The sequence below is a fragment of the Schistocerca cancellata genome, chromosome 5 (assembly GCF_023864275.1).
Source record: "Schistocerca cancellata isolate TAMUIC-IGC-003103 chromosome 5, iqSchCanc2.1, whole genome shotgun sequence".
NCBI lineage: Eukaryota > Metazoa > Arthropoda > Insecta > Orthoptera > Acrididae > Schistocerca > Schistocerca cancellata.
Window position 1 is genome coordinate 770943156 of NC_064630.1, and position 72089 is coordinate 771015244.

A 72089-nucleotide genomic window follows, 5' to 3' on the forward strand; every position below is an offset into this window, starting at 1 on the left:
TTTATACGGGTACCCATCCTTTTTCACGTGCTTCGTCTGGTTTGAATTGATTGCTTATTTTTCTTTGATCTGATAAGCGCAGTTTTCTTTGTTATAGGTGTTTACGTCACTCTACGCTGAAAATGCATTACTGTACTGGGTCATGCATTGTTTGTCGTGCTCTGATACTGCGTGTTTACGTCCTGTCGCCGATCGCGGCATGGCTTGCCTTTGTGCGCGCTACTGCCGCTTACAAATAAAAAAGAGAGAGAGAGAGAGGAATCGTCTCATTAGCGAAACAATGGCAAGAGACTGCTACTTGTTGTTATGTACACTGCTGCTTTCTTTGATAATGATTAACAAGAACCAAATAATAGACTGCATATGATAGAAGATGTTCTGAACGAGAGTTTAGCGAAAATTTTTCTCCGTTTGAAAATCTTTGCAGGCGCCTCTTTAGTACATTACATTCTGCACAGAAATTAGAGTCATCTTAGATTTAAAAATCTAGTCAATTGCCTCGCTTCATTTCTGACTTTATCACTGTTTAGCATAAAAATAATACGAATATAAACATGACATGATATGTATATTCTTCCGCGTTTGCTGTTGTCTCACTCTAATTTTGTGGTTTATTACGCAGACAGGATTTAAATGAGATAGCAGCAAACACGAAACAATACATGGCAAAATGCTTATATTCGTATTATTCTTATGGTGACGAGAATACTGCATGAGATTCACAATTTATAAAAGTTCCTATTAGCAACCATCTCTTCTCACAGATAGGAAAAAAATCAGAACGTAGAGTTGGCCATATTGACAAACATCCTAAACATTCTTGCCAGTCGGGTTTTCGTAGTACATTGAAATGCTGCTACATTCGAAGATGAACAATACGGAATTTGTATTTACTTCGTTGGATAATGTATGAAAATGCAGTGGTCGAAACTCGGCGCGGAGAAAAAAAGCTTGTCTTCCACCTTTTTTTAAAAAAAATTATTTACTGACGCAGAGGTTTTGTCGCCAGTATTTATCTTTGTGCCTACAAAGCATGCCTGTGTAGCGCTACATATATTCGACGGCAGAACTAAGCTGTGGCGGCACCCACTGACATTTTTAAGAACTTCCGCTTACTTTGCACTCGATTCTAAGCTGCAGGCGGTTTTTTGGATTACAAAAACTGGAAAAAAAGTGCGGCTTAGATTCGAGTAAATACAGTATACCTGCAGCTGTGTGGTAAGTAGATTTTCTTTATCCATGTTATGAATATGTTCACAGTTTACAATTACTTTTATAAACTCAAAATGGAAAATACACAAAAAATGAAGTTCAATAAGAACAATACAGAGTGCACTTCTGTTCTCAACTTCAAGAAAATACCTTGTAAAGACAGTGAAACAGGAAGATTTGTGAAGTATTAATGGCCACAGCTGTTCAAACATATTAGGATCAACTACACCCGGCAAAGCCACAAATTTCACTGATCATGTCTGCAACTGGTTCAGAACTGACACTGAAAGTCTTTACCTTTGCAGTACATTATGCCATCTCAGACGAACAAATATATCCTATTGGATCCAAAAAATGGACATCAATGGTTGTACCCTTAACTAAACACTAAGCATAAAATTTATTGGAGTAGCTGTATAAGATGCTACAATGGATCCAACACACACACAAAATTTTCATGAAGCTAAGTTCAGTGTGTTTTGCTTTTGGAGGTAATGGTCAGTGTGCTGACTTGATGACAAAGGTGCTGGCTTATTTAATCATTCTTCATTCCATATTGCCATCTGGAACAATCTGTGTAGTATCTATCTTGAGAGTTATTAAAAGCATAAGTACTTAATCAGCAAAATGAGAAAGCTGTAAGAATACCGCCTTAAGTAGATAAACCTGCAGCTTGAGGAGGTCTCTTCTATGAAGTAGAATGTCTTAAAGTAGAAAGTCTTACTCCCACTTAGTTCCCAGTGCATTTACTTCCAAAGTGTCTTTGCCAAGGCAGTCAGTGCTGATAGAAAAGTCTCCTAATGAATGTTTTGATATCAAGAGTTACAAAAGATGAGACCTTGACATTTGTGAAGGAAGAAAAATATCTTTTCGCAATTTTTACCTTTTCAGTAGATTTTTTTTCCCTTCTGTCTGTAGTTCAGGTTCATCTGCTTGTGGCATAACTTGCACCATATTTGCCTTCATTGTTGTTGGATCATCATCAAATAAGGAGACAACCACAGATTCAGGAACTACGTGTTAAAGACAACTGGAAAATCTTTTTGTAGTGGCCTTTCCGATTTCCAGATAAATATTCTGATAATTTGTCAGCTAATCATTACACGATGCTTTAATAGCTTTTGCTGAATAGCTTTTGCTGACAGGAGCCCAGATGGTACCTACATTTGAGAAAGAAAAATTCACATTATACTTATAGATTTCTTTTCTGCATGAGATAACCGAAACAGATTCTGTAAAAGGTACAATAATGAGCCGAAATATTACGATCGTTGTCCATCCCAAGTCTGAATGCCGCCTAGTGGTGTTGTGGGCACGTGATGTGGTAAGAAAGACTTATAAGGAGAGCAGAGATAAATAGGGAATCATTCTGGTGATGATACATGTTGAAAATGGTGGAAATTAACATAAGCAACTTTGAAAGTGGGCAGATTGTGGTGGCTCAACACCTGGGAATGAGCAGCTTACAAAAAGAGTGATACTGTTGTGAGCATCTATGGCAAGTGGTAAAAGAATGATGAAACCATGAATAGGTGATGAGGCTTTGGACATCCATGTCTCATCACAGAATATGGAGGTTGGAGGTTTGCCTGCTCTATAAAGTAGTACAGGCAGTGCTATGTGCCACATCCATTGCAGATTACAATGTTGGTGTGGGCACAGGTTTTACAGAAGACATCATTCAGCATACATTGTGGCACATGGGACTCGACAGCAGATGACCCAACGGCATGGTTAGTTACAATATCAGTGAAAATGGGATCATTAAGATTGTACTGTGGATCAGTGGAAATATGTTGCCTGGTCAGAAGAATCAAGTTTCTTTTCACATCACATCAATAGTCATTTCTGGAAATGCTGTCATTCAGGTGAACAACTACTCAAACATGCAGTGCACCACAAATGCAGTCAGGCCAGCTGGGGCAGTATTACTCTATGGTGGACATGTACCTGGGTTTTCATGGGATCTTTTGTTGTAATGAGAGGTACCATGACAACTGTGGACTACATGAACATTACTGTGAACCACCTGCATTCCTTCATGTTCGATGTTCTCCATGACAGTGTTCATATCTTCCAGCAGGATATCTGTCTGTGCCACAAGGTCAGAATTGTGCCAAAGTGGTTTACGTGCAGACAGTGAACTCACACTGTCTTGGCAGTCAAGTTTTCCTGATATGAATGTAATGGAATTCACCTGGCACACTATTGGGCACCTGCACCATGTCCACAAACTCCCACCCTGTAATTTACAGCAACTGTAAGACACATGATGGACATATGGTGCTACACCCGTCTGTAAACTTACCAAGCACTTGTCAAATCCATGACATGCAGAATCACTGGTGTTGTGGTTCAAAGGTGAACCAACACACTATTAAGCAGTGATCATAATGTTTTTATTTGTCAATGTATATGACAGAGATGAAATACCCTCAGACTTCATAAAGTAATAATTCTAAAGAAGGTACGTGCTAACAGGTGTAAATATTACCGAACCATAAGTTTAATAAGTTATGGTCGCTAAATAGAAGCAAGGAGTATTTACAGAAAAATAAAAAACTGGTACAAATTGAGCTTGAGAAGATCGGTTTGGATTCTGGAGATCTGAAGAACAACGTGAGACAATTCCGACTGTATGACTTATGTCGGAGGATAAGTTGAAAAAAGGCAAATGTATGAATTAGCTTACGTAGATTTAGAAAAAGCTTTCACAGATCTTGACTGGAATGCACTCTTTGAAATTCTGAAGGTATCAGTGATCAAATACAGGGAGTGAAAGGTTACCTACAACTTGTACAAAAACCAGACTGCAGTTATAATGGTCAAAGGACATGAAAAAGTAGCAGTAATTGAGAAGGGAGTGAGACAGGCTCATCCCCGATGTTATTCAATCTGCACACTGAGCAAGTAGTAGAGAACACAAATGAGTAATTTGGAAAGGGAAGAAATTTAAATTTTGAGGTTTCCTGATGACACTATAATTGTGTCAGAGACAGAAAAGGAATTGTCAGAGCACTTTAATGGACAGGATATTGTCTTGAACAGATGTTATAGAGAAAAAACAGCAAAAGTAAAACAAAGGTATTGAAATTTAGCCTAAGTCAGTCAGAGCTGAGGGAATTAGATTCAGAAATGAGACACCAAAGTAGTATGAGTTTTACTGCTTGGATAGCGAAATAAGTGATAGTGACAGAAGTACAAAAGATAACAACTGCAGACTGGCAGTAGCAAGAAAACCATTTATGGAAAAAAAAGAAGTTTTTTCTGAAAGTATTTGAAATGTAACCTTACAAGGGAGTGAAATGTGTGAGCACTAAACAGACAAGAAGAAGTACGGTGCTACATAAGAATAAATGATAGGCTACCCTAATGGAAATGAAATTCAAATAATTTGAAAGCCCACTAAAATGCCCCATTTGAGTCATGTGATGCCTGTGATGTCACTGGCTAGCTCACTGCTCCTATTGTCATAATGGAAATTCACAGTGATGTCTTGTTTGGTAATTTATGTTTCGGAAAATGGGTTACAAATGGTGAATAGTACCATACTGTACAAATACATCTATAAAACTCCTGAAAAGTGTTTTTGAATGTTCCAGAGAATGAGGTGATGTGTAAAACCTGGTTGCACTGTACCGGAATATTGCCAAAACATCGATGAACAAGTTCACTAACTTGAATAAAAATGTGTTGTAGTGTGAAGTTAACATTAACTTACCTCCAAGATATGCTCTCCCACTGTTACACCGAAGGCTAGCGGCATTCAATTAAATTACACACCTAATGGAAATTGTTGTTTTACTAAACTACACTCAATTATTTGGTAGCTAAGTTTTAAGTGCATTAGACTAATAATTTTATAAGATGATGTCCATAGATTGGTGGTTCAAATCTAACCTGAATGAACATTTTAAATTATTTGTTAAACGACTTGACAGTCCTCTCATGTGAAAACCAAATCACAATTACAAAACTTCACGACACCGATCAAAAACAATATTTTGTCTTCCTTGATGTTTACATGCTTACAGTTACTACTACTGTTCACACAGGTCATGTTCAAGGAGGTCTTTTCTAGTTAATGTGACCACACATTTTTACCTTATTAGAAACAATGTTTTTATCTTTGTACTGTCCAGTTTGGATGCTTATTGTTTAAACTTCTGCACTTTCATCATCGTACATAAAGATGAAGTAAGTCTGCTTCGGACACTAACATTAGTTTACACTCATAAACATCACAGCCCTTACGTTAGTGTCACATGCATGTTGTAAGTGCTTTATATCTCTCCGTATCACCTCATCATCCAACACTCCGTTGGACTGTCTGCGGATGGCGATATCTTCACTAGCAATGCTTTCCAAAAAAAGTGAATTGCTTGTTCACAAAGTAAATGCATTTATCCTCTGGTGTCTATTTCTCTGACTAAGACTAATGCGAAGCTACGTACAATACATCCAACAATTAAAGCAACTGCTAAAATCAGATCTTGCTAATGCTATTTTCGAATTTAGTGTAAAACTTTTAAAATTATATGTCCCTTCCAGGTTTCAAACATGTGGTCTCTCTATCTGTAGTTGGAAGTGCTATCCATTGTGCCACAAAATGCCTGTTTCGTGCACAAACTCTACTGAGTGTCTTCTACAGAGGAAATAAGCACTAAGTTTTGCCAAGAATAATTTTATTCTGCTTTGGGTCATAGCTCATACTGATAGTTGACAACATATGGACCCATTTGCAGAAGTTCTACACTTCCTTATTTTTGAGCAAGTTTAATGATGTTGCAGGGAGCAGGGAAAAGAATGTCCATCGTTATACATATCTCCACTCTAAATGGATGGAGCATAAACATGTCAACTTTTGCAAGACTTCCACTATCAGCATTGACAAAATTGCTTTCTATTGTTACTTAAAAGCTGCAATTGCATTTTCCATCATTAAATGGCTGACCTTCTTGCAGGAAAGTATGTAAAAACCTAGTAACTTCGGCTAATGCTCCTATAACACAAGTATAGCTTCATCGTACTCCTAGTCTGTGACATCACCAGAGCATCAGCCAATAACAGAGCATTTTCGATCACGTGACCAGATCTTAATAATTAATTAATTTTAAGCTTTAATTACATAAAATAAAACATACTTTGTCAGAATATTGACCGTAAATGCTATTTAAATGTCATAAACAATCACAACCACTTTTTACGATTGGAAAATAGCCTGTTGCTAATGTGCACTTTATTAAAGTCCACAATCGGTTTCAGGATTTAGTAAAGTACACAGTAGCAAATGAAGTGGCCTATCATTAACCCTTAACTACTACGGTCATTCACAGGAACACAATTACTATGGAGGGGTCTCACAGACCACATTTTTATATTTTATATATGAAACCAGAATTTTGCTGAACATATATAGTTTCTTGACTTCCTGTCGTTCATTACACTTCTTAGAGGTGATCTTTGTAGAAATTTTATTTTTTTTAAAACAATACAATATTTTAAACACTTCGACAATTAAAACAAAGCGAAATTTGGAGTATATTTTTATTTTATGAGTTACAAAAATAATAGAAAATAGTTAGCTCTCTAATGACACACAGATTTTCATCAGAGGGATTATATAAATAATTGGCAATATAACTAGGTGGAAAATTACAACTTCACTTATGATACATTGTGTGTGAAGTCAACTTTCAGTTTATGACTCATCTTTGCAATGTTCAGTAAATATTTCAGTCCGTAAGTCTATGAATGGAGAAACTTGGCCACATTTTACTTCTAAAATTACAAGTAAAAACTGAATATGAGTTCTCATGTGCCCTGAATCATACTTTAGTCAATATCCACCTGCAAACACTTCACGCAGATCTTCCTGGAACACTCCAAACAAATTGGAACACCACACTGTTGACATGGATATCTTGTTTTCCTCTTCAGACAAGGAGGGCAAAAGGAACACGTTTTTCAATTTTCGAATTCTTCTTTCGGTGTCTGAGGCTCATCTTGTAAGTGAAGTATTCTTCTGATGGTGTCACACAACTCTTGTGGCAAGCGTCCAATAGAAATTCTACACTTCATATGAGGTCCAACTAGGTCTCTTGCTAGAGTCTTCATGAAGCTCAATCTCGACATTACCTCTGCCTTTGGCTAAGCTTGATGTACCACATAACAATTTACACCACATGCAACATCCACTAATGTGAAGAAAATGGCCAAAGGGCATCGTCTTGCCCAGCAACTTGACGAATAAGCTGCACACCTTTGGTCAACACAGTCCACACCATCTTTTGTTGTGTTATAAAACAGGATGATCTTAGGTTTTCCTGATTCAGGATCATTGTTTACTGAATGGTGCATAGAAGAGATCAGTATTGCAGCTTTGTACTTCTTGGGCACGAAGGAAACCAGAGTAATGTCTTCTGTAAAACCGTAAACAGATGTCTTCACACCACGTTTCTTATTAGGTAAGAAGTTCTGTGGGATGTCCTTTTTGTTCTTTTTCAGCATACCAATGTATGTGAGACCTTTGTTTGAAAGTTCATTGACTAGTTCTACTGATGAGTACCAGTTGTCACCTGTAACATTTCTCCTTGTGTTTTCAATGGGTTTCCCACAGCCTGTGTGGGAACACTGTGGGCTTTCTCATGGCTGGGAAGGGTGTCACCATTGCTGCCTTTTCCAGAATAAATATATGCATTGTACAAGTAATTTGTACGAGCGTCAGTCAAACACTGAACTTTCAGGCCATACCTTGCCGGTTTCTTTGGAATGTCATGTACATTCTAAAGCCACATCTTCCACGAAAAGGAACAAGCATTTCATCGACAAACACTGTTGCACCTACAGAGTAACAAAGTTGACTGTTTCCGATGAAACACAAAAAGATTTGTGAAATTGCTGCTGATTTGTCTATTTTCTTTCTTTCCACCCAATCATTTGGATTGTCAAATCATAATGCAGACAAGAAAAAACAGTAATCTTTCTTTGCTAACAGTGCATCTGAAAACATCTCTGCCTGTTCATCAATTGCAAACAAGCTGTAAACAGACTTGTTCCCCGACTTGAAAATAGCTGAATACACTAATAGACCAATTAGAGCCTTCAATTCAATGACATAAACATCTTGTAGATAAGAAAAGCGATTGTTAGCATACTGTGCTCTAAGCTTAGATATATTCAGATTTGTCCATCGAATGATTTTGTCTAGAATGTCTGGTGTAAAGAACAGTTTCCATACCTCCAAAACAGCAGGGTTTTCTCCAAGACTTTCCGCCATCTGTCGCAGTCCAGGAAGCAGCAAGACAATGTTGTGTTGCCTTGTTCTTACGTTACTGGTGGCTGATTTTTTCTCCATCGAAAACATCTATTCTTACCGAAGAAGTACGCTCTATCGTCATCAGCTGTCACATCTTCATCACTTTCAGTTTCCTGCTCTGAATTAGTGTCGTGATCACTAAATACCTCAAAATCAGGGTCATTATTGCTGTCATCAAAGTCTTCATCCCAATGGGGAGATCTTGAACATCCACATCTGCCTCACATAACAAATGTTGTATAGAAGGCCCAGCTCTCCCTGACATGGAAAAACAGTAGCATGCAACAAAAATGCGGCACGCAAACACTATGGTATGTCTGTGAGACCTCTCAAGGCTAATAATTACGAAACAAAGAGCAGCAACAATGCTGGCACGTGTAGCTTGACAGCCAATAGGAAATTTGGCTTTGCAGGGGTGTGAGAAATATCTCGACACAAAAATTAGTAGCAGTCTGAGAGACGGTCTATAGTAGTTAAGGGTTAATTGAATATACAGTTGCAGGATAACAGCATTCTCAAACAGATAGAAACTAATGGCTACAGGAGAATGCTGAAGATTAGGTGGGTACATCAAATAACTAATGAGTGCTGAATGGAATAGGTGGATAAAGAAGTTATTGCACATCTTGACTGAAATAAGGGATTGGTTGATATGACACATCCAGACGGATCAAGGAATCACCATTTTGGTAATGGAGGAAAGTGTGAAGAGTAAAAGTTGTAAAGGTAGACCAAAAGTTGACTATAATAAGCAGTTTTAAGTGGCTGCAGGTTGCGATACTTATGAAGACACTTGCACAGGATAGACTAGCATGATGCATTAAACCCATTTCTGTACTGATGACCTCAACTATATATTTCCTTCACTCGTCTACACTGTGCTTACTGATGGTACTTTCACTTACCACTATAAATTTCTGTTCCTTATGTGAGCACTCTCAGCTGTCTGGTGTGAAATTTCAAAGCCATTGCTCTCATGGCTCTAAAAGAAAGCAAGTAGGTAAAGCCAAAACCAGGAAATGTTGATTCTGTGCATGGATCCATAGGAATTAGCCTCTGGGAAGTGGGTCGATGATTCATTGCAGAACATGGTCTCATCAGTTGAACTGCGAGGAAATTTCTGAACACCAACCTGCACTATCATCCACACAAAATGCAATTGTACAAACATTCACAACACAAGATTATATCGGCTGAATGCACAGTTGCCAAGAACTATTGAATGTCAGTCAATGAGATGAAAAGACTGTTCACAACTTATGGATGAGTGGCATGGCCTATTTTCAACCGAGAAGCTTCAAAATTTCCCTTAGTGGTGTGATCGTACCCCTACAGTCTTCTTTAAAAACTGTGTCTGAGAAAGTAGTGGTATGCACAGCATCACTATGCTTTCAGCAAGATATTACCACAAACCATACTGTCTACAAATGCAGTGGATTTGCTTCAATGGAAATTTACAGCTCGCCTCAAAACCAGGAATGTCTTTACAGTGAGTGATCCCTCCACAATACTTAATGGCTCCAGACACCTTCCTCTAGGACAAACGTATCTCTCCGACATCAAATACGGGACATCAATAAGAAAGAGGCCTGTATTAAGTTATCAATCATCATCTAATTGGGAACTAATTACGTGTGGTGTCCCATAAGGTTTCCATCTAAGGATCTTCAAATTTTGATGTGTGTATATTCATCAGTGACATTACCGGATGACAAGTTTGTTTCATTTGTAGATGATAACAAACACTGTAATACCTGTAAGTAGCAAATTAAGTACCTAAAATTTTAGAGAGATCAGTAAATGAAAGTTTCAGGCATTAATAACTTTCTCCTACCCCATTTTTTTGTCATTAAACTTTGAAACAACACAATGTGCAACTATAAACTTGTCAAAGATTTAATTCCACTAAATGTCTAAGATTTGATACCAACACATCCTTGGTTTTACAATTACATTCAGTTGTAAGCAACATACCTAAGAATTTCTGAAGCACCCAAACAAATCTTTATTTGGGGTGTGGATGTTGTCAGAGCTGATTTAAAAATAAAAATGCTAGCATACTTCACTAACTTTAATTCCATAATCCCATATTTTTTGAGGTGACTCACCAGGCCATGTGTAATAAAAATTATTTGTGGTGTGAAATCAAGAATATCCTGCAGAGGCCTATTCAAGGAACTGGGGATAGTAACTACTGCTTCCCAGTGTTTTTATTCCTTAATGAAATTTGGCGTAAATAATATATGTTTCTCAAACCAACAGTTGAGTTCATGAAGTCAATATAAGAAGTATGAGTAATCTTTTTAAAGATTTAAAGTCACTAACTTTGGTCAAGAAGGGCATCCATAACAGATGGACACACATTATCAATAAATTGCCAGATTAACAAAATTCAGCTTAAGAGGAGCCTACAGGATTTAATTGTGGGCAGCTATTTCTACTCAGTTAATGAATTACGTAGTGGATATTATTAATAATATCAAACAATGTGTTACAGCAACTTCATTGCAATAATGTGATTAATGCAAATAAATATAATAAAATGATTTTCCCTTTGATGAAGTGTTGCCTAAGTAGTGTAAGAATTATCATATGCACCTCAATGGCTGGTAGCTTCATACATTTTGTAATAAATTTGTTACTAGGCCTGTCTCTTAAATGAAACAATGTTCAGGATTTTTTTGATTTAATACACGTGCATAACAGCATTTCATTAAGGATCTGTGTACTGTATTTCTTACTATTTTTTTAAATAAAGTTGTATTGTGTATCCTTATTTAATGGCATATTATACGTCTTTGCCGATCTCCACACTTCAGATCTATGTAACTTAATTATGAAGTAGTAGAAAAATGTATAACAACTGCTGCTACTGTGTGTAAGCAAATATAGCCTGTGTACGCATGAATGATATGAAAGTACTAACACACCAAAAACGAAATGATACACGTACTTTATATTAATTGCAGCTTCTCGGTTTGTTATCCCTGGGGACCATTCAAGCTTCCTTTCACCCCCAGACACTGCACGCACGTCTTCCACATACAGTTTACATCACACTAACTGTAACAGGAACTATGATAGCGTTTTAACACTATTCTTCTATAAGTAAATCAGCCACGGTTATTTGGTCGCTTGAAAAGAGCAGTTGAATCTGGTAGCCAATGAATTTATCAGATAAATGTATTTTTTTCGACAGTTTAACGTACATTTAAACAAAAAGGACTCTGTACCGAGTAACGACTTCGCACGTGAATTCGAACCTTTGCCTGTCGACCTTCATACTTATCTACTATAGCACAAGGCCTCTTGCGTAGACAGTGAGTTGCAATAGGGAGTTTTTAGTAAACATACACTTCGTTCTTCGATAGAAAATATGGCTCGTCAAGGCGCAAGTTACATCGCTGCATTCGCTAAAATATGTGCAGAAGACAAAGGATTTATCAGAAATTTACGAAAGGTAACGTCAGGGCAATTAATTGCAGTAACGTATTAGTAATCCTCGGCTTGTAGGAAATTTGTGGGCAACTAATTGAATCCTGTCGTCGTAAACATGGTGCAACTGAATGTGTATCTTCTACAAGGTCATGTGACCAGTGCGGTATTGCTGACCTGCCCTTTGCCAAAAATTTCTGGTGGATTGGGAGATGGTAGTGCACAGTTTGCATTTTGCAGTTTCGCGTAAACAAGTGAGAGGAAAATCTTTTCGATACTGCACTTGCGCTCCGTACAAAGCCGAAGGTTGTTTTGGCAGTGATGTTCGAAGTCATTTTTAGCGATTCTTTGGTCAAGGCCGGTATTACACTATCAAATTTCTTTGTCAAAGATTTGATCAAAGATGTGATCCAATATTCCGTCCAATATCAAGACCACCTACGATGTATTGTAGGTGGTCTTGCCAATATATTTGACAAAGATCTTTGACGTAGCGCTAGAGGCGGAATTACACTGTCATTAAATTTTTCGTCAAAGTTCAAGATGGCTGACAACAACTTGTTACTAACTGCAGCAGTTCTACGTACTCCAATTGCATTGTGTGCACATGCGGAAAAGAAGTGGGGGAAAAAATGGAACCATACATACGAGGTTGACAGTCTTAAAAGTCCTGGGATTAAAACTTGACAATAAATTCAGTTGGAAGGAGCACACCACAGAACTGCAGAAAGGCCTTAACAAATCTGCATTTGCAATTCGAGTGTTAGCAGACATAGGAAACATAAAAATGAAAAAGCTTGCATACTTTCATTCCATAATGTCATATGGGATAATATTTTGGGGTAAATCTTGAAGTCAAACAAGTTTTCAAGGTCCAAAAGCGTGTAATACGTATTATTTGTGGAGTAAATTCACGGACCTCCTGCAGAAACCGCTTCAAAGAACTGGGTATACTAACTACTGCCTCTCAGTATATTTACTGCTTAATGAAATTTGTCGTAAATAATATATTGCTTTTTCCAAGAAACAACTCAGTTCATACATACAATACCAGGAACAAAAATGATCTGCACAAGGACTTAAAAGCGTCTGTGATCTATTATGTTACTCGTTTTTATTCTCTGTGGGTGTTTTTAGTATTTGGAAAAAGGGACCGATGACCATCGCAGTCTGGTCCCTTTAATCCCACAAACCAACCAACTTACTTTAGTTCAAAAAGGGGTCCACTACTCAGGAACACTCATCTTCAATAATTTGCCAGGAAACGTAAAAAATTTAGTTAGAAATAAAGATCAGTTTAAAAGGAGCCTGAAAGACTTACTACTGGCCAACTCCTTCTACTCCATTGGCGAAATTTTTAATAGAAACAAATTATGTATTGTATTTATTCATACTATTAGTATTGTTATTTCAGCTTAAAAAAATCGACATGTTCCACATCCACGAGGCTCTCCTCAGCACGGATCTATGGAACGAAAAACTAATCTAATCTGGGTGAAGCCGTGGGTTTCACGACGACACGTAAAAGCATTCAACAAAACTTGTTACGTGAGCTTACAGTGGAAGACGTCAAGTCGTACATCAATTACTTAAGAATGGATGAGCATACATTTCTGTATGTGCTCAATGAAGTGTATCCTCATATCACAAAGCACAATATTCACTTAAGAACTGCTACATCTTCAGAAGACAGGCTCACTATAACACTCCTATTCCTTGCTACAGGAGAGGGTTGTGTTAGGTTAGGTTAGATCAGGTTAGGTCTCCAATCTTCTTAATCTATTTTTGTATTCAGGGTGCCTCACGTTGTAAAGCGCCTCATCAGCTTCAGACATCTCTATTAATTTTGTAGTTGTCGGCACACACCAATTGTATTTACCGGCAATGGTTATAAAAACACTACAGACGACAGTACGCTGCAGCGATGCTAGCGCTCCATGTGGTAACATGTCACATTGCAGTGAACAGAAAACAAGCGGTTTCTTTGATCAAATATACAGCGAGGCCCTAGATTTGATCAAATATTGGACGACATTTGACAAAGTCCCTATTACACTAACAAATATCTTTGACAAAGATGTTGGACAAAGAAATTTGATAGTGTAATACCGGCCATAGGAAACAACATTTTTAATGACATGCGAAGAAAATGTAAATTCCTGCACTATCAGGCATTTCTAATTTAATTAACTCAAAACATTATCAGCAGACTGTCATTGCCATATAAAAGCAGTATTATCAAAGTCTGTATAACTTATACGGTCTCAACAACAAAATTTTAGTTATAAAAGTTTGATACAGGTCACGAAAGCTGAGAAGCGGCGGGAGAGCGATTTGCTGGTTTCATGCTCTCCATATCTGTATTTCAGTGACGCCTGTTGTTGAGGATGACTAGGTGGTCGGTCGGTACCGTTGGACCTTCCGAGGCCTTTTCGGGCGGCATGTTGAGTTTGAGTAATAATGGTTTGATAATAGTTGTAATAATAGCACTGACGAGTGATCGAATGTTTACATGAGTATTGTGTTACTCCATATTAACAAGTCTTGGGCATTCGTAAAAAATTAGCATTTATGTGGCATAATGTAGAGAAACTGCTGAAAACACAGATCGCACTAAACGGATCAAGAAATAATAAATGTCATTGTGATTACATACTAGGCAGCTCTCCATCTTTGTTATATTTTTTTGTAACTACCTAATCTCCCCCACCCAGCCATAAACACAGAAGCTCCCTGTGCATGCGTTCGTGTGTGTGTGTGTGTGTGTGTGTGTGTCATGACGAAACTGAACCGTAAGAAATAGTGAATGAATAGACTCCACAAAATGATCAGTTAGCTCATTGCACTATGATAACAAGAACATAAACACCTTTACAGACTGCAGTAATAGTGACTTCCTTGCACATTGTTAGTCCAATAACATTCTTTAGAAGTATGATGCTGCCTGTTCTAAATTTAATATCAGTAGATTTGTATTCTGCAAGCATAACAAATTCAGTATCTGGAATTCTTACTGATAAAAATAAAAGAAGGTGACAAACAACAATTTATTAGTGTTTTAGAAAGAGTAATTATGGAATATCAATTTAAGCAAATCCTTATACAAATAAAATGTCTTAATAAGATGTTGGTTTTCAATTACATATTTTTTCTTCTAAACACTATACCTACTACTTTCTCTGAGATAGTAGCTTAACTTCTTAGGTATTGGATTAGAACATGACAGCATGACTGAGAAGCTTAAGTATGAGGAAATGGTGGAGGGAGGGCAAGCTATCATTGGAGCACTAACGTCAGAATTTTGAGTTTTTCATCATTTACTTGTTCTGTAAATCCCATGAAAGAAAACCAGGGATGTGGAACAAGTCAATGTACATACAGTAACAACTAGACAGACAGAAGCCAGGTTGGGTAGTAGATCGAGAAATGCAAGATCGCCAAAGAACAGGAACACTTTTAGTGCCTGGATCCAGAACTTATGTAAGTGAACCAACTCAGTGCGTTTCAAAGGAATATAATCAGAGTGACCAGTTAAAAATACCACTAAGGCTCATGCACCTAAACATACAGTACCTTAGAAATAAGCTTAATATATTACAGGTTTTTGTAAGTGAGCAGTCATCTCATATAGTAGTGTTAACTGAGCATGGATTAAAATCTGATGAAATTATTTACTGTAAACTAGAGGGCTACTCCTTAGCAAATAGTTATTGTAGACAGCAACATAAGGGTGGTGGTGTGGCAGTTTACATTAGTGAGAATCTCGAGTACAAGAAAATAAACTATCTAGACCAGTACAACAAAGAAGGCCTGATTGAAGTGACACGCATTGAAGTCCACACCAAAGAGTGTAGAGAGGTTATGAGAAAACATAAAGTTACTGGGATTTACCATCCACCAAAGGCTGATGTAGTTAGCTTCATAGACATATTTAGTAGAGTAGTGGGACGTTGTGGTCCCAGTGACCTAAATATACTTGGTGATCTGAATATTGAGGCAAAATCTTCCAGTTTGTGTAATATGAGGTTAATAGATACTCTTAACTCATATAATCTCATAAATGTAGTAAATAGTGATACCAGGGTAACAAAGTCCATTGTTGTTGTTGTTGTAGTCTTCAGTCCTGAGACTGGTTTGATGCAGCTCTCCATGCTACTCTATCCTGTGCAAGCTTCTTCATCTCCCAGTACCTACTGCAACCTACATCCTTCTGAATCTGCTTAGTGTATTCATCTCTTGGTCTCCCCCTATGATTTTTACCCTCCACGCTGCCCTCCAATACTAAATTGGTGATCCCTTGATGTCTCAGAACATGTCCTACTAACTGATCACTTCTTCTAGTCAAGTTGTGCCACAAACTTCTCTTCTCCCCAATCCTATTCAATACCTCCTCGTTAGTTACGTGATCTACCCACCTTATCTTCAGCATTCTTCTGTAGCACCACATTTCGAAAGCTTCTATTCTCTTCTTGTCCAAACTAGTTATCGTCCATGTCTCACTTCCATACATGGCTACACTCCATACAAATACTTTTAGAAATGACTTCCTGACACTTAAATCTATACTCGATGTTAACAAATTTCTCTTCTTCAGAAACGCTTTCCTTGCCATTGCCAGTCTACATTTTATATCCTCTCTACTTCGACCATCATCAGTTATTTTGCTCCCCAAATAGCAAAACTCCTTTACTACTTTAAGTGTCTCATTTCCTAATCTAATTCCCTCAGCATCACCCGACTTAATTCGACTACTTTCCATTATCCTCGTTTTGCTTTTGTTGATGTTCATCTTATATCCTCCTTTCAAGACACTGTCCATTCCGTTCAACTGCACTTCTAGGTCCTTTGCTGTCTCTGACATAATTACAATGTCATCGGCAAACCTCAAGGTTTTTATTTCTTCTCCATGGATTTTAATACCTACTCCAAATTTTTCTTTTGTTTCCTTTACTGCTTGCTCGATATACAGATTGAATAACATCGGGGAGAGGCTACAACCCTGTCTTACTCCCTTCCCAACCACTGCTTCCCTTTCGTGTCCCTCGACTCTTATAACTGCCATCTGGTTTCTGTACAAATTGTAAATAGCCTTTCGCTCCCTGTATTTTACCCCTGCCACCTTTAGAATTTGAAAGAGAGTATTCCAGTCAACATTGTCAAAAGCTTTCTCTAAGTCTACAAATGCTAGAAATGTAGGTTTGCCTTTCCTTAATCTTTCTTCTAAGGTAAGTCGTAACGTCAGTATTGCCTCACGTGTTCCAGTATTTCTACGGAATCCAAACTGATCTTCCCCGAGGTCGGCTTCTACTAGTTTTTCCATTCGTCTGTATAGAATTCGTGTTAGTATTTTGCAGCTGTGACTTATTAAACTGATTGTTCAGTAATTTTCACATCTGTCAACACCTGCTTTCTTTGGGATTGGAATTATTATATTCTTCTTGAAGTCTGAGGGTATTTCGCCTGTTTCATACATCTTGCTCACCAGATGGTAGAGTTTTGTCAGGACTGGCTCTCCCAAGGCCGTCAGTAGTTCCAATGGAATGTTGTCTACTCCGGGGGCCTTGTTTCGACTCAGGTCTTTCAGTGCTCTGTCAAACTCTTCACGCAGTATCGTATCTCCCATTTCATCTTCATCTATATCCTCTTCCATTTCCATAATATTGTCCTCAAGTACATCGCCCTTGTATAGACCCTCTATATACTCCTTCCACCTTTCTACTTTCCCTTCTTTGCTTAGAACTGGGTTTCCATCTGAGCTCTTGATGTTCATACAATTGGTTCTCTTATCTCCAAAGGTCTCTTTAATTTTCCTGTAGGCAGTATCTATCTTACCCCTAGTGAAATAAGCCTCTACATCCTTACATTTGTCCTCTAGCCATCCCTGCTTAGCCATTTTGCACTTCCTGTCGATCTCATTTTTGAGACGTTTGTATTCCTTTTTGCCTGCTTCATTAACTGTAGTTTTATATTTTCTCCTTTCATCAATTAAATTCAATATTTCTTCTGTTACCCAAGGTTTTCTAAGAGTCCTGGTCTTTTTACCTACTTGATCCTTTGCTGCCTTCACTACTTCATCCCTCAAAGCTACCCATTCTTCTTCTACTGTAATTCTTTCCCCCATTCCTGTCAATTGTTCCCTTATGCTCTCCCTAAAACTCTGTACAACCTCGGGTTCTTTCAGTTTATCCAGGTCCCATCTCATTAAATTCCCACCTTTTTGCAGTTTCTTCAGTTTTAATCTACAGGTCATAACCAATAGATTGTGGTCAGAGTCCACATCTGCCCCTGGAAATGTCTTACAATTTAAAACCTGGTTCCTAAATCTCTGTCTTACCATTATATAATCTATCTGATACCTTTTAGTATCTCCAGGGTTCTTCCATGTATACAACCTTCTATCATGATTCTTAAACCAAGTGTTAGCTATAATTAAGTTGTGCTCTGTGCAAAATTCTACCAGGCAGCTTCCTCTTTCATTTCTTAGCCCCAATCCATATTCACCTACTACGTTTCCCTCTCTCCCTTTTCCTACACTCGAATTCCAGTCACCCATCACTATTAAATTTTCGTCTCCCTTCACTATCTGAATAATTTCTTTTATATCATCATACATTTCTTCAATTTCTTCGTCATCTGCAGAGCTAGTTGGCATATAAACTTGTACTACTGTAGTAGGCGTGGGCTTCGTGTCTATCTTGGTTATAATAATGCGTTCACTATGCTGTTTGTAGTAGCTTACCCGCTTTCCTAGTTTCCTATTCATTATTAAACCTACTCCTGCATTACCCCTATTTGACTTTGTGTTTATAACCCTGTAGTCACCTGACCAGAAGTCTTGTTCCTCCTGCCACCGAACTTCACTAATTCCCACTATATCTAACTTTAACCTATCCATTTCCCTTTTTAAATTTTCTAACCTACCAGCCCGATTAAGGGATCTGACATTCCACGCTCCGATCCGTAGGACGCCAGTTTTCTTTCTCCTGATAACGACATCCTCTTGAGTAGTCCCCGCCCGGAGATCCGAATGGGGGACTATTTTACCTCCGGAATATTTTACCCAAGAGGACGCCATCATCATTTAATCATACAGTAAAGCTGCATGCCCTCGGGAAAAATTACGGCCGTAGTTTCCCCTTGCTTTCAGCCGTTCGCAGTACCAGCACAGCAATGCCGTTTTGGTTATTGTTACATGGCCAGATCAGTCAATCGTCCAGACTGTTGCCCTTGCAACTACTGAAAAGGCTGCTGCCCCTCTTCAGGAACCACACGTTTGTCTGGCCTCTCAACAGATACCCCTCCGTTGTGGTTGTACCTACGGTACGGCTATCTGTATCGCTGAGGCACGCAAGCCTCCCCACCAACGGCAAGGTCCATGGTTCATGGTCCATATCTAGCAGAATTGATTACGTTATACTATGTAAACATATTAAAGACAGTGTTAGGTGCTGGAATATGGATTTTCACTACTCTGACCACAAATGCCAGCTTGTAGAGTATGTAAACACAAGCATCCCAAAAATGACAAAAGTTATTGAAAATAAAAGAATACTAAAAGAGGGTAACATCCTTGCCCTAAGAATTATTAGCTATAGAGGACTGGGATCTGGTTTACCAGACTGAAGGATCTGAAAACAAATGGGCCAAATTCTATGATACTATGCTAAGACACTTTGACAGATGCTGCCCTGTCAAGAAAATATGAAGAGTGTTCACCCATAACCAAAGTGCAAAAACCAACAGACTGATACTTCCAGCAAATATGGTAAAACTCAGGCAAAACATCCAGGACCTGGATGTGTTACACAAGTCAACAAACCTGCAGGTTTTTAAGGCCAAGTACAACGAAGCCAAGAAAATCTTTAAGAAAGAGCTTTCAAATCTAAGAAAACAGATATACAGCAGTGAAATAGCTCAATCAGACAATATAGCCAAGACCTCATGGAGAATTATAAATCAATTTCGCAAAGCCACACCAAAGCCAGAAACTGAAAATTTAATTATAAGACATGAAGGAAACACAATTAAAGATCCTAATAAAGTTTGCAATATTTTGAATAAATACTTTATATCTGCAGCTGTTAGTCCAATTAATAACACAGTTGTGAGTAGTGAGAGAAAGCTCTGCCCTTTTGAAGAGCCACCTTTTGAATTCAAACAAGTAAGTGAAAAAGAAATAGGCAGGATAGTAAATAACCTAAAGAATAAGTTCTCATCTGGATGGGATGGTTTGAGTAGTATCGTGATTAAAAAATGTAATAAGGAATTAATTAAAATAATCACCCACCTGGTAAACTGCAGTATCAGAGATCATAAATTTCCAAATGTATTGAAATGGAGCACAGTTAAACCAGTGCATAAAAAAGGATCCAAGGAAGAGGTTTCAAATTTCAGGCCCATATCAATAATACCTGTCTTCAGCAAAGTATTTGAAGTTGTGCTGCTGACACAACTTAGTGACTATTTCTTGAAAAATAAGTTCCTAACAGAGACACAACACGGATTCCGAAAAGATCATAGCACTATCACAGCAACTACAGAATTTCTTCACAAAACGTATGGTGCCCTTGATCAAGGAATGCAAACAGCTGGCATATTTCTAGACCTTACTAAAGCCTTTGACACGGTAAACCATGAGTTACTTTTAAGTAAACTTGAGTCATACAATGTAAATGCTGCATCCATGCAATTGCTGGCTACATATTTATTTAACCGTATGCAGTGTACAAAGCTGACTTACAAAATCAATAATCAGATCATTAATTTCCAGTCCAAATATGAGACAGTCACACAAGGTGTACCCCAGGGTTCAATTTTGGGCCCTTTCCTTTTCCTGGTGTACATAAATGATATAGAGCAACCTTTCAACTCCCAATTGGTAACCTATGCAGACGATACCTCACTGTTATTTTTTGGTAAACAAAATGATGAGTTAACATTGGTAGCAACTGAGGGACTACAGCAAATAACTACTTATTTCCAAGATCAAGGTTTGAAAGTTAATATCAGTAAATCTCAGTTATTGCCATTTAAACATACAAACTCACACCAAACCTCTATCAGTAACATAGGTGGAATTGAAGTAGTGGACACAGAAGGCTGCAGATTTCTAGGTATTCACCTAGATGAAAATCTAAGATGGGTAAACCATATCAAATTTTTATGCAATAAAATCAGCAGTTCATTACATCTAATCAGCCAGTTATCAAAAGTAGTTCCACATCAGACATTAAAAACAATTTATTATGGAACCATTTTTGCACAGATTAATTACGGGATAGAGATATGGGGTTGTGCTGCCAACATACATATGAACAGAATATTAACCCTACAGAAAAGAGCAATCAGAATTATCTATGGATTAGGGTATAGAGATTCATGCAGGGAAATCTTTGTTCATCATAAATACCTCACAGTCTACTCACTGTATCTTTACAAATTAATTATATTTTTTGTGACACATCAAAACAAAGAAACAAAGTGTTCTGATATGCATGCCTATAATACAAGAAATAAAGACTGCTACTACAGACAAAGAACAAAATTAAAAACAACAGACCATAGTCCATGCATTAGTGGTCAAATATGGTACAACAGATTACCGAGCTCTATAAGGTGCCACAAAGGGAACTTATTCAAAGTGAAACTGAAACATTTCTTGATTGACAAGTGTTTATACTCTTTAAGTGAATATTAATTTGTGTGTGTACATATATATATATATATATATATATATATATATATATATATATATATATATATATATATATATATATATATATATATATATATATTTAAAAAGAAAGATGATGAGACTTACCAAACAAAAGCGCTGGCAGGTCGATAGACACACAAACAAACACAAACATACACACAAAAATCTAGCTTTCGCAACCAACGGTTGCCTCGTCAGGAAAGAGGGAAGGAGAAGGAAAGACAAAAGGATATGGGTTTTAAGGGAGAGGGTAAGGAGTCATTCCAATCCCGGGAGCGGAAAGACTTACCTTAGGGGGAAAAAAGGACAGGTATACACTCGCACACACACACATATCCATCCGCATATACACAGACACAAGCAGACATTTCAGTCCACACATATGTATTTGTCATTCCAATCCCGGGAGCGGAAAGACTTACCTTACACACATACATATGTGTGGATGGATATGTGTGTGTGTGCTAGTGTATACCTGTCCTTTTTTCCCCCTAAGGTAAGTCTTTCCGCTCCCGGGATTGGAATGACTCCTTACCCTCTCCCTTAAAACCCATATCCTTTTGTCTTTCCTTCTCCTTCCCTCTTTCCTGATGAGGCAACCGTTGGTTGCGAAAGCTAGAATTTTGTATGTATGGTTGTGTTTGTTTGTGTGTCTATCGACCTGCCAGCGCTTTTGTTTGGTAAGTCACGTCATCTTTCTTTTTATAAGTCACATCAGCTTTGTTTTTAGGTATATTTTTCCTTCGTGGAATGTTTCCTTCTATCATAACTATATATATATATATATATATATATATAAACAAAGATGATGTGACTTACCAAATGAAAGTGCTGGCAGGCCGACAGACACACAAACGAACACAAACATACACACAATATTCAAGCTTTCGCAACAAACTGTTGCCTCATCAGGAAAGAGGGAAGGAGAGGGAAAGACGAAAGGATGTGGGTTTAAGGGAGAGGGTAAGGAGTCATTCCAGTCCCGGGAGCGGAAAGACTTGCCTTAGGGGGAAAAAAGGACGGGTATACACTTCGCGTCACATCATCTTTGTTTTTAGGTTTTTTTTTTTTTCCTTCGTGGAATGTTTCCTTCTATTATAACCATATATATATATATATATATATATATATATATATATATATATATATATATATATATATATTCTACTAAACTTGTAAAAAAATGCTATGACGTTTGCAAAAGACACCAGTTGGTGTCTCCATGCAAAAAAATACAATAAATACAAAAAAAAATACAAAATACAAAGGGAAGCATTGATTAGATACTCTGGACATTAATAATAGCATTTGTTAAACTGCTATAAACTGTACCAAACTCACTATCCAGTCCAGATAATGATCAATACAGGAGATTCCAAGATAATAGTTTAACATTCATAGAAATGCCAGTCATAGATAAATAGACCAAACTATTAAAATTTATAGTGTTAACAGTGATCAGCTCCCAAAGCATACTTAGCCAAATACCGAAGTATAAACTTCTTCAAAAAAGCAGTGGAATTCATATAACACTATGTGCAAAAGCTGGCTATAACCCAAACACAACACCAGTGAGAGTTGTGGGGCATATCTTGGTGAAAGGAAATAAATTCTCTTAAAATTGCTAGGAACAGATAGTTCATAAGCCCAGTCACGACCGAAATATATTAGCAAAAGTGGCAACAATTAGACCACACTTTTAGCATTGTTTCTGAGTTATATGCTTGTTATTAAATCAAATAATATGCACTTGCGTTTATTTTCAGTGATTAAGCCTCATGTTTATATCACCACAGATTATTATCTTATAATTCATTGCACTCTCTTTGTCGATGAACAATTTCTTTTCTTTCTGAAGTGTGTTTCAAAATTTCCTTCAGGAGAAACTATTAAGTTTATGTATGAGTCTTTGATTGCTGTTATCTCAAAATCCTTGTCATCACAAAATGAGTTGATTTTAGTTATCCTGTTTACTTCTACACTGTCCAATCACATTAACTGATCACCTATCAAAAGCCTGAATAACCACCTTTTGTAGTGTGGACCACTGTGAGATGTGCAGTAAAAGTATCACTGAGGTTCTGGTAGGTACCGACAGGGATATGCAGCCATGTCGGCTCCAGTGATATTGCCAACCGCTCCCTCCTATGGCCTGGACCCTTCCAGTGATTGTTGCAGGTTGTTTGCTTTCAGGCATTTCGTGCTGTACATGCCATCTGTCCAATGGTACATAAACCATGATTAATCTGAAAAGGCTGCCTGTCGCCACTCAATGGACATTCAGTTGCAGTATTGGCATCCAAATTCCAGCCTCCATCACCAATCAACAGCAGTCTCCATGGGTGCATGAACCCCTTCTGCAGAGATCCATATGCAACACCATCCCCTGATCTGTTATTGACAAGACACTGTTAGCAGTCTTGGTTAATCTGGGCAGTCAGTTATTCAACAGCTGCATGTTGGTTCGTCCGTACACATCTCTGCAACTGTCATTTGATTAACCACAACTACTTCAGTGCCAGTTGTGGATAGCACTATTTTGCCATGCACGGTATACTTTAACTGTTGTGTACAACTTAATACGGAACAGCAAGTAGAAGTGGGCTACGGAATGGTGAAGCAACTGTTGTCAGAGGAAAACTGGACAGGAGCAGAAATGATTAATGAACAAGTTAACAAAGTAAACAGAAGATTTACATGTATTTCTCTGAGTGAACAAAGACTCATAACAATTAATGCAGCTAGAATCATAGTACAGCTAATTCAATGTCAAGAAGGAAGAGGCTCTCTGAGTTACAGCATGAAAACCGATGTCAGAATCGCGACTAGGCCAGGCCTGTATGGCAACTTCTAGCGAAGTGGTTCCTAGTGCAAGTGGGGCCTTGAGGCTTGCGCTGGCCATTCTATATCATGGCGACAGGGAGTGCTCATGGTACTGAGCCATTGGAAGCGTGGCTCAGTGGATGTGCACTGTAGATGCCAGTGGCATGGTATCGATACATGATACTACATTAACCATGGCGACATGCAAACAGTTTACAAACTTAGTCATTTTGGAACTTCTTCCGTCCTTGGCCCAAAAGCCAATGACCATCTTTGGGATGTGAGACAAACTGCTTCGTTTCTGCTTTATGACAATGACTGCACTGTTTTCCACATCCTCTGACATGCTTTATATATCCTCCATTGATAGTGATGCTATCTACCATCTGTGAATGATTGTTGCTCTCTGACATTGAACATTAATATGTCTGAACTGTGTAGAACCCTATGAAACTCTCAACAAGTTCTGTTGTTTCAGTTTATCTAGGCCCCATCCTGAATTTCCCACTTTTCTCCAATTTCTTTAGTTTTATTCTGCTGTTTACAACCAGTAAATTATTGCCAAAGTCAACATCTACCTCCTGGAAATATTTTGCAATTAAAAATCTGTCTTACTGTCATGTAATCTAGTTGAAACCTTCTCATATCTCCAGGTCTCTTCCATGTATGCAAGCTCCTTTCATGATTCTTAAACCAATTCGCCCACTATTTTTCCTTCTCTTCCTTTTCATACTTTTGAATTCTAGTCCTCACCATAAGCAAATTTTCATCTCCCTTCACTATCGGAATAATTTCTTGTATTTTACTTCACAATCTTTCAATCTCTTCATCATGTAGCTAGTAGGCATATAAACATCTACATTGGTGGCTGTTGACATCATGTCTGTCTTGGCTACTATAATGCATTCTACATTCTATTCATAGCAGCTTACCCACTTTCCCATTTTGTTATCCACTATTAGACCTACTTCTCCATTACCCATTTTTGATGTATTTATAACCTTGTACTCACTTGAACAGCAGTCTTGTTCTTCCTACCACCATACTTCACTAATTTCCATTACAGGCCTACTAATGTCAACCTATACATTTCCTACATGATTAAGGGATCTAGCATTCCACATTCCAACACATAGAATGCTAGTTTTGTTTTTCCTGAAGACATCTTCCTGAGTAGTTCGTGCCTGGAACACTCAATAGGGGTTATTTTACCTCTAGAATATTTTACCCAAGAGTATACTATCATAACTAAGCCATACAGTAGAGCCATATGCTCTCAGGATAAATAACAGTCTACCAGTTTCTCCTTCCTTTCAGCTGACTGAAGCACCAACATAGCAAGTCCATATTGGCTAATTTTTCAAGACCAGATCTGTCAATCATCCAGATTGTTGCACCTGTAACTACTGAAAATGCTACTCATCCATTTTTGGAACCACATGTAGCTCTTGCCTCTTCACAGATACCCTTCATTGTAGTTTCATCTATAATGCAGCTGTCTGTCACTGAAGCATACAGGCGACTCCACCTCAACAAGGTCACAGGGATAAGAAGTTAAAGTAATTGTTCAGGAATTCTTTTACTCAACAATAGTACACTTCTATGATAAGGTTACAGAACCTTATAAAACATTATAACAAATGGTTGGACAATGAACAGATGGAGGATAAGGCTTTGGACTCATGTATGGTATTCTTATTCCTATCCAGCCACTCTGGTGCAGGTTTCTCATAGTTTCCCTAAATCACTTCAGGTGAATGTTGAGGAGGTTCCTTTGACAGGGCCATGACTTATTATTGACACTATTCTCAGCTGATTAAGCTTTTGCTGTCTCTTCTAAGACACTGATGTCTATGGGAATTAAGTTACAGTCTTCCTTCTTTCAGCTACAAATACAGTTTGAGGAAATAATGGCAGATCTATACTTGTACAGAATCTGAGAAAAAGACTGATTCCAAAAACAATCAGTTATCCCATGATTTCTAAGGACCTTGTCTTTTTTCCCAGTTGCTTCTCTCCTGCCTTCACTATTTCGTTTCTCAAAGGTACCCATTCATTCTCTGCTGATTTTCTTTGACCCATTTCAGTCAATAATTGCCTAATGCTCCACCTGAAACTCCCAACTTCTGGTTGTTTCAAGCTATCCAAGTCCTGTCTCCTTAATTTCCTAGCTTTCTGCATTTTTCAGGATTAATCTGCATGCCCCACATCATAAATTGTGATCAGAGTCCACATCTACTCCTGAAAAACTTTTAATTTTAAAATCTGCTTTTCAAGTCTCTGTCCTACCATCGTACAATCCCTCTGAAGCACTACTTGTCACTAGGTCTCTTCCTTGTGTACTAACTCTGTTCCTGATTTTCAACTGGTAGCAATCATTAAATTGTTCTTTGTACAAAATTCTATCAGTTCCCTTCCCCCTTCATTTCTTTTCCCAATCCATATTTGCATGCTGTTACTCCTTCTCTTCCTTTTCCTACTATTAAATTATAGTCCTCCATCTCAATTGAATTAATATCTCCCTTATCATATTGAATAATTTCATGTTTCAATTCATCATATGTAGGACTAATAGGCATACATGTGTGTTCTGTTGTGATGAATCATAGATTGTGTTTATTTTGGCTTGATAATCCATTTGCTATGCTGTTCACTGTAATTCTCCCACATTCCTTTTTTTCTTATTCATTATTACACCTACTCCTGCATTACCCTATTTCATTTTGTGTTGATAACCCTGTATTCAACTGATCAAAGCTCTTAGTCTTCTTACCACCACAATCTACTAATTCCCACTATATCCAAAATGTTACCATATTTAACCAAAATATTGGTGGATTAAAGAAAAAAGTAGATTCTCACAAAAGTAAAGTAAAAAATAATGTTATCATTTTTCACCAAAATATTCCAGGATTGAAGAATAAAGTAGATGAGCTCCTGGTTTGTTTAGATGACATTGAATCTGATAATTTCATAGATATACTATGCCTGTCTGAGCATCACATTGTGTCTGATATGGAAAAGGTTATAAACTAGCTGCACATATAAGTAGAGAGAATAAGGTGAGAGGAGGAGTTGGCATATATGTCAAAAGTAATCACTGTGTAAAAAGCTTAGATACAAAAAGTTTTGGTTAGAGCAACATATAGAAGCATGTGCCTGTCAACTTAAACTAAAGGAGGGCTCTTTTATAATTGTAACAGTATATAGGTCCCCTTCAGGAAACTTTCATTTATTCCTGGAAAATTTGGATGCCTTGTTGTGCTATCTGTCAGCTAGGGGAAAGCAAATTATTATTTGATTCACTGAAAGAGTGTAATAGGAAGAATGACCTGGAAGTCTTGCTCGGTTCTTTCAGTTTGACATCTGTCAATAATTTTTCTACTCGGGTAGGAAATGACAGCAGCACATTGATGGATAACACTTTTATAGACCAAGATTAGTTTAAAAACATAAATTCTTGTCCTGTTGAGAATTGCCTTTCTGATCATGGTGCTGAGCTAGATTAGATTAGATTAGATAAGTTTTTTAGCTGAAATAACAATACTAATACTATGAGTATATACAATACATCATTTGTTTCTATTAAAAAACGATTCATCAATTGAGTAGAAGGAGTTGGCCACTAGTAAGTCTTTCAGGTGCCTTTTAAACTGATCTTTATTTGTAACCAAATTTTGTATGTTTGCTGGCAAATGACTGAAGATGAGTGTTCCTGAGCAGTGGACCCCTTTTTGAACTAAATAAGTGCTTTTAAGCCCTTGTGCAGATCATTTTTGTTCCCGGTATTGTATGTATGAACTGAGTTGTTTGTTGGAAAAAGAGATATATTATTTAGGACAAATTTCATTAAGGAGTAAATATACTGAGAGGCAGTAGTTAGTATGCCCAGTTCTTTGAAGAGGTTTCTACTGGATGTCCGTTAGTTTACTCTGCAAATAATACATATTACACACTTTTTGACTCTGAAAACTTTTGTTTGACTTAAAGAGTTACCCCAAAATATTATACCATCTGACATTATGGAATGAAAGTAGGCAAAGTATGCAAGCTTTTTTATTTTTTTTGTTGCCTATGTCTGCTAACACTCAAATTGCAAATACAGATTTGTTAAGGTGTTTCTGCAGTTCTGTGGTGTGCTCCTCCCAACTGATTTTATTATCAAGTTGTAATCCCAGGAATTTAAGATTGTCAACCTGTTCTATCTGCTCCTCTGGGTGGAAACCTCTTACTGGTTCCGAATTGCATATGGTGAGTCTTTTCGGAGTTTAATGTCAGTGAGTTGGCTTTAAACCATTTATTAATATCCATAAAAATATTATTAGCAGATCTTTCTAGAACTACACTTGACATACTATTTATTGCTCAAATGGTTTAAATCATACCTAACTGGAAGAGTGCAGGAAGTTGAAATAAGTAGCTCACATAATATGCAAAAAGCTGTTGATTTCTCAAACTGGGGAACAATCAAGAATGGGGTGCCACAAGGTTTGGTCTTGGGTCCTCTGCTGTTCTTAATATATATGACTTGCCATTCTATACTGATGTAGATGCAAAGATGGTACTTTTTGCCGATGATACAATTGTAGCTGGCAGATTAAAACTGTGTGCCGGACTGAGACTCGAACTCATTTCATATCAGCGCACACTCCGCTGCAGAGTGAAAATCTCATTCTGGAAACATCCCCTAGGCTGTGGCTAAGCCATGTCTCCGTAATATCCTTTCTTTCAGGAGTGCTAGTTCTGCAAGGTTTGCAGGAGAGCTTCTGTAAAGTTTGGAAGGTAGGAGACGAGGTACTGGCAGAAGTAAAGCTGTGAGGATGGGGTGTGAGTCGTGCTTGGGTAGCTCAGTTGGTAGAGCACTTGCCCGCGAAAGGCAAAGGTCCCGAGTTTGAGTCTCGGTCTGGCACACAGTTTTAATCTGCCAGGAAGTTTCAGTACTTCAATAGTTGGGTTGTATTTTGCAACAATATCTACTGCAATGTAGCATGTTTAATACAACCAGTAACATGCTACAGACACTCCTGATTGTGTTGTTATCAAAACTACAAAACCATGATTGCACCATAAGTTTACATGTATTTGTCAGCTCTTCCATTTTGTAAAGTATTCGTATTATTATTAGTATCATTGTTACTATTATTTTCATTATTATTACAGCTACAATTTCTTTAGTCTTGAACTTCCTGATGCAGTTGATTTGTCTTTACCCACCATTAGTCACGCAGACTACAAGTGTAGCTCGCACAAGTACAAGTGACTGCCTTCCCATTCTAGATGGACACAGTAGCTTCCAGTAGGTGGGTTGGGAAAAAAAAACACCTAAGGCAAAAATTTAAAGTTCTCTTTTTAAATTGGACTACTCCTGTAGTCCTTGTGCCTAAACTTGTCCCATGGGATGGAGGGTTAAAGTTTATTAGTTCAGGAAATATGATTTTAAAGTGTCATAAATTCATTACTATGCAGTTGAGAATGAATGACATAGCCAGTTTTGAAGATCAATTATTCCTGATTCGGAGCTAGTAATTAGCTTATCTTGAAATTGTGTGATTCAAAAGTTATTAATTAATTAAGATCCAATTTCAAGATAAAGCCCATTTTTTGTACCATGTCACGTTTCTAAAAGTTGTTCTGATGATACTGTGGCTCAAATTTTTTGAATATATTGATGTTCTTGGATTTTGTATATTTTGGATTTTAAGAGAAATATTCTAAATTTAAACATTTGTTAAACAGATTATAAATGGCAGCTCTACCATGCCATCGAAAATATATTGCTTATGAAATCACAGTATCAAAAAGTAATTTCTTGTGATTTTGCAAAACACAAGGGTACAAATCATTTGACATGAAATAACTAGTCATAAAAATACAGTCTGGTTAACTCTATAATATTCACTCTTTAGAATTACTATTCAGAAAACCCTAAAGTAGTGAGTTACTGCCAGAAGGTGAGCTATGAAGACTTTTCAGTTCACAGTGATAATGGATGGAGAAACTTGACACAGTGGGGAATGAGGTGCAGTAAAAATATGTAAAAATGTTTCAACTATTTACAGCCATGTTTAGCAGAAAAAAATCCTACTAGTTGCTATCTAAATGATGTTTCTGCGTATATATTTTCTCTATTTCTCTGTGTATGAAATGCTCAATGTTAATTTTAGGTTAGAATTATATCTGCTGGAGAGGGGAAATGTCGAGGAGAACTTACCATTGCAGAGGAACATCAGAATCCACTAGGAACTATGCATGGTGGATTCATAGCAACATTGGTTGACCAGATTTCCATGTTTGCTCTTCAGACACATGAAAATAGACCTAAAGCTGTTTCTGTGAATATAAATGTGAGGTAAGTTTGAAATATTCACAGCAAAAATTAAAAGAGGAAACAAAAGACAGTGCATATGGTGGGATTAACTGAACAGTGCTAACACACATTCACATATTAAAATAAATTTGACAATGCACCCAAAGAAACAGAGAGAAAGAGAGAGGCAGAAGGCAGAGGATAGAAGAGGAAGGAAAGAACTATGGAAGAAATTAGAAAGTTTAAGGTGGAGACTCAAAAATTAAGACAGGGGTGATAAAAAGTTGGTAACAGCACAATAGAAGCTTCTGAAATGTGGTATTACAAAAGATTGGTAAAGAACACATGGGTAGATTGGATAACTAATGAAGAGATGCTAAATTAAATGGGAGAGAAATGAGCTTTAATACTCAGAAAAGAAGGGGGTAAAAATGAAAGAGGAAGACCAACACTTTGATAAAGTAAGCATGTTCAAATGGCTTCAGATTTCAATAGTTAATTAGAGACAGAAGACCTAAACAATATCAGGCAGGCCTGTAGTCGTAAGTTAGACTGCCAATTCTCATCTGTGAATTTGTTTGAGGGGTCAAAGAGTAATTCAAGTGCTGCAGCCAGTATTTAGATATAGCACATTTCACACAAACATACAGTGTCTGTGACGACTTAGTCAACCAAACTGTAACTTGTAAAAGATCCTTTTTTATGAGAATCACCAAATGTTTGAAACTGATAGTAAAGTTGTTTATTTGTAACTTTGAGATTAACATTTGTAATCAGTACCAAAAATGTACTCAATATTTGCTAAGACAAATCTGAATAGGAATACCGGTATATTCATCTTTCTGCATGTATATCCAATCAGAAATATAATGAACCTTCATTACAGGGTGTTGGAATTGTGTGAACAATATATTTCGTGTGTGACAGCGAAAAGTTGCACTGTGTAAAATAGACCTCTTTGGCATTGTCTAACACACTTTGTGTGCGTTAATTATTCTGTTGTGTTCGCTGTAAATTTTTTTGTTCTTGAATGTGCAAATATAGTTATTAGTAAAATGTCCTTTTTTTTCTCCATACTTATTCAGCTGCACAAATTCCAATAGGTTATGGGCTCAGGCTGCATTTGGAATAAGTATATCAAGAAAATAGTAGGGAGAAAGTATTGGAAAAGTTCCGATTTACGTGAAGTGCGAGTTATCCTTACAAGACGATCGCAATTTTTTTCCGCATTATTTTTCAGTGTTCTTTACGGCAATAAAAAGCAAGTTACCGTTAAGAATGAGTGCGGCACAAATTCCACAGATTGAAAGACTTATAGGTCATGAAAACTATGTAACCTGGAAGTTCGCAGTAGAAGCGTATTTACGTTTAGACGACCTATGGGATGTGGTAGATGGGACAATGAAATCCACAGATCAGAATTATTCAAATAAGGATAGGAAAGCAAAACCAAAATTGATATTACTGATTGATTCGGCGAATTACGTTCACGTTGAAAAAGCTGCTACAGCGAAAGAAGTCTGGGACAATTTACGAAGTGCATTCGAGGATGGTGGTCTTACGAGAAAAGTAGGATTGTTACGTGAGTCAATTACCACTCGTCTGGACAAATGTAAGAGTGTAGACGAATACGTTAACAAAATAATAACCATGTTGAACCGACTGAGAAACATCAGATTCGAGATCGCTGACGAATGGATAGGAACATTGCTGTTGGCAGGTCTGCCCGAAAGGTATGCACCTATGATTATGGGACTTGAAAGCTCGGGTATACCAATCACAGGCGACAGTGTTAAGGTGAAAATCCTGCAGGACGTAAAGAGTGCTCCAGGCTGTTGTACATTGGAGAAGGAAGGTGCGTCTGCTCTCTACTCAAAACACAAAAAGAATAAACCGGTGAGGTGCTATAAATGTCAGAAGATGGGACATATTGCGTCTCAGTGCAAAGAAAAAGTAAGCCCAAGATCAGGCACTCAGCAAAAGAGGTATGTTACTGATAGCCCAGAGAGAAGGACCAATAACAAAGGTAAGGCACTCTCATGTTTTTATTCTTTTGGTGGGATGAGTAATCGTGATATGGAATGGATTTTAGACTCAGGTGCATCTGTGGATATTGTTAAAGATAAATCACTTCTTTATGATATCAAAGATAAGACTCATGTGGGAATATCTACTGTTGATGGCAACAAGCTCCAGTGTCACCTGGCTGGGAAACTAGATCCACATGTAAGTGTAAAAGGTGAGTCAGATATGGTTACAGCACACAATGTTCATTATGTGAAAAATGTGGCAACTAACCTGCTGTCTGTAGGGGAAATTGTCAACAAAGGAAATACAGTCACTTTTGACATGCAGGGTGCAAGAGTAATCAGTGAAAGTGGTGAAGTTACAGCTACAGCAAGTAACGAAAGGGGTATTTTTAAGTTGGATACCATTGACAGTAAACATAAAAATGTTAGTGATTCAGCAGAAGGTTTTTTATCGCACCGGAGGGTTGGACATCTAAATAGAAAGAGTATGTCTATAACAAAGGATATGGTAAAGGGAATACAGAATTTTAGTGTGTCCAAGGATCCTTGTGAGACATGTATAAAGGGAAAACAAGCAAGGTTACCCTTCAAGAGTAGTAAGAGTAAATCCACAGAAGTCTTACAGTTAATCCACACAGATGTATGTGGCCCGATGGAGTGTGAATCCATAGGTGGGAGTAATTATTTTCTTACGTTTATTGAGGATTACTCACGATATACTCATGTTTATTTTCTTAGTTCTAAAGACCAAGTGAGAGATATCTTTGAGGAATATTGCAATATGGTTGAAAGGTGGATGGGAAAGAAGATCAAGATCATCAGGTCTGATAATGAGAGAGAACATATTAACCAGAAATTGAAGAAACTTCTGGCAGAAAAGGGAATCAGGCATCAAACTACCATAAGGTACAGCCCATCTCAAAATGGGGTTGCTGAGAGGGCTAATAGGACCATTGTTGAGAAAGCAAGGAGCATGATGACTGACGCTGAATTATCCAAAGATTTTTGGGCAGAGGCAGTGTCAACAGCTGTATATTTGAGCAATAGATCACCTACAAAAGCATTAAAGAATAGAACCCCTTATGAGATATGGATTGGAAAGAAGCCTGATCTAAGCAATATAAGGGTTTTTGGGTGTGATGCAATGGCACATATTCCAAAACAGCTAAGAGGAAAATGGGATCCAAAAGGTAAAAGGTATATTTTTGTAGGCTATTGTGAAAATTCAAAGGGCTACCGATTAATGGATCTATTGACTAAAAAGATTGTCACAAGTAGAGATGTAATACTCTTTGAAAATAGAAAGGACTCAAAAGAGAGCAAAACCACAAAGTCAACTGCACCTAGTTCAGAAGGTGAAACCTTGTGTGAGGAAATAGAAAGTGAAGAAGAGGAAGATGACAGCCAAGGACAAATGGATACAATTTATGATGACAATGAGTTAGAGGATGAAAAAAATGAAGAAAACAATGTAAGGAGTTCTTCTCGTGTACCAAAACCAAAGGAATATCCAGATTTTGAGATGTATACAGCACAGTCTTTTAATGATTAGCCAAGAACAGCAGAAGAAGCAATGAGTGGCCCAAACTCTCAAGAATGGAAAGAAGCGATGAAGAGAGAATTAAAATCTTTATATCAGAACGAAACCTTTGAATGGGTAGATATGCCAGGAGATAAGAAACCAATGCAGACAAGATGGGTATTCAATTTGAAGAACCCTGAAAGCTCATCACCAAAATACAAAGCAAGACTTGTGGTAAAAGGATATTCACAAAAACAAGGGGTAGATTATGAAGAAACTTTTTCACCTGTAGTCAAGTATGCATCATTGAGATATCTTTTAGCCTTGGCAGTAAAACGAAATTTAATAATTCATCATATGGATGTTAAAACGGCATATTTAAATGGGAAATTGGAGGAGGAGATATATGTCATTCCACCAAGGGAATCCATAAAAACCAGATCAGAAAGTAAAAAGATTTGGCGTTTGAGAAAAAGTATTTATGGACTTAAATAAAGTGGACGTTGCTGGAATCGATGTCTACATGAAACTCTAATAAATATGAATATGAAGCAATCCAAGGCAGATCCCAGCATTTACTATAAAGGGAGAAAAGAAGAAATAATAATAATGGCGATATGGGTGGACGATTTCTTCATCCTGACTGAAAGTGAAGGCCAAATGAGAATTTTCAAGAAACAGCTACAAACCAAGTTTAAGGTGGATGATTTGGGAGCAGTCAAATGTTATTTAGGTATGCAGATTACTAAGAATGAAAAAAGACAAGAATTGAGCATAAGTCAATCATCATACACGGAAAAAATATTAAAGAAATTTGGCATGAGTGATTGCAAACCCGTAAGTACTCCAATGGAAGTAGGAGTGAAGTTAAGTGTAAATGAGACTGATGTGGAATGTGACAAGAATGTTCCTTATTTAGAAGCAGTAGGGAGTCTGTTATATTTGTCTCAAACGTCACGACCCGACATTGCTTTTGCCACCAATGCAGTGGGCAGATATTGCAGAGACCCAAAGGAAAAGCACTGGAAAGCTGTAAAGAGAATATTCCAATACCTAAGAGGAACCTCAAACTATGAGTTAAAATACCATAGAGATGGTAACGCAAAACTAGAGGGATATAGCGATGCGGACTGGGGGAGTGAATAGGGAGACAGATACTCCACCACTGGCTGCTGTTTTAAATTAATGGGGGGCCTCACATTATGGTCCTGTCAAAAGCAAAAAACTGTTGCATTGAGCACTGTAGAGGCCGAGTATATGGCACTATCTTACACCACACAGGAAGCATTATGGCTACGAACATTAATAAGTGAAATAGAACCCAATTTAATTGAGGAACCTACAACCATCTTCTGTGACAATAAGGGAGCCATAAACCTAGCTAAAAATGATGTTACTAGTGCTAGGACAAAGCATATTGATGTATGGCACCATTTCGTTCGGGACCACATAGAGCGACAGAACATTGCCGTGGACTATCTGCACACAGAAGACATGTTAGCTGACCTTCTGACCAAACCATTGGAAAGGGAGAAGTTTGAAAAGATTGTGGGACTATTTGGTTTATCTTGTGGAAGCAACACACAAAATATAAGTTCAAGGAGGGGTGTTGAAATTGTGTGAACAATATATTTCGTGTGTGACGACGCAAAGTGCACTGTTTAAAATAGACCTCTTTGGCATTGTCTAACACTCCTTGTGTGCGTTAATTATTCTGTTGTGTTCGCTGTAAATTTTTTTGTTCTTGAATGTGCAAATATAGTTATTAGTAAAATGTCCTTTTTTTCTCCTTAATACTTATTCAGCTGCGCAAATTCCAATACAGGGAAAGGTGTGTGCCCTACTGAGCCTCAGCACCAGGTATCTGCCTTTCATTTGATGGTGCTCTGTTAATTGACAACATGAACTCAGTGTCCTGTGGGTTTTTTCAGATTGCTATCACCTCCACAGCCCTTTTCCAAATCAGCTAAAATTTCTTCTTTTAACAGTAAAGGAATAAAAGTACATAGAAGAATAATATATCAGATTTAATGCTGTGATAATAAGCTAAGGCCTGTTTCCAGGTTCAGAATTATCTTTTGGGAGAGGATTAATGATGAACTTCTGTTTTTTTGTTAAAGTAGTGAACTGGAAAGGGACTCCGTGCACAGACCAGTGCCTTTCTCTGGGCACAATTCTTGGTTGTCAGGACAGCCAGCAAGGAAACAGATGGATGCTTCATTGTCTTTGTATCAAGCATTTCTTGATGTGTAAATTTGAAGAGCCCTACTACAAAAAGTGATGACTCAAGTGTGCAATTGTTACTGCACCTATATTGGTTCTGTTACTAAAGTTTGTTTTGATGTACATGATATAGAGTAACTAGAATAATTTTGCTTAGAACAAGATACAAATATAAAAGTAAATTGTATGTGTGGTAGACTTCTGTCTGCATAGTATATATCCAGAACATTGTTTTATAAAGTGTATTTTATTTGTATTTCTTTACAGTGTTCTTAAAAATGTTGATTTTATTCCTGATGGACAGAGGTAGTTTGTTGAATAGTGAGCAGCCCAAATTTTACATCCCATTGTGACTGCTCTACAATCTGTGGGTTAAGAATAAAATAAGGAAAGGAATTATAAATGACAGTATGGTAGGTCCATATGTTAGCTCAGCACATCTTACAACTGCTGTCTACAGGGATGTTATTCAGAACATTTTCCCAGACATACTACAGGACAGGCCCCTACAAATAAGGGAAAACATATGATTTATGCATGATGGGGCTCAAGCACATTTCAGTCCTGTTCCTAATGCAGAGAAGTTTCATGAATATAGCATGTAAGCTTCTGGAACCATGTTTGTGAGTGTTTGGAAAGGTGCAACAGTCCATTATCCAACAACTGCACATGAATGTAAAAGTAAATGGAGGAAGCTTTGAACATTTGTTACAATTTTTTGACTCGAGACATTTATAAAACTTCTTTTATTAGTAACACAAAAATAAAAGACATTTTCTTATATTCATGTCGGGAATCCACTACGAGAGTTTGACAAATATTTCTGATACACCCATATAAAAGAGCAGTGCATTGGCAGAGCTGGCATTCGTACTCAGGTGATTTGTGTGAAAAGATTTCCGGTGTGATTATGGCTGCACAATGGGAATTAATAGACTTTGAAAGCAGAATGGTAGTTGAAGCTAGATGCATGGGACATTCCATTTCAGAAATCATTAGGGTAGTCAATATTCTGAGATATACAGTGTCAAGAGGGTACTGAAAATACTAGATTTCGGGCATTACCTCTAACCACAGACATCGCAGAGGCTGATGCCCTTCACTTAATGATTGAGAGCAGGGATGCTTGCATAGAGTGGTCTGAAATAACCCCAGAAATGAATTTTGGATGTACGACAAACTTATCCATTAGGACACTATGGCAAGATTTGAGATTAATGGGCTATGGCAGCAGGCAACATGTGGTGCCTTTGCTAGCAGCACGACATTGCCTGTGGCGCCTCTCCTGGGTTCATGACCACATCATTTGGGTACTATATGACTGGAAAACTGTGGCCTGTTCAGATGAGAACTGATTTCGGTTGGTAAGAGCCAATGGGAAGGTTCAAGTGTGGTGCAGACACCATGAAGCCCCGGACCCAAGTTGTGGACATCTTGTGATCTCAATGTGCAGGTTGGCGGTCCAACTGAAATGGTCCATCTGAACTGATGGTATTGCACTATCGTGTTTTGCACATTTATTGTTAACTGCAACAGGCAGAAGATGTGCTTTATTGATGCTGCACATTTTAGGGATTTTGACCAAGACAAACTCACGCTGCAGTAGTCTTCTTCAGCACACCAGTGTAGAATTGTGCACAGAAACAGCCAAGTAAAAAATTCACGCAGTATGCATTTTTATTTATATATAAAAGCCAAATTTGGAATTTTTCTCTGTGAGACGCATGTAGAATGTTTGTGTGCCAATTTGAAGTTCTAGATTCACATGTATTACTGTACATGTTGCTTCCGCATAACCTTTCATTGATGGTCTCAATACCCATTGTATCACAATATCTTGTGAAATACTGAACATTCGTGAGTGCTGCAATAAAGTTGCACTGTAATCATCAATTGTAGGCGTTAACTTATTTGTACTCTTCTAAAATTTTTGAGAACAGTAGACCTATCCTCATTTAAAACAATGGACCTCTAATTTCATTGTATAATTATGTGAGAAATAGGTTATATTTGAGAATGTTCTGACGCTTACAAAACATTTGTGGTTCACAGTTCTGCCAAAGAATACAATCCCCTTGTATTTCACTGTATATCAACACAAATAAATGTGCGTTATGGAAGCTGCCGATATGCTTTGCACAGTCTATGAGCAATTTGTAGTAAATCGGTGTCAGTGATTTACTTGATTTGATTTGATTTTGACAGGGAAGCTAAAACATCTTAGGTCTAACCCAGCACTGCCTGCACCGAAACCAAGTTTATTGTGCGGTATTGCTCCCTTTATATCTAGTAAAGCCAACCAATGCCCTTAAATAGTTTAAGGAGTCCATTTACCAGTTTTTTGTTAGACACAATATCTTTAGATCTGGTTGTCCCGAAGATTCTGTATCTTTTACTCTCCAATGCCATGCATTCAAAGATTAAAGTGATGCAGTTTCTTCACCCTCATCACAGATCCTACATTTAGGGTCTTTTTCTGTTACACCTATTGTGTGTAGGTGTTTTTTGAAATTGCCATGGCCAGTCATCAGTCCAGTCATGAGTTTGATTTCTTTCCTGTTCAATCCCATGACTACAGAGCTTCTTTTAAAAATGGTTTGGGCATCATTACCTTACCATTTTTTTCTTTATGGACCTTGGTCCAATATTCTACATGCTGTTTCCTAAGCCAGTTCCTTAGTTCTAGTTTGATAATAGCCTTGGTGATTGTTAGGACAGGTTCCAGTCCAATAAATGGAGTCATTGCTCCCATCCTGGCCAATCTGTTGGCTTGTTCATTGCCGCAGATTCCTGAGTGGCCAGAGACCCACAGTAGGTTTACCCTATTGCTTCCCCCTAGCTCCACCAGAGACCTGTGGCATTCTGCAACAATCTTAGATCTCGTTGGAGGTGCTGCCAGTGATTTCAGGGCTGCCTGGCTGTCTGAATATATGTAGATGCTACAGTCCTTGTAGCACGTACGCATATTCTCCTGCACACATTTCCTGATTGCAGTAATTTCAGCTTCGAATACCAAGGCCAGTTTCCGTAGAGAGATGATATCCGCCAGTCTTGGCTAAACCCCGTACACCCCTGCCCCAGTGCCTTGGTCTGATTTCAACCCATCAGTGAACCAAACAATGTCCCCCCTATGGTGTCGAACTGTTTTTTCCCACTGCTCCCTGCTTCCAATTATTATATTGTAAGGCTTGTTGAACCAGTTGGGAGTTTTTATGTAGTCAGCCGGCATTTCCCCAGCCACTCCTATATTTACCTCACTCACTATCTTAGTGTTTGATTCAGGATATCCCAATGAGATCCAGTTTTTACTAGTTTTAAGTCTGTATGCCCCAGCTGCTGCCAAAGGTGTAGTGGAGGCATGTCCAGCATGACTTCCATCTCAGCTGTTGGTGTGTTGCTAATTCTGCCTGTTATGGCTAAGCAGGCCAATCTCTGAGCAAGCTCCTTGGCTGTAACCTGCTGTTCTACCTTCTTGCACCACACTAAAGCCCTGCAGGAAATTCTAGGTCTAATCACCATGGTGTATATCCAGTGCATACCTCTGGGGTTTAGGCCCCAGTTTTTATCGCAAGCCCTTCTGGTACTCACTAGAGCACTTTTCACCTTGGAGCAGATGCTCTTAATGTGAGGGGTCCATGTTAGTTTCTCATCTAAGGTTACCCTAGATATTTCACTATCCCCTTCACAGGTAGAGTTTCATGGAAGAGCTTTAGATTCCAACTTGAGTGTTGGATATACCTCTTCATGAATGCCAACACAACAGTCTTCTTAGGGTTAACCCTTAGATCCCGTTTAGTGCTGCAGTCTTGCCCAATGCCCAATCCTCCTTGTGCCATATTTCTAACTGTGTCAGTAAATTTGCCAAGTATTACTATGAAAAGGTCATCTGAATATCCTTGGCAGAAGCATTGTCTGGAATTTTGTTCCTCAATGAATTCATTCACCACTAGATTCCACAATAAAAGGGACAGAACTCCTCCTTGTGGGCAACCTCTAGTGGTGTTAATTACCATCTTTTCATTCGTCATGTTAGCCTCTACCTTCCTTCCACTAAGCATGGCCCCGGTCCACCTACATATAGTGGTCCCCAGGTCATGCACCTCTGCTGCCCTTACCATGGAATCATAGGTCATGTTACTGAAGGCCCCCTTGATATCCAGGAAGATGCAGAGGCCTATTTCCTGGAAAAGTGCTTTCTCCACCCTCCTAATGAGTTGATAGAGAGCTCTCTCACATGATTTGCCTGGTTGATATGCATGTTGGTTTGAACGTAGAGGGGCTCTAATTAGTCTCGTCTCCCCAACATATACATTAACCAGTTTTTCCAATGTTATGAGAATGGAGGAGGACAGACTGATTGGTCTCATATCCTTGGCCTTGGTATGATCAATTGTCCCTGGCTTTGGAATGAAGACAACCTTCACTGTCCTCCAAGCATTGAGAATGATTCCTACTGTCAGGCTAACCCTGAATAACCTGCATAGGACTCTTATGAGATTCTCTCCTGCCTGTTGCAGGAGAGCTGGAAAGATTCCATCTGGGCCAGATGACTTGAACGGTTGGAATGTTCCCACTGTCCATTGGATTTTATTGAAGTCCACACACTCCTTGACCGATTTCCAGTCCTCTCTCTGACTGCCTGAGAACCATTGTCTCTCCAGGATCACATTCTGGTCTGTGTTGTCTGGCAGAGCGTACTGAGAAAAGTGAGTTTTGAGGAGCATGTGTTGTGTTCGTATATTCCCCAGCCTTCTTCCTCAGTGTACCTTCTGGATTGGTTGGTATTCCGGTGAGGATTCTGTGGAGTCTGGCTTGAGCAGCCGTACTCTCCACTTCTTCACAGAGTGTCTTCCAGGATGCCTCCATTGCTTGTCTAATTGCAAGGTTGTAGTTGACAAGGGCCTCACGATATTTTTCCTATTGTCCTTTATGTCTTGCAAGGTTAAACAGTCTTCGTATCTATTTTCTTTGCATTTCTAAATTATTATTCCACCAAGGCACACTTCTATTTGTGCACTTCTTGATGATTTGTACAGTTGTCCTGACATGAGGTCACTATTGCAGAGGTAACAGCCTCTGCTACTTCCTCAAACTCTACTGGATTCTTGATCGAGGTTTTAATTTCTGATAAGCCTTAGCAAGGTCCCTGCTATATGTTTCCCGTCTGTTCTCCTGGGATTCCTGTAAGTCATGGTCTGTCTGATTCCCATTTCAAGCTTGAATTTAACATACATGTGATCCAATGAGAATGGCTCTAACATCACATGCCATTGTTTGACATAGCTGCCCATCTTCATCATCATGGAACCAAAGGTTATGTCAATTACTTCTTCCCTTCTGCTATTCCTGAATGTAGGCTCATTGCCCCTATTCAGGACCTCCAAGTTCTTAGCTAAAATAAAGTCAAGAAGGTGCTCACCTCTACTGTTGGTGTCCTTGCTGCCACACTCCAGGTTGTGGGCATTGGCATCACATCCCACCAACAGTTGGTCGCGTTGCCGATGGCAAGCTTCTACCAGTCTCCAAAGGAGCTAGTTTACTCCTCTGCACCCCAGACAAGGCTTTCATATTGATCTGGTTCAACTTCTTGGTTACAGTACCCACTTCTGGCTCAGGTCTAGACCCTGATTCGGTAGTGGGAATGTCTTCCATCGGTCCTGTCCCCAATGTTTGTGTGTCTGAGGTCTCAGTTTGCCCCTCAGTTTGTTTTAATTTATTTTCTTTAGTTGTGTCCGTATTGGTCCCACGAGATTTGGGGGTCCACACAGTCCACACCATGAATACCCCAGATGGTGTAAGGCTAATTACTCAGGGATGTCGCCTGGTATCCCTGAAGTTCCGTTTGTGACACATCTTGCCATGTACCACACACCCCTCGGCATGGATTGCATCACACCTTGGGTTGGGTAAGGACTAGGAGTGGATAGGGAAGATGGGATGTTGTGGGACACTCTTAGTCTGATCCATCAGCTGAGGCCTTTCCGGCAGTAGGTCCTCTACCTTCGGCATAGCCCTCAGCTTCACACAGATATGCAAGCCTCTTCACCCGCAGGGACAAGTGGTGTTCCCCGGAGAGGTGTGGTTTACTTACTGTAGCAAATATTCTAACACACATACTGTGTTACATCTAATTTTCCCTTAAAGAGGAGTAGCTCTATATATTATCCACATTTATCACAAATTAACTCCATTTTCGAGTTTGCTAACAGCTGTCATTAATTTCAAAACATTTTAGGAAACTAGTAATTTTTACCATAAGCTTTTATGTCACCTCAGTAGGAATCTCATTTTGTGTATTTGTTTCAATTCTTATAGGGAATTAGCAAATTTTCATCTCAACAGATTGAAAGATAATCAGCAGCCTTAACAAATAGTCATTTGTTCACTGCCCAGTAATACAATGAACCATCCAAAATGCAACTCCACGGGGAATAGTGTTATCAGACATGGGATGAGTTGGTTGACATTTGTAAGTAGCTGCAAATCACCTTGACTGCTGTCAAACAGTCCGCAGCTCATGGTCTTGCGTTCTCGTTTCCTGTATACGGGGTCCCGGGTTCAATTCCCGGCGGGGTCAGTAATTTTCCCTGCCTCGAGATGACTGGGTGTTGTTGTGTTGTCTTCATCATCATCATTCATCCCTATTATGGTCAGAGGAAGTCAATGGCAAATCACCTCCGCTAGGACCTTGCCTAGTCGGCAGTGCAGGTCTCCCCCATTGTTCGCTATGCTCCTCGGAGTATGGGACCTCATCATCATCACTCTCAAACAACTAGCAGCTGCTGCAAATCAGAGTGTCAGAAGAGCTCCTAAGAGTCGTGTACCAGCGATACCTGTACCAAAGGTACTTCAAGCACTACCCTCTCCTGTGGATCCTGTCTCCCCTGCAGAGAGTACAGGATCTGTCATTACTCATCCATTTGACTGTGAGTGATATGTCAATGGTAGATCTAGGCATCCTGTACAGGGTAGATGGGGACCAGGGAGGACTCAAGGTGTTGTATCAATCCCCCTAACCAACAAGTTTGAACTGCTGTCTTTTAGTGAAACTGAAACTGAGACAGTGGGCTTCACTTCACCTGTGATGGGGAAACCTGCTTTATCCAGTGTCAAGAGGGGGGAAGTGCAAAAGGATAAGAGTCTATCAATCGTTGGCAGTTCAAATGTATGGCGAATGATGGTCCCCCTTACGGAAATGGCAGCAAGGGACAGGAAAGGGTACCAGGTGCACTCAGTGTGTATGCCTGGGGGCCTCGTTCTCAACATGTTGAAGATGCTATTTTGGCAGCCATGGAGGGAACAGGGTGCAACCAAATTTCAGATTGTGGTGGACATTGGAACAAATGATGTCTGTCGTAAGGGCTCCGAGTCATACTTGGTTCATTGCAGTGACTGGCAGAGAATGTTGAGAAGACCAGCCTTGTGCAAAGAGTTTTAATGAAGCTCACAATTTGCAGCATTCTCCGCAAGACTGATCATGGCTCTTTGGTTCTGAGTTGAGTTGAGTTGAGTTGAGTGGAAGGACTGAACCAGAGAGAGACCTCAAAGGTTCTGTGACAAGCTTGACTGCGACTTCATGGAGTTGCACCATAGGGTTGAGAACTGTTGGGTCCCCCCCACCAAGGAAACACAGAAGTATCAAAAGAAATGCCTTCCAGAGGTGACAGTATTAAAATCCTGATGGTTAACTGCCGAAGCATTTGCAGCAAAGTGCCAGAGTTTGAAGCACTCATGAAAGTAGCCCCCCCCCCCCCCCCCATGAACCATGGACCTTGCCGTTGGTGGGGAGGCTTGCGTGCCTCAGCGATACAGATAGCCGTACCGTAGGTACAACCACAACGAAGGGGTATCTGTTGAGAGGCCAGACAAATGTGTGGTTCCTGAAGAGGGGCAGCAGCCTTTTCAGTAGCTGCAAGGGCAACAGTCTGGATGATTGACTGATCTGGCCTTGTAACAATAACCAAAACGGCCTTGCTGTGCAGGTACTGCAAACGGCTGAAAGCAAGGGGAAACTACGGCCGTAATTTTTCCCGAGGGCATGCAGCTTTACTGTATGATTAAATGATGATTCCGGAGGTAAAATAGTCCCCCATTCGGATCTCTGGGCGGGGACTACTCAAGAGGATGTCGTTATCAGGAGAAAGAAAACTGGCGTTCTACGGATCGGAGCGTGGAATGTCAGATCCCTTAATCAGGCAGGTAGGTTAGAAAATTTAAAAAGGGAAATGGATAGGTTAAAGTTAGATATAGTGGGAATTAGTGAAGTTCGGTGGCAGGAGGAACAAGACTTCTGGTCAGGTGACTACAGGGTTATAAACACAAAGTCAAATAGGGGTAATGCAGGAGTAGGTTTAATAATTAATAAAAAAATAGGAGTGCGGGTAAGCTACTACAAACAGCATAGTGAACGCATTATTATGGCCAAGATAGGTACGAAGCACACACCTACTACAGTAGTACAAGTTTATATGCCAACTAGCTCTGCAGATGACGAAGAAATTGAAGAAATGTTTGATGAAATAATAGAAATTATTCAGTTAGTGAAGGGAGACGAAAATTTAATAGTCATGGGTGACTGGAATTCGAGTGTAGGAAAAGGGAGAGAAAGAAACGTAGTAGGTGAATATGGATTGGGGCTAAGAAATGAAAGAGGAAGCCACCTGGTAGAATTTTGCACAGAGCACAACTTAATCATAGCTAACACTTGCTTTAAGAATCATAATAGAAGGTTGTATACATGGAAGAACCCTGGATATACTAAAAGGTATTGGATAGATTACATAATGGTAAGACAGAGATTTAGGAACCAGGTTTTAAATTGTAAGACATTTCCAGGGGCAGATGTGGCCTCTGACCACAATCTGTTGGTTATGACCTGTAGATTAAAACTGAAGAAACTGCAAAAAGGTGGGAATTTAAGGAGATGGGACCTGGATAAACTGAAAGAACCAGAGGTTGTACAGAGTTTCAGGGAGAGCATAAGGGAACAATTGACAGGAATGGGGGAAAGAAATACAGTAGAAGAAGAATGGGTAGCTTTGAGGGATGAAGTAGTGAAGGGAGCAGAGGATCAAGTAGGTAAAAAGACAAGGGCTAGTAGAAATCCTTGGGTAACAGGAGAAATATTGAATTTAATTGATGAAAGGAGAAAATATAAAAATGCAGTAAATGAAGCAGGCAAAAAGGAATACAAATGTCTCAAAAATGAGATCGACAGGAAGTGCAAAATGGCTAAGCAGGGATGGCTAGAGGACAAATGTAAGGATTTAGAGGCTTATCTCACTAGGGGTAAGATAGATACTGCCTACAGGAAAATTAAAGAGACCTTTGGTGATAAGAGAACCACTTGTATGAACATCAAGAGCTCAGATGGAAACCCAGTTCTAAGCAAAGAAGGGAGAACAGAAAGGTGGAAAGAGTATATAGAGGGTCTATACAAGGGCGATGCACTTGAGGACAATATTATGGAAATGGAAGAGGATGTAGATGAAGATGAAATGCGAGATATGATACTGGGTGAAGAGTTTGACAGAGCACTGAAAGATCTGAGTCGAAACAAGGCCCCCGGAGTAGACAACATTCCATTGGAACTACTGACGGCCTTGGAAGAGCCGGTCCTGACAAAACTCTACCATCTGGTGAGCAAGATGTATGAAACAGGCAAAATACCCTCAGACTTCAAGAAGAATATAATAATTCCAATCCCAAAGAAAGCAGGTGTTGACAGATGTGAAAATTACCGAACAATCAGTTTAATAAGCTGCAGCTGCAAAATACTAACACGAATTCTTTACAGATGAATGGAAAAACTAGTAGAAGCCAACCTCGGGGAAGATCAGTTTGGATTCCGTAGACATACTGGAACACGTGAGGCAATACTGACCTTACGACTTATCTTAGAAGAAAGATTAAGGAAAGGCAAACCTACGTTTCTAGCATTTGCAGACTTAGAGAAAGCTTTTGACAATGTTGACTGGAATACTCTCTTTCAAATTCTAAAGGTGGCAGGGGTAAAATACAGGGAGTGAAAGGCTATTTACAATTTGTACACAAACCAGATGGCAGTTATAAGAGTAGAGGGACATGAAAGGGAAGCGGTGGTTGGGAAGGGAGTAAGACAGGATTGTAGCCTCTCCCCGATGTTATTCAATCTGTATATTGAACAAGCAGTAAAGGAAGCAAAAGAAAAATTCAGAGTAGGTATTAAAATCCATGGAGAAGAAATAAAAACTTTGAGGTTTGCCGATGACATTGTAATTCTGTCAGAGACAGCAAAGGACTTGGAAGAGCAGTTGAACGGAATGGATGGTGTCTTGAAGGGAGGATATAAGATGAACATCAACAAAAGCAAAACGAGGATAATGGAATGTAGTCGAATTAAGTCGGGTGATGTTGAGGGTATTAGATTAGGAAATGAGACACTTAAAGTAGTAAAGGAGTTTTGCTATTTTGGGAGCAAAATAACTGATGATGGTCGAAGTAGAGAGGATATAAAATGTAGACTGGCAATGGCAAGGAAAGTGTTTCTGAAGAAGAGGAATTTGTTAACATCGATTATAGATTTAAGTGTCAGGAAGTCATTTCTGAAAGTATTTGTATGGAGTGTAGCCATGTATGGAAGTGAAACATGGACGATAAATAGTTTGGACAAGAAGAGAATAGAAGCTTTTGAAATGTGGTGCTACAGAAGAATGCTGAAGATTGGATGGGTAGATCACATAACTAATGAGGAAGTATTGAATAGGATTGGGGAGAAGAGAAGTTTGTGGCACAACTTGACCAGAAGAAGGGATCAGTTGGTAGGACATGTTCTGAGGCATCAAGGGATCACCAATTTAGTATTGGAGGGCAGCGTGGAGGGTAAAAATTGTAGGGGGAGACCAAGAGATGAATACACTAAGCAGATTCAGAAGGATGTAGGTTGCAGTAGGTACTGGGAGATGAAGAAGCTTGCACAGGATAGAGTAGCATGGAGAGCTGCATCAAACCAGTCTCAGGACTGAAGACCACAACAACAACAACAACAATGAAAAGTAGTGAAGCTCACATAATACTAGGTACAGAAAGCTGATTGAAACCTGAAATTGATAGCAGTGAGACTTTTGGGGAAATTTTGCATGTATATTGAAAAGATAGGCAAATGGGAAATGGAGGTGGTGTATTTGTTGCACTAGACAAGGAACTCAAATCCACCGAGATAGGAATTGAAGCTGCATGTGAGATTATTTGGCAAGGACTCAGTATCAAGGGTGGGCATAAAATGATAATAGCATCTTTCTATTGCCTGCCAAACTCATCTCCTGATATAACTGAAAACTTAGAGCAAGCCTCAGTTCACTTGTATGTAAGTTCCTCAATCATACTGTAATTGTCAGTGAAGACTTAAATCATCCAACAATTAATTGGCAAAATTTGCAGTTTTGTTAGTTGTGGGCATGATAAGACATGCTGTGAAGTAGTACTAAATACCTTCTCTGAAAACTATCTACAATAGATAGTTAGGAACCAAACTTATGACAGAAATAGATTGAATCTAATGGCAACAAACAGACCTGACATCTCTAAGGATGTGCACATCAAAACTGGTATCAGTGACCATGAAATGGTTGTGGCAACAAGATTACCATGTAAAAAGGACAGCTAAACCAAACACAAAAATATACATGTTCAGTAAACTAGATATAAAATCAGTGGTGTCATATCTCAATAAGGAACTTGAAACTTTTATGACAGGGCAGGAGCATGTAGAGGAACTTTGGCTCAAGTTTGAAAGAATAGTTGACCACGCACTGGATAGAGATGTACTCAGTAGAACAGTTCATAATGGGAGGGACCCTCCATAGTATACAGTCACTGTAAAGAAACTTCTAAAGAAACAGAGATTACTGCATAACAGGTGTAAAAGAAAACATAGGGGTGTAGATAAAGAGATGCTGAATGAAACACATTTGGACGTCAAGAGAGCAACGCATGATGCCTTCAATGATTACCATAGCAGAATATTGTCAAATAACATTTCACAAAATCCCGAAGAAATTCTGGTCGTATGTAAAGGCTGTTAGTGGCACCAGAGTTAGTATCCCATCCCTGGTGAATTAGACAGGAACTGAATTTGAGGGTAGCGAAGCAAAAGCAGAAATGCTTAACTCCATTTTCAAATATTCCTTTACAAAGGAAGATCCTTGAGAATTGCCACAATTTAATTCTCATAGCACTTGAAATATGAATGAAATAAGTATTAGTGTCAATGACATTGAGAAAGAGCTGAAATCATCAAAATTGAACAAAGCTCCAGGGCCTGATGGCGTCCATGTCAGATTCTATACTGAATTTGTGGCTCAGCTAGCCTCTCTTCTAACTATAATCTATTGTAGATCCCTCAAACAAAAAACTGTGCCCAGTTCTTGGAAAAAAGCACAGGTTGCACCTGTCTACAAGAAGGGTAGTAGAAGTGGTCCACAAAACTGCTGTCCAATGTCCTTGACATCCATTTTTGTAGAATCTTAGAACATATTCTGATCGCAAACATAATGAGGTATCTTGAACAGAATGACCTCCTCAATGCCAACCAGCATTGATTCCAAAAACATTGATCATGTGAAACCCTACTTGTACTTTTCTCACATGACATACTGAAAGCTTTGGAGCAAGGCAATCAGGGAGATATAGTATTCCTTGATTTCCAAGAAGCACTTGACTCAGTACCACACCTACACTTGTTGTCAAAAATATGATCATATGGGTGTCAAGTGAAATTTGTGACTGGACTGAGGACGTTTTGGTAGGAGGATGCAGCATGTTATCTTCAATGGAGATTCATCATAAGATGCAGAAGTAACTTCAGGTGTGCCTCAGGGAAGTGTGTTGCATTCTTTGCTGTTCGTGTTGTACAGGCAAAATTAATAGCAAACACAGACTTTTTTCAGGTGATGCAGTTATCTATAACAAAGTACTACCTGAAAGAAGATGCATAAATATTCAGTCAGATCTTGAGAAGATTTCAAAGTGGGGCAAAAATTGGAAACTTGCTTTAAATTTTCATAAATGTGAAATTGTGCATTCACAAAATGAAAAAAATGTATCATATGACTATAATATCAATGACTCACTATTGTAATCGGCCAACTCATACAAATACCTGGGTGGAACACTCAGTGAGATATGAAGTGGAATTATCACATAGGCTCAGTCGTGGGTAAAGCAGCTGGCAGACTTTGGTTACTGCTAGAATACTGGAGAAGTGCAATAAGTCTACAAATGAGACTGTTTACAAATCATTCATGCAAACAGTTCTAGAATATTGCTCAAGTGCATTGGACTCATAGCAAATAGGACTAAGAGGGGATATTGAATGTATGCAGAGAATGGCAACACAAATGGTCACAGGTTTGTTGGACACATGGGAGAGTGTCACAGAGATATTGGAGGACCTGAACTGGAAGACTCTTGAAGATAGACATGAACTATTCCGAGAAGGTCTGTTAACAGAGTTTCAAGAATAAGCTTTAAATGATGACTCTAGGAATGTACTACAATCCCCTGCATATCACTCACAGAGAGATCATGAGGATAGGATTATAATAATTACAGCACACACAGACGCATTCAAACAATCCTTCATCAGTGCTCCATATGTGAATGGGATGGGAAGAAACCCTAATAATGGGTACAATGGGATGTAACTTCTGCCATGTACCTCATGGTGGTTTGCAGAGTATACATGTAGATGTAGCTGAAGCAGTTCAGATTTCTTCAGTTAAGTCTGTGAATTTCTTTGATTGACACGTGGTACCTGCCAGTACACTTGGACATAGTTGTGACATTGTACAGTGTGAACAAAGCTGATGTCACATAAGCTGAATGGTCTTTGGTGACAGTAATATTGCAAAGAATACTAGGTTTGGTACTTGTGTGCTAACTTTTTGAAAACTGAAATACTCACTAAGAATGGTCCAAATGAATCCAAACTCAGAGAATGTGTATTTTCTTAAGTAACTGAGAATTTCAATGACTATAAAGAGCTGTCTGTCAGACAAAGTGAAAACATGTAAGGAAGTTCCAGATTTACTTGTTGACATCCGAGAGCACAATATCAGCAGATGAGTCAGTTTCCAATAATGCAGAATGACCTGTCTCTGGGGAGTGATTTTTGTCTGGGCCAGGTTGGTGATGTGCATACTATTCTGTTGACTTCCATAGTCAAAATACTACTAACAATTCAGACAAAGTAGAGTATGTGACTGCCATTACAAATATTCTGAATGACAAAACGTTACTTGGATCACTCTCATCTCTGCCTGTTCTGCAGCATATTATTCCACGCTTGATCCACTTGAAGAAAAATCATCCTGAAAATTATGTTTTGTCACAAAGTAAACCAGCAATAGCATTCATGTGTTCCATGTAGCCTGAAGTATTTATAGCTTCTGTGCAATGGAAACCATTGTAATGGCAGGAATATCATGAGTCCAGCCTGTTGCAGTTGGCTTTGAACCCTGAATGCAAGCTAGTCTTCATCCATTCCTGAGCTATAGTGTTGAGTGAGCACTGTCGATAAAGGCGTGTGGTCTATTTCTCAGTGCAAATGAGGCAGTCACCCCACACCTTGGTCTCATTGTGTTCTCCAGTACACATTCTTTGCTATGTATTAGGCTATCCACTGGTTCCTTCATTTCATCTTTGCCTGTATTCCTGGTCATGCTGCCATGTTTGAACTCTTTCACACGCTGCTTATAAAACTCCTGAATACTGATGAGTCAAACTGGCACATTCTATCAGATTGACACTTTATGTCACACCTCCTCATGTGCCAAACTTGGCATCACACAGACTGTGATGGGACATGAGACAATGTCTTACGGGTGTTACAAATATCTGTCTCTCTGAAATCACTTACAGATAGCATACTGTTCCATGAAACATTCAACAACAGATTTGTATGAGTAATTTTGTATATGAAGTTGTGTAATATTTTCACTAATGTGGCTGTGATGATGCTGCATGATCACGTCTTCATTTGGAATAGTGTATGCATGCTTGTTTTAAGCTGTTCTTGGATGAATGCTGATTGTATTTTCAACAATGTGTATGAAATATATCTTTATTCATTTCTTCTGTCTTCCATCACTCTTTCATTTCTCTCTTACATGTACTATGATGAAAATTGTAATTTGCGTACTTTTTTTTTTTTTTTTTTTTTTGGTAAATTTGCCAATGTAAACTGCCTGAAGAAATTTGATAAACTTATTGATTATACATGTGGTGAAATTGTTCTAGGATATTAAATGTTACTGAACTAAAGAACAACACTTTCAATATTTTCATATTTTCAGTTACTTCAAGCCAGCAACAACAGGTGACGAAGTCATAATAGATGCAAGAACAATTCGTGCAGGAAAGAAAATGGCATTCTTAGAGGTTGATCTTATAAAGAAAAAAACAGGAGAATTACTTGTAAGAGGTTCACATGCAGTATTTATTGTTTCACAGAAAACCATTTCATAGATTTTTTTCAGTATTTCATATTGCATTAAAATACTGAAATTATTTTTGATGTTCCTAGATGTATGATGTAAATTCTGACAGAATTGTGTAAGATAGCTGTACTTTTTAGTTTTATTTTAGTGTGCACCACAGAGCATCACAGACAGAGATCTACTGCTGTGTTATATTTATGAATGTTGAAGTATACTGTATTGTTGTTACACTTTTCTGTGCCATTGTATGTATGTTTTAAAAAGTATGATGGAGAAAAATATTGTTTGCTATATTAGTTGGTTCTAAACAGTATACCTTGGTTGGTTAGTAAAGAAATACTGTATCATAAAATGTATTTGTTATTAACATATATCTATATCCTTTCTTTCAGGAGTGCTAGTTCTGCAAGGTTCGCAGGAGAGCTTCTGTAAAGTTTGGAAGGTAGGAGACGAGGTACTGGCAGAAGTAAAGCTGTGAGTACCGGGCGTGAGTCGTGCTTCGGTAGCTCAGTTGGTAGAGCACTTGCCCGCGAAAGGCAAAGGTCCCGAGTTCGAGTCTCGGTCGGGCACACAGTTTTAATCTGCCAGGAAGTTTCATATCAGCGCACACTCCGCTGCAGAGTGGAAATCTCATTCTGGAAACATTCCCCAGGCTGTGGCTAAGCCATGTCTCCGCAATATCCTTTCTTTCAGGAGTGCTAGTTCTGCAAGGTTCGCAGGAGAGCTTCTGTAAAGTTTGGAAGGTAGGAGACGAGGTACTGGCAGAAGTAAAGCTGTGAGTACCGGGCGTGAGTCGTGCTTCGGTAGCTCAGTTGGTAGAGCACTTGCCCGCGAAAGGCAAAGGTCCCGAGTTCGAGTCTCGGTCGGGCACACAGTTTTAATCTGCCAGGAAGTTTCATATCAGCGCACACTCCGCTGCAGAGTGGAAATCTCATTCTGGAAACATTCCCCAGGCTGTGGCTAAGCCATGTCTCCGCAATATCCTTTCTTTCAGGAGTGCTAGTTCTGCAAGGTTCGCAGGAGAGCTTCTGTAAAGTTTGGAAGGTAGGAGACGAGGTACTGGCAGAAGTAAAGCTGTGAGTACCGGGCGTGAGTCGTGCTTCGGTAGCTCAGTTGGTAGAGCACTTGCCCGCGAAAGGCAAAGGTCCCGAGTTCGAGTCTCGGTCGGGCACACAGTTTTAATCTGCCAGGAAGTTTTATATCTATATACATCACTATCCCTCCCCCCTCCCCGCCTCCTCCAGATTTCTGCTACCATCCCACATGATAGTTGCATTCTGGTTCAAGCTGCCAAAATTGGCAGTCAGATGTGTGTGTGTGTGTGTGTGTGTGTGTGTGTGTGTGTGTGTGTGTGTGTGTGTGTGTGAGACAGAGAGAGAGAGAGAGAGAGAGAGAGAGAGAGAGAGAGAGAGAGAGAGAGGGGGGGGGGATGCCTACTTGTGTGTATGAATGGTGTGTGTTTCTCTTTTGCTGATAAATGCTGTGGCCAAAAGCTTTGTGTAAGTGTCTTTTAATTGTGCCTGCCTGCAATTTAATGTGCCATCTTTATGATAAGTAGCAATCTATCTTTTCCTGTAAAACAAAACAAAAAGAATTATCTCACAGCCAGGGGAGAGGTGATATATTACAATTAGAGACCTTAGATCCTTCACCAGACATCAGTGGACATTACTCAGGGTTTTATCCTATCAAGTATCAGCACCCTGAACAGACCGCGAGATCCTTGCCAGCTTCCCTCCCTTCAAACTGCAACAATTTTGTAGCAGCAGAAAATTTGTGGTGAAGTGTTTTGAAGCAGATGGCACAGTCAAAAAGAAATCTTTTTTAAATATATTTTTTACTAGTTCCATAATAATTTTCCTCTCAAACTAAAACATATTAAATCAAAAGATTCTAAAATGATGTCATGTGCAACAACTGGCATAAAGAATTCTTGCAAACAAAATATTCAGCAGAGTGTGCACTGATATGAAACTTCCTGGTGGGTTAAAACTGGGTGCTGGACCAAGACTTGAACTCGGGAGTGTTGCCTTTCATGGGAAAGTGCTCTACCAACTGAGCTACCCAGGTGCGACTCATGACCGATCCTCACAGCTTCATTGAGGCACTGACAGAAGTAAAGCTGTTAGCGTTGGTTGTGAGTCATGCTTGGGTGGCTCTACTGCCAGAGCACTTGCCCACAAAAGGCAAAAGTCCCGAGTTCAAGTCTCAGTATGGCACACAAATTTGATCCACCAGGAAGTTTCTGTAAAGATCAATTTATAAAAGATTAATATATTTTCAGGGAAGGATCCAAATTCTCTCTGATGCTTAGCATGACTTAAGGAAGAATAAATCCATAAAGAGTGCTTTATATGAGCACATATTCTCCATCTTAGGTGCCTAGGTGTAAAACCCAAAAACTGGTTGGGGTCTTCCTTCATTTGCCAAAAGCATTTTAATTCAAAAACTACATAATTCTGTTAATTGCAGTCCTGTGGTATCAGAGGCATTCCTTTGGGCTGGTTCAGCTCATATCTTACAAACAGGAAGCAGAAAGTAGCAATAAAAATGATTATTGGAACTTTCTACTCTGATTTTGAAGATATCACATGATATGTGCCCTGTAGTCCTGTTCCTTCTGTGAAATAAACAACTTATTGTTGAGCATCAGTGCCACTACCAGTACACTCTTCGCACATGATACCAGTGTCCTCCTTAGTAAGTGAAATGATCATGAATTTCTAGCCCATCTTGTGCCTCCTTTTCTATTTGGATATAATTTATTTGTGCTGCTGTTAGTGTTTTGGATACATGTGCAATTGGTTGTTGTGTAGTACCACCAGGGGACTTCAGTGACAGAACAGTATCCATCCTGAATTATAAAGAATCCATTGGCCAGACTAAAGGTTTTTTACTGTAAATGTGGCCAGGCAGATTCAAGAATGCTGTATGACAAATGGAGGACTGCTGTAACTTGATTTATTTTTTCTTTTTAATCTGATTGACAGGGTATGGTATCTGTGCAGCATTTGGTGTAAATTTGCCATAGTGGTTTATCTTGCTTGAAAATGAAAGCAGCTCCTTAAAATATTTGGGTGCATGGATATCATTAATCACTTTAATGTGGGTCTAATACCATCATTTCTTAGTACATGGACAAGGTACTGAATCCTCAGTTAGAAAAAACTTCTCTTACTTAATTTACATTTGAATCCATTAACTCTAAGGTTGTTGATCAACTGCACCTCATTAGACCCAGCAAATATCTAGATAGTTCATAGCTTTAGGTACCGCTGTTTAACCTGCTCTAAGCATTTTTGAAATATTGGAAGAGCACTTGCAACAACACTATTGTGTTGATATTGTTAGAAAGGTGTACTGACTGCCATGAAATGCTTTGACTGTGTGTGTGTGTGTAAGGCCAACTGCAGTAATCATCAGCAGCTGATGATATATTTGAATAGAACTAACCCTCTAACACCTGAGCCAGTTGCTCATTTGATGTGGAATCAGATAATCTTCTATGTTACAGTGAGATGTTTCAGATGGTATCAAATCAGCACAATGACAGATGGAGCCATTATGTTTTTTTTAATTACAACTATAGTCATTACCCATTGTCTAGATTCAATGGTTGTCACAAAACCTGATGCCCCTAAATGATCAAGTTCCTTTTCATGTGTATCATCATCATCATCAACAACAACAACAACAACAACAACAACATAATCATCATGAACAGTTTCCAGCCCCAGTCTGGGTCTGTTTGGAACTTAAGCCTCACTATCTGGTGCTGTTTTCCACCATATTTCTCTGTCTTTAATGTCATCCAAATTTAGGAAATGCTCAAAGTGCTCCATCCACACTATCTTCAGTGTTTCTTTGTTATTAATCTCATTCCAATTTCTATCTGTCATTTTTGCATCCTCTCTCAAACCTCTCCTCTTACCTTTGACCATTCCACACAGTTCTTTCTTTGTTTTTCTGCTGTCTTCCTCCATCATGTTTGTCCATTATTCCACTCACTTTCTTCTCTCCTCAGCTACTGTCTTATTTGCTTCTTTCTTCTTTTCCTTGTACTCCTCTCTTGAAAATTCGGTCCTTTCTCAGAACCACAACCTGAAGGCCTTGTTCTTTCTTCCCACTACCTCCTTGACTCGTTCATTCCACCATCATGTTTCCATCATGATGTCTCCTTCCACCATTTTCTTCCACTTGTTCTTCCACATACAACTATTGCAGCTTCTACCATAGTACTTTTAAATTGTCTTCATTCCTCTTCTTCCACTTTTAGTTCATCTTTTGGTAATCGTTCCCTTATAATCTCCTGGTATTCTTTCACTTTTTGTACTTAAGTTTCCATACTCTAATTCTCCTTTCCTGGTTCTCTATCTTCTTCCATTCATTCATGATTCTCATGCTTATCACCAACTGTGTCATTATATGAAAGACATGGGTCATGTTGAGGGGTGGCATTAGCTTTAATTAAACATGTGTTTCAGTGTTTTATTCACAACAGACATTAGATTCATATAAATCAGTGTATTCCTTACATAAAGTGTGCAAATTACAGAACAGAATGCTATTAGATATGATGTTTACTGAATCTTGTCTTTGTAAACTGAAGTTGACCAAAAATGTTAGCTATGGCTAGTAAAGACAAAAAAGCATTGTTAGTCTGCACACATGTTTATAGATAGCATTGACAGTTACTTGACCTTTTAAAGTAATGGATTGGTAACTGTATGTTATCAAACCATGTCTACTCAGCTCCAAAGGTGGTAAGCTGATGTGTCATTCTGTTTCACCTTTTATTAGGGACGAGGAAGTTCCTATTGATTTGGAAACCTATGTTCACCTTTCTGATGGCATCTTAGATCATTAGTTTGATTGGAGTTTTGGATATGAAAGTGTTTCGTAAAGGTTGTGCGATAATGGCTGTAATGAAAAGAATCATATTTTGAAATTTGCCTTTTTATTGTTAATCAGAAAATTGCTCTCCCACAGTGAAAAATGTTAATCTTTATGCAGAAGCCACTGTCCAGGCCCAAATTTAATACATGTAACCATGGATGACCATATAGGCACATCTGTACTTTATGGCAGCTAAAAAAGGAGAGAGACATTACATGAATTCACAGTGCGCTGCCAAGAAAAATTAGATCAGTGCTGAAAATAGTTGAAATTGGGCAACAATAAGAACTGAGTCTGTATCTCCCTACTTTTGGCCTACTGATTATTTTCTGTGACTGTTACTAGATGCAGTTAATTCATGTATCTGTTTATGGAGGAGTGGACACTATAGTGTCCCATAGTTTTTTTATTTTCTTGTAGAAACATTACTCAAATGCTGGCTGTACAAACTTCACTGCTCACCAGTTATTCTGTATAGCTATATGTTTCTCAGTCAATTAGTTCATGACACCACAATGCTGCCACTGAGTTAAGAAGTTCTCTCAATTATAAGTTTACCACTAGTACATTGTAAAAAGTAGAAATAGCCCATGAGCAACTACTCTATTAAATCTTGAAGATAACTGTGTTTTTTAAAGGGAAATATTCAAACACAATATAAATAATAAATAATCTAGAAGCATAGACAGTAAAGATCTTTGACAATAGTTTACAAAATTCCTTATTGGCCCTGGCAGTAGGTTAAACATTCACAATAAATATATTCTTTACAGAATTGTTTCAAGACTTTTTGTACAGTACTACAAAAGTAATTTTGCTCTGTGAGATACTTTGAGCTTTACACAGTAGATGGTGACAGTTTGCTCAACCAATATTTATGTTCATTAGAGTTCATGCAGCTTCATTTTCTTCCAGCATATGCTCTATAGAATGATTTGCCTTTCAGATTAGGAGTGGGGTAGGTATAGCTCAGCATTCTCCCATGGTCTCGAAGAAAACCCACTTAAATTCTGAGTGAGATGTTTTTCATTCCCACATCGCTGGTTATGTTCCATAGGATGATACAGTAGAACACAAGATGGATTGGCAAGCCAGTCAAATATTCAGTTTTGAAGATGCAGTCCACACACAGTAGGACAAGGGTGAGAGGAGTGTCCAAAACTAGGTGGACTCGAGAAGATGAACGTCAAAGGTTTCAAAAATAGATCGTACGACAGGTATGAGTAAAGAAAACACATTTCTCTTTGTGGAATTAGCACAAAATTCTAATTGAGAACCTGCTTTGGGCAGAGTTATTGAGAGGAACGAAGTGTCTGAGAAGAATTAATAGAACACAAGCCAGCACAATTGTGTCCTTGCGATATTCAATCATATTTGTTAAAGTTCTTCAGTTCAAGTTCATAATTTAATCACTAGAATTCTTACAGCCAGAAGCTGAGTCCAGTATCTTGCAGTCATTGTGTGCACAATGTTTTGAAATCATATCGTTATTAAGTTCATGTGCCCACAAGTTCATAACATTGTAAATTCCTCTGCGGTGCACATGCTCCACTATTCGGACTGTGTTCGAGATGCAGTATCCCCTGTGAAATGATAAAAATGTTCATTTGTCTCCTTCAGAAGGCTGATGAGATGAGGAAACAATGGAGACAAAGTGTGGAAGCAATGTGAAGTCTGTACGGCTCACACGAGATGTCACAACATGGCCACTGTCCCCACATGACGGCGACAGAGTGACATGTCCACCAGGTACTTTAGGTAACACTTACTCAGGCACTCACATCATGTTTACATGTTCCAGAGCCCTCTTGTGGCATCAACAGAATTTGCTGAGGATGGAGCTCTGAGACCTGTGGTGTCACATATCTGGTGGTTCATTTCATGTACAACTCTCAGTCAACAGTATGCTCACAGAACTTGGTTCCCAATTAGTATTGTCTATTTGCACTTAAATGTAAGAATTTCACATGTTCAGTGTGGGATATATCCACATTTTGTTCATTCAGTATAGACTGTTTCTTCATGCATCAATATTGTTATCTGTATAATGGTTTACTGGCAATGTCATTTACTTTTCATAACTCACTCTACATAAGAGCCTCTGAAGTGTTCACTGTTGATAACAGTTCCAGCACGCTAGTTTTCTCACAAACATACACAATCTGCATAGCATTTTGTTCATTATTCACTAAAATATTGCCTTATTAAAAAAATCAAAAAGGATACTAATCAAATATCTCAAGGATGGCCTTTGCAATAGCTTATAGTCTATCAAGTCAAGAAATTAAGTGATATTATACTAACAGACAACTAAATGTTTTCCCTACCTCTGTCCAACATATCTACACTTGAGACTATGTGACGTAATGCTAGTAACTATTTGACACCTGAATTAAATAGGCACAGAATTCCCTTCCTCAATCCAGTCATGCTACGGAGTCTGCAAGAGTCACAACATTTTTCACAGATCTACAGGTGCAACTACAAAGAGGAAATAAGATTATTCAATTGCCACATCAAGACAGGGTGGGTAATACTTAGATACATGATTTCAACAGTAATCTGGCTTAGATGTTGTAGACTGAGATGCATGAGTGCAACAATTAATCAGCCATCCAGAAAAACTCAAAAATGAAATGAATAATCTGTAGTGTAACTTATCAATAATCATATCTTAAGGAATAGACACTAAACTGTAATGTGTTTAAGGTGCAACTTATGCCCAACTGAAATATTATAGAAGGGTATAAAGATTCACAAACTTAAAATCAAAGTAGGCAACTCTATATGTAAACAAAAGGAAATGGTGGGAACAACCATCCTCCAACATGCATACAATGTGCACACACACACACACACACACACCAATCCTAATGTGCACACCTTGTTATTTTGCATAAATGAGATATTGCAGCACATCTCAATGCCTATTTTTTCAAGCATGAAATATCTGCACATCTTGTAAGGATACAGGCCTTTAATTTGAAAATTTCTCAAAATAGCATTTTACTGATCTTAGTAACAGCCTACTGCCTGGTCCAGGGCATGCCATAGGAAACATAACAACAAGTTTTCTGAGGATAGACATCTGGCTAATATTCATATCTATGTCTCAATCCAGCAATTCTTGTTGGAAACTGCTTCTTTTTTCAGTAGTTGAGTCATCAGTAGAGATTCACATTGTCTAGGAATGCCTGCAATTCCTTCTCATATAATCTACATAGTTCTTCACAGCTTCTCTGAGTTTTACTAAGGTTAGTCTCTGTCTGTGGTTATCCTGTGTCCTAAGTATTCTACTTCTGGTACAGCAAAATGACATTTTGATGGGGATAGGAACAGATTTGCACAGCAGAGTCTCTCAAATATGGTTCTTAGTCTTTTAGTATTTTTTGCATTTTTTGGCCGAAGATGATAAGATCATCAAGCTAAACGACCACTTAGTGGGTGTTAATCCTCTGAAGACAGTATCTATCAGTCATTGGAATGCTGCTGGTGCATTCCAAAGACCAAAAGGAAGAGGGTTGTATTTGCATGCAGCTGAAGGCAAAATATTGATGTTTTAGCCCTGCTGTCTGGATCTGCAATCAGCTGATTGTACCCAGTGGTTACATCACAAACAGAGAGAATTTTGCATAGACCAAAATAATCAAGGAATGTACAAGATTTGGCAATGGATGAGTGTATGGTGATGTTACAGTATTCTGCTTCCTGTGATCAACTCAAAACCTGTACTTCCATTCTCCTGTAAGTGATGTTCCCCTACTACAGGAACCCTGCTTCCAGCTGTTCTTTCATCATCTCTTTGACTAAGGCTTGTTGAATATACAGAATTCTGTTCAGTCAGTGAGCAATGGGTACTGCTGCTCCTGTATGTGTCCATTGTTGAACTAGGGGTTGCTGGTAGGTTAACCTGTTCTCAAAAACATCAGAGTAGCTAAGTAGGCCTGCTGAAATTAGTTTCTGGTCCTCCAGTGTTAAATGAGCCCTTTTTCAACTGGTTTGGTGCTTTTTCAGCTATCTAACTCCTTGGTAGGTACTTCTAATAACATATTGTCAGTCTAGGTTTGACACTGTTGCAACAACAGCTCCTCGAGGTAGTTCTGATTCTGCAATATTCTTTATTAGCAATCTTACTGGAATGCGCAATTTCCCACTTGGTTCTTCTTTGACTAAGGTACAGAGATGTTATGTTGTGTGATGTGATTACACAAAATGTGTCAGATGCATGTATTCCTGCTGTTATCCTAAAATTTCCAGGTCCAGATCTGAGAAGAGTTTTGCCAATTGTAGAGTCTCAAAGTACTGTTAACACAACTGCATTTGATTTTGAGGCTCTGTCTATTTCACTTGTTCAGAATGCGCAAGGCATGCAGTCTTCAGCTCAGCTTGCTGTTAAAGTGAATAAAAATAGGGCTCAGATTAACAGTAAAAGTAAAGGCAAAACCCGTTTCAGTCATGTTGTACGTAAAGTGTACTGCAGAATAAGGTGAAGAAGTTGTATTTTCAAAGTTTTTCAAATCGTGACAGACATGCATGCTTATCCTTGTAATGACTGCACAATGTTTCGAGTGTGGTAAACAAGGTCGTATCCAGACTGTTTGTTTATAAAGCAGTCAGGTTGGGTACTGACCTTGCACATGGCTAAGGTGTAGCTTTCAGAAAGTGAGTGTCGTATCAGCACAATCACTGCATCTGGCACAACGAAGGCTCACCTTTCGACTGTGTGGAAACCTTCTGCTGTTTTTCACAGAGAAGAATAAACTTCTTGTCAAATTAAGAGTGACTCAAAAGAGAATTAAATTTTAGTTAAACACAGATGTGTCTGTTTCCCTAACCAATCAAGAAACCTATGGAATGATGGACAGCCTACAGCTACAGGTGCCTACTTCTCTTTATGATTTATTTTGTGTACTGTGTTCTAGTAACAGTGCAAATATTTTTGGTTTAGACTCGTTTGGTTTGCTCAACCTGTGCATACAAGACAATGCCTTACAAATCAGTGCTGGAATGCACCATATTAATGTTTCTGATGTGCAATAAGTAGAGTAAACTTTTGAAGCAGGATTTTGAAGCAGGATTAAACATTTTTAAGGACACATTATTGTTAAAGACAACACACAACCACGATTTAACCGTGCTCCCATGCTATGCCTGAGCAAGTTGCTCAGGAACTGCAACAATCAAAAGACAATGATGTGATACATCCCACATCTGCAAATCAGTGGGAATCCCCCTTAGTCATTCTGAAAAAGCTATCAGGAGATTTATGCCTGCATGTTGATTTCAAAGCCACAGTAAACCCATAAACTGTCATGGATTCATTTCCTCTCTCACAACTGAAGGCAAACTGTTGTGGATTCATTTCCTCTCCCACAACTGGAGGAATTGATGGACAGATTGGCGGCAGGGTAGATTCTTTTGTCAGGCGTACTTACAGTTACTGCTGGATGAACACCTCAAGCAATATTTTGTGATCAACATTCACCTGAAGCTGTTCCAGTTTCATAGACTAACATTTGGAAGTGCTTCCGCTCCTGATATTTTTCAGCATTGCGTGGAACAGTTACGGGCTAAAGTCCCTTCACGTACAAACTACGTGGATGATATCATTATCATGTGTCATATGCCTACTGAACGTTTGGCAAATTTAGAATGTTTGTTTAAAGTGCTTTCTGTGGCTGGCTTAAAGTGTAACAAGCCAAAGTGCTCCTTCTTCCATGAAGCACTTGAGTATTTAGGCTGTTGTAAATGCACAGGGTATCCTCCTGCTTGCCTACGATTAAATATTTGTCAGTGACCCTTAACATCAAGGGGATAAAAGCCATCATGGGACACTCTCACATTTCATTTAGTTTACTGCAAACACAAAGTGCTACTCCTCTGAACTGGTTGTGCCAGAAAGGTGTTCCCATCTTGAGGTCCCAAGAATGCCAGAATATATCTCACCAGTTAAAGAGCATACTGTTAAGTCATCAGCGTGTGACTCATTTTGCTCCTCCAGTTGAACCTGTTGTGTTAGCTGTGGATATATCTTCTTACAGGATTGGATCTGTGTGCTTCCACATGTTTTTATCTTGAAAGCTGTCAACTGTGTGCAGTGCAGTTATAGTCGTATTTTCTTACAGATCATTAGCTTTTAGTAGCTTTGTTCACTTCTTCCAAGCCTGTGCCATTGTGGACAGCACAAAAATTGGAACATTGGGTTCTGTTGTTGTCTAATTATCAATACAAGTTCTTGTACAGCTGCACTGCACAACATTTGAACACTGACCGGTCAGTACTGACATAGTGTTTGATTTGTATGAGAAATCATCTTGTCAGAACAATACTTACAAGTTAGAACTTCTTCAAAATTTTACCCTCAATTTTTGGTGTACTGATGGAGCAGCTGCTTCTGACCCAGCTCTTTGGGTAGTTTTGCAATACATTTGCCATTGATGGTTTGAAGGGTTGCTGCATCAAGGTCATTAGAGTGTAGTTTGCGCCAAGCAACCTGCCCAGTGTTATTCGACTTGACAGATTCAGCAAATGATATCTTATTGTAACTTGTGTGCGGGGCATCAAGCCACTTTGCTGCAACAATTTTTTCAGTGGCCACATCTGTCTGGGCTGTGGCAACATATACACATTGATTTTGTCAATTTGTTCTGTAACATGTGATGATTATTGGTGGTAGATGCATACAGTATATTTCTTTTTGTAGTGCCCATGACATCCACCCCTGCTGCTAGTACTGTTTTGGCTTTGTCTTCTATTTTTGGAGCCCTAAGGTCCTTGACTTAGACAATGAACCAGCATTCATATCAGACAATTTTCAATAGCTTTTTGTTGATGATGGCATACACCATGTAATTACTGCTCCATTTCACACTCAGTCTAACAGTGAAGCTGAACGGTTCATTTAAAAATTTAAAAGTTACATGGACAAACTCCATACCACCCACACATCAGTGCAGGCCTTAAAGGTTTTTCTTTCCTCCTACCCCTCCTGTTCATGTGACAGGAAGTTGCTGGCAGAATTATTTCATGCTCACCATCACCACACCCTGTTCCATTTGCTGCAGCCACCACAGAAACAATTCTTTCTGCTGGGTCAGCCAGTTTCAGCTGCATGACAAAGTTTTCTTAAAAATTTGGTAAGAAACGGTGCTGGAAGCATGGTGTCATCAAACAAGTATTGGGTTGTTCATCTTCTTTCAAGGTTCTCCTGGGCTGTATCGGCATCACCAGAACTAGCTGTGGTGCACTTATGACAGTGATTCTGCCATAGACTTTTTTGCCCACAGACCCAGCATGCCAGTGGGGTAAACAACAGCAGTCATCTCTACCTGCCCATCGTGGTTGGTGTCATCCAGAGTGGCTCCAATTGAGATCACTGTCATGCTGCCATTGACACCGTTCGTCCTGCAGCCTGAGCTCGTTTCTGCGGAGACAACATGCCCAGACGCTGTCTTGACATCCTTTGAGTTCTGCTTGCAGTGAACTCAGGCACAGCGTCTACATCACTGGATGCGGGTGTGCACCTTATGGCCAGTTTTTTGGTTGGTGCTCCCAGCCACTCACAAAGTGGATACCAGGGTGTGGACAGGGACCAGCCATGAGACATCTCATTACACTCCCTGTCTCCTCATCTACATCTGCATTTAGGCCCCTCCCTCTGTTATGTGATACAGCTTTACAAGACAATGAGGTGAAGGTTTAGGGAGGAGGAATGTGGTGTTTTCTGAAGAATGAGCTACAATGTCAAAGTTGGTACGTCACCATGGATCCACAAGCAAGGATAGTCACAGACTCACAGTGGAATGGGGAGATGGTATAGACACACCTCAAGAAGCTCCATACACTACTGCTGCCAGGAGATTACTTATGTCGGAGTGCACAGATCCTCATCCCAATCTGTAACCATTTCCTACAATAGCATCATCATCTTAGTTAATCAGATCTGACTGAAAAAACTAAGAGAACTATTAGTCAGAACTGTGTATCATAGTTTATAGTCAACTGTGCACTAAGATGAGACAACCATTCTGGATTGTATCAAGTGATAATAACTGTAGAGTTCAGCGACAGGAACAAATGCAGACTGTCGTTCCTGTGGGCATGGATTGTTACCAGGTTATATATTTTGTATTGTTCAAAAAATAATGTGATTTAATATTTTGTGTGTATGTGTGTGTTGTAGTATTTGCTTGACCTCCTCCAGCTGCAAATCTGGGCTTGCTACAACTCTTTACAGTGTCGACGAGGATGTCTCAAGTGGTGTTTTTTTCTGTTGTTACTTAAATGAAATTTAGTATTCCAATGAAGAGTCTGAAATTTTTATAAATGCTCTGTGAAATGATTGTACTTTTAACAAGCACTGGTGAGAAGTGATAATTTTTAAAAATAACGTAATAGCTAAACTCGATGCAAGTGGACAGTGTAGTATCATAACCAGAAAAACAGCAAACAAAGCAGGTGCCACAATGTCAGATTCAGTGATGAAAAAACTAAGAGAACTATTAGTCAGAACTGTGTATCATAGTTTATATAGTCAACTGTGCACTAAGATGAGACAACCATTTCACTACAAATGAAATAGAAGTTCTGGGAGAAACCACACTGCTGGCCACCATGGCCGAGTGGTTCTAGGCACTTCAGTCTGGAACCGCGTGACTGCTATGGTTGCAGGTTGGAATCCAGCCTCGGGCATGGATGTGTGTGATGTCCTTAGGTTAGTTAGGTTTAAGTAGTTCTAAGTTCTTGGGGACTGATGACCTCAGATGTTAAGTCCCATAGTGCTTAGAGCCATTTGAACCATTTTAGAAACCGCACTCTTCTCCAGATTTGTAAATGGTCTACCAAATGTGGAGTATTTAGTGGTGGGGTGTGATTTTCAGGTAAACTTATGGTGACAAATGTGTTAGAAAATGAGTCTCATAAAAAGAGCACAAGATGAGCTTGAGAAAAAGATTGAAATGGGAGTAAGCAAGACTGTACAAGAAGCTATACCTGCAGTTTCACTTGTGATAATTGTATACAAGAAAGAGAAATTTTGTATTTTATTGGATCAAAGTGAAATTAATAAAAGTATTATTCAGTGTCACTATCTTATGAAAACACTGGAAGAAACGCATACAGTGGCAAGAAGAGCAAAATATTTCAGATGTTTACATATGTAAAAGAATTTTGGCAAATGAGAGATTCAAAAAGAACTTTTATATATTTAATGTATTGTCTACCATGGGGAAGATTCAGCTGCACAAGATTATCATTTGTCTTAGCCTCAGCTCGAGAAGTTTTTCAACAAGTGATATCTAAAGACTTAAATTGAGTCAAGAATGTAGAATGTTTTATGGATTATATTTTGATTTGTGCAAAAACAACAAAAGAACTTAATGAAACAATGAAGCAAGTGATACAGAGATTGGTAAACATAGCATTAAACTGAAAATAACAAATGTGAATCTGGTGTGAAGGGAACAAAATTATTGGGGCACATTTTAGCAAAGACTTAATCCTGATCCTGATAAAGTAAGTCCATTAATGAACTTCAGACCCCTCAAAATATATAGCAACTCCAACATGTATTTGGGATGATGAATTACTGATCTAAATATGTACCAAATTGTTCTGAACTGACAGACTCTTTGGGGCAGTTGCTAATGTAGGAAGCTGAATGGAAATGGGATTTGGCACAACAGCAAGTACTTACTGAAATAAAAAAAAAAGTCTCACAACGCCTCCAGTGCATCATTATTATGGTTTAAGTGAAAATGTGAAGTTGTCAATTGATACCAGCCAAAGAGCTGTAGGAGCTGACCTATTGCAAGGTGAATAATCAATTGCATATGCTTCTAAGTCTTGTCATCACCACAGTAGTTATAACCACAAGTAGAAAAAGAGGCCATTGCAGTTAAATTTGCATCCAAAATGTTCATAATATATTTATGAAAAAAAATATTCTTGAAAAAGTACAGTAGCTTAACACCTTTGCAAAAATAAAGTTTTAACAAAATGTCAGTTTGGTCTCCAGAAAGGTTTTTCAACGGAAAATGCTATATATACTTTCACTAATGAAATATTAAATGCTCTGAGTAACCGGAAGTCACCCGTTGGGATTTTTTGTGAGCTCTCAAAGGCTTTTGATTGTGTAAATCATGGAATACGTATAGATGAGCTCAAGTACTATGGTATGAATGGGACTGCACTCAAATGGTTCAAATCACACCTAACTGGAATAGTGCAGAAAGTTGAAATAAGCAGTTCACATAATATGCAGAAAACTGGTGATTTCTCAAACCGGGGAACAATCAAGAATGGGGTGCCACAAGGTTCGGTCTTAGGTCCTCTGCTGTTCTTAATACATATTAATGACTTGCCATTCTATTTTCACAAAGATGCAAAGCTGGTACTTTTTGCCGATGATACAAGTGTAGCTATCACACCCAACAGACAAGAATTAACTGATGAAATTGTAAATGATGTTTTTCAGAAAATCATTAAGTGGTTCTCTGCAAATGGGCTCTCATTAAACTTTGACAAAACACAGTATATACAGTTCCACACAGTAAATGGAATGACACTATTAATAAATATAGACTTTGATCAGAAATCGGTAGCTAAGGTAGAATATTCAAAATTTCTAGGTGTATGCATTGATGAGGAGTTGAACTGGAAAGAACACATTGAAGATCTTCTGAAATGTTTGATTTCAGGTACTTATGCTATTAGGGTCATTGCAAATTTTGTTGATATACATCTCAGTAAATTAGCTTACCACGCCTATTTTCATTCTCTGCTTTCTTATGGCATCATGAAGAGGTACCTCATCATTGAGTAAAAGAGTGTTATTGCACAAAAGCGTGTAATCAGAATAATTGCTGGAGCTCATCCAAGATCATCCTGCTGACACTTATTTAAAGAGCTAGGGATCTTCACTGTAGCCTATCTTCACGTATGAAATTTGTTATTAACGATCGGAACGAATTCAAAAGTAATAACAGTGTACATGATGCCACCCCAAAACACCAGGGAACATCCACCCTGCTGCACTCTCTGGACAGTGTGTTTAAGGCATTCAGCCTGACCAGATTGCCTCCAAACACGTCTCTGACGATTGTCTGGTTGAAGGCTTTTGAGACACTCTTTGGTGAAGAGAACATGACGCCAATCCTGAGCGGTCCATTCGCCATATCTCTGACGCGACCCTACCTAGCAACAAAAAACCAACAGCTTATTATGGCCCCCGTGGCTACTATCATACTTTCGGAGTTATTCTAGGTGGCAATAGTGACTCAGGCGTACAGCCTGACCAGGTTGCCTCCAAACACGTCTCCGACAGTTGTCTGGTTGAAGGCATATGCGACACTCATTGGTAAAGAGAACGTGATGCCAATCCTGAGCGGTCCATTCGCCATGTTGTTGGGCCCATTTATTGTTTATAGTAATGATGAGTATGTAATATACAGGGTGTTTCAAAAATGACCGGTATATTTGAAACGGCAATAAAAACTAAACGAGTAGCGATAGAAATACACCGTTTGTTGCAATATGCTTGGGACAACAGTACATTTTCAGGCGGACAAACTTTCGAAATTACAGTAGTTACAATTTTCAACAACAGATGGCGCTGCAAGTGATGTGAAAGATGTAGAAGACAACGCAGTCTGTGGGTGCGCCATTCTGTACGTCGTGTGCTGTTCACAACGTGCAAGTGTGCTGTAGACAACATGGTTTATTCCTTAGAACAGAGGATTTTTCTGTTGTTGGAATTCCACCGCCTAGAACACAGTGTTGTTGCAACAAGACGAAGTTTTCAACGGAGGTTTAATGTAACCAAAGGACCGAAAAGCGATACAATAAAGGATCTGTTTGAAAAATTTCAACGGACTGGGAACGTGACGGATGAACGTGCTGGAAAGGTAGGGCGACTGCGTACGGCAACCACAGAGGGCAACGCGCAGCTAGTGCAGCAGGTGATCCAACAGCGGCCTCGGGTTTCCGTTCGCTGTGTTGCAGCTGCGGTCCAAATGACGCCAACGTCCACGTATCGTCTCATGCACCACAGTTTACACCTCTATCCGTACAAAATTCAAACGCGGCAACCCCTCAGCACCGCTACCATTGCTGCACGAGAGACATTCGCTAACGATATAGTGCACAGGATTGATGACGGCGATATGCATGTGGGCAGCATTTGGTTTACTGACGAATCCTATTTTTACCTGGACGGCTTCGTCAATAAACAGAACTGGCGCATATGGGGCACCGAAAAGCCCCATGTTGCAGTCCCATCGTCCCTGCATCCTCAAAAAGTACTGGTCTGGGCCGCCATTTCTTCCAAAGGAATCATTGGCCCATTTTTCAGATCCAAAACGATTACTGCATCATGCTATCTGGACATTCTTCGTGAGTTTGTGGCGGTACAAACTGCCTTAGACGACACTGCGAACACCTCGTGGTTTATGCAAGATGGTGGCCGGCCACAAGGCGCGGCCGACGTCTTTAATTTCCTGAATGAATATTTCGATGATCGTGTGATTGCTTTGGGCTATCCGAAACATACAGGAGGCGGCGTGGATTGGCCTCCCTATTCGCCAGACATGAGCCCCTGTGACTTCTTTCTGTGGGGACACTTGAAAGACCAGGTGTACCGCCAGAATCCAGAAACAATTGAACAGCTGAAGCAGTACATCTCATCTGCATGTGAAGCCATTCCGCCAGACACGTTGTCAAAGGTTTCGGGTAATTTCATTCAGAGACTACGCCATATTATTGCTACGCATGGTGGATATGTGGAAAATATCGTACTATAGAGTTTCCCGGACCGCAGCGCCATCTGTTGTTGAAAATTGTAACTACTGTAATTTCGAAAGTTTGTCTGCCTGAAAATGTACTGTTGTCCCAAGCATATTGCAACAAACGGTGTATTTCTATCGCTGCTCGTTTAGTTTTTATTGCCGTTTCAAATATACCGGTCATTTTTGAAACACCCTGTATATGTATTGTTATGTGTTCTGTATTTAACTGACATTTGTAGTGGCACCTCGTGGCAATGTTAGAAGTTACAAGCTGGTCAGCTAGAGAGGAGGCGCCATATAGCGGGAAAGGCGATAAAGTAAACAGCCACTGCTACTGCAGAGAGCGGCGAAGCTTGACTAGAAAAAACTTTCAGAGATGGTACCATGGACCAAAGCAAGAAAAAAATCTAGTAAACGTGGGCTGTGAAATGTATACCTTAAGAGCTATGAGAACTTGTTCATCTTCACTGTGAAATATGTCTATTCTACTGACAAGTGCTCATAGTTATAAGTATGCATGGAGCCCGTGTTTACTAGTTTTTTTTTCTTGTTTTTGTCCAAACTAGGCCTCTGAAAGTTTGAAAGTTTGTCTGTTGAGTTCTGCTAGCATTACATATTATAAACTAAAGTCCTCCACCATGTTTTTCTATCTGTTCACGAAGACTAACCTCAGGAACTACTGTAGGGATTTTAATACGGTTTCCTCTAAAACATAGACTGATTCACTACGAAGGTTTGTGTATATTACTTCATATTACAAACAAGCCGTCAAGCCATAGATAGTTTTCCCCACGCATAGACAGGGTGGGTCGTTAGTATAAAGTAGGAGCGAACTTGTACAGTAAGTTTAGCTTCATATCACTGACACGACGACTTCTAGTTCATACACGAACGTAGTTTTCGGCAACAGAACACAGATTCGATAGTGTTGCTGCACGTAAATTGTCTGCTTGTGATCCCTGGCATGTTCCAGCCATCTTTCTGATAAGTTCATTTATTTTTCTAATTTTTTGACCCTTTCATTTCAAGGTGTTTTCTAAATTTCAGAGAGCAAACGAGCATTAGGCCTGTGCTTTAATTGTGTCTCAGCAGAAGTCTGTAAAGGTTTTGTGTCGGTAAGCCTGTTATTTAAGAGGAACGTCTCGACAGACACTGGTGACCTGCTACGCAGGGGCGCGATGCAACCCAGCGTTACGGAGGTCCCAGGCTTGCCCTAACCAGTATTCCGGCCTCAACAGTCATGTTTGTGGGACACCGACTACGTTTGAGTTAAACTTACAGCCATCGGAATTCATTACGAATTATGATATGGAATTAATGTACAGTCCTGGAAATTGAAATAAGAACACCGTGAATTCATTGTCCCAGGAAGGTGAAACTTTATTGACACATTCCTGGGGTCAGATACATCACATGATTACACTGACAGAACCACAGGCACATAGACACAGGCAACAGAGCATGCACAATGTCGACACTAGTACAGTGTATATCCACCTTTCGCAGCAATGCAGGCTGCTATTCTCCCATGGAGACGATCGTAGAGATGCTGGATGTAGTCCTGTGGAACGGCTTGCCATGCCATTTCCACCTGGCGCCTCAGTTGGACCAGCGTTCGTGCTGGACGTGCAGACCGCGTGAGACGACGCTTCATCCAGTCCCAAACATGCTCAATGGGGGACAGATCCGGAGATCTTGCTGGCCAGGGTAGTTGACTTACACCTTCTAGAGCACGTTGGGTGGCACGGGATACATGCGGACGTGCATTGTCCTGTTGGAACAGCAAGTTCCCTTGCCGGTCTAGGAATGGTAGAACGATGGGTTCGATGACGGTTTGGATGTACCGTGCACTATTCAGTGTACCCTCGACGATCACCAGTGGTGTACGGCCAGTGTAGGAGATCGCTCCCCACACCATGATGCCGGGTGTTGGCCCTGTGTGCCTCGGTCGTATGCAGTCCTGATTGTGGCGCTCACCTGCACGGCGCCAAACACGCATACGTCCATCATTGGCACCAAGGCAGAAGCGACTCTCATCGCTGAAGACGACACGTCTCCATTCGTCCCTCCATTCACGCCTGTCGCGACACCACTGGAGGCGGGCTGCACGATGTTGGGGCGTGAGCGGAAGACGGCCTAACGGTGTGCGGGACCGTAGCCCAGCTTCATGGAGACGGTTGCGAATGGTCCTCGCCGATACCCCAGGAGCAACAGTGTCCCTAATTTGCTGGGAAGTGGCGGTGCGGTCCCCTACGGCACTGCGTAGGATCCTACGGTCTTGGCGTGCATCCGTGCGTCGCTGCGGTCCGGTCGCAGGTCGACGGGCACGTGCACCTTCCGCCGACCACTG

General features: G+C 39.2%; 1 protein-coding gene across 4 annotated transcripts; it reads left to right on the top strand.

Moving 5' to 3' along the window:
- Nucleotides 1-11769: 11769 nt before the first annotated feature.
- Nucleotides 11770-52407, top strand: LOC126187437 (acyl-coenzyme A thioesterase 13-like). 4 transcript variants are annotated; one of them, XM_049928513.1, is made up of 3 exons: nucleotides 11770-11990; nucleotides 30668-30852; nucleotides 51918-52407. In XM_049928513.1, the coding sequence occupies exons 1-3, from the start codon at nucleotides 11907-11909 to the stop codon at nucleotides 52087-52089; spliced, it is 441 nt and encodes a 146-aa protein (XP_049784470.1). In that variant the 5' UTR covers nucleotides 11770-11906; the 3' UTR covers nucleotides 52090-52407. The 4 variants fall into 4 exon arrangements, with proteins under 4 accessions (XP_049784470.1, XP_049784471.1, XP_049784472.1 ...); XM_049928514.1 differs by lacking the exon at nucleotides 11770-11990 and adding an exon at nucleotides 12151-12219; XM_049928515.1 differs by lacking the exon at nucleotides 11770-11990 and adding an exon at nucleotides 14410-14428.
- The last annotated feature ends 19682 nt before the right edge of the window (nucleotides 52408-72089 follow it).

Bases quoted from the DNA above. Each gene is read 5' to 3' on its own strand.
- LOC126187437 (XM_049928511.1), top strand. From the start codon at position 28,548: ATGCAAGCTTTTTTATTTTTTTTGTTGCCTATGTCTGCTAACACTCAA. The intron at 28,755-30,667 runs GTGAGTCTTTTC...TGTTAATTTTAG, and splicing joins CTGGTTCCGAATTGCATATG to GTTAGAATTATATCTGCTGG. The intron at 30,853-51,917 runs GTAAGTTTGAAA...TCATATTTTCAG, and splicing joins TCTGTGAATATAAATGTGAG to TTACTTCAAGCCAGCAACAA.